General features: G+C 40.8%; 4 protein-coding genes across 6 annotated transcripts in view; 1 reads left to right on the top strand and 3 right to left on the bottom strand.

The window, feature by feature from the left end:
* The window catches only part of LOC122655776 (BTB/POZ domain and ankyrin repeat-containing protein NPR1-like), a 9360-nt gene extending 4945 nt beyond the window's left edge, over nt 1-4415 (top strand). Inside the window, exons 3-5 of one of the 2 annotated variants that reach the window (XM_043850100.1) lie at nt 1899-2096; nt 3402-3709; nt 4405-4415. In XM_043850100.1, the coding sequence (XP_043706035.1) occupies nt 1899-2096; nt 3402-3691 (488 nt within the window). In that variant the 3' untranslated portion in view covers nt 3692-3709; nt 4405-4415. Of the gene's footprint in view, nt 1-1898; nt 2097-3401; nt 3869-4404 lie in introns of those variants that run through there. The other variant, XM_043850099.1, reaches the window with a different exon arrangement.
* Nucleotides 4416-4501: 86 nt separating this feature from the next.
* LOC122655777 (heat shock factor protein HSF30-like) lies at nt 4502-5877 on the bottom strand. The gene is made up of 2 exons (XM_043850101.1): nt 5535-5877; nt 4502-5442 (listed from the first exon to the last, which is right to left on the bottom strand). The coding sequence occupies exons 1-2, from the start codon at nt 5853-5855 to the stop codon at nt 4582-4584; spliced, it is 1182 nt and encodes a 393-aa protein (XP_043706036.1). The 5' UTR covers nt 5856-5877; the 3' UTR covers nt 4502-4581.
* Nucleotides 5878-33350: 27473 nt separating this feature from the next.
* On the bottom strand, nt 33351-50977 carry LOC122653836. The gene is made up of 3 exons (XM_043847784.1): nt 50701-50977; nt 34005-34104; nt 33351-33504 (listed from the first exon to the last, which is right to left on the bottom strand). Exons 1-3 carry the CDS (start codon nt 50936-50938, stop codon nt 33432-33434), a joined length of 411 nt encoding a protein of 136 aa, XP_043703719.1. The 5' UTR covers nt 50939-50977; the 3' UTR covers nt 33351-33431.
* A 4607-nt stretch (nt 50978-55584) lies between these two features.
* Nucleotides 55585-71848, bottom strand: LOC122656757 (5'-nucleotidase SurE-like). Of its 2 annotated transcripts, XM_043851396.1 has the most exons (11): nt 71710-71845; nt 71199-71522; nt 70916-71010; nt 70545-70612; nt 70409-70452; nt 70070-70147; nt 69817-69970; nt 56918-57067; nt 56665-56772; nt 56235-56300; nt 55585-56151 (listed from the first exon to the last, which is right to left on the bottom strand). In XM_043851396.1, exons 2-11 carry the CDS (start codon nt 71492-71494, stop codon nt 56053-56055), a joined length of 1158 nt encoding a protein of 385 aa, XP_043707331.1. In that variant the 5' UTR covers nt 71495-71522; nt 71710-71845; the 3' UTR covers nt 55585-56052. The 2 variants fall into 2 exon arrangements, with proteins under 2 accessions (XP_043707331.1, XP_043707330.1); XM_043851395.1 differs by having other exon boundaries at nt 71199-71848.
* Nucleotides 71849-72089: the final 241 nt, after the last annotated feature.

The following is a 72089-nucleotide window of genomic DNA, read 5'->3' as shown; positions in this document are numbered from 1 at the left end:
GTGTCAGTCACACAGTACTCTGTTCGCACCTCTCCACTACATCCATCCCACTTTAATTCGTTGTGAAGCATCATCATCTATGCCCCCTTCTTTGTGGATGATAGACCCTAGATATCTGAAATAGTCACTTAGTGGTGTCTCTCTCTCCTCAATTTTCACCATGCCATCATCCATCGTATTGTGACGGAAGTTGCACATCATATACTCCATCTTTGATCTACTAATCTTTAAGCCTCATGCTTCCAAGGTCAATCTCCACATCTCTAGCTTAGCGTTGATTCCTCCTGCTTTTGTCTCATCCACCAAAACGATATCATCGGCGAAGAGCATACACCACAGAACCTCGTCCTGGATGTGCTTGGTTAACTCATCCATGATAAGTACCAACAAATAAGGGCTTAGGGCTGATCCTTGATGTAACCCAACCGCAATTGGGAATTCCTTGCCCTGGCCTCCCACAGATCTCACACTAGTTACCACTAATTGTTTCATGTATTATACTATGAACTTTATCTCTTTCTATCTCATGTGACTCTGGTACATCTACTATATTTCCAATGAGCAACGAATACTAAAGCCTCTTACCCCTAAAAGGGCAGCCTAGGCTTTAGATCTTAATCATTCACTCCCACTCAATGATTTTCTGAACCAGATTCCTGTTTGTTGTTTGCCATTCCTTTTTCCTCACTATCATTCGGATTGTGTCAAGTTTCTATTTGATGCTTAAAGTGATGTCAGGTTTTTAAACCAGTCTTTTTGTGATCCAGGTTCGCATGTGCCCGCCAGTTTCCTCAAACAAGCTCCATTACTAAAAGTAATTATTTCATATCAACTTTTAGGGGGGCTTCTAGAATTGGTTTTGCCATAATCCCCCACTAGGTTCATGTAACTCCCTTGAAAAGTACCCTCTTCATTTCTGGAGAATGGATAGCTTGTAATCGATGCATGCCTCTCAAAACTGCAAATCCCATTTGATGTCTACATGGGAAATACCTTCATATCTGGAAAATGTATGCTTAGGTAATTGAGTTGGATGGCTTGATAGCTCCTCCATATCATACTAAATTATTGGGGAAAACAATATTGAATGTGACAGGCATTCTTATATTTCAAAATAAATTTTCAGTATTCACCTTATTATCTGGTTTCCTTTAACTGGATTCCTGTTTAGTTCAGTTGTTATATACTTTATTTTGTGTTGTTAATTTAGTATAATTTTAGGGTTCTAATGTAGTTTTAGATTGTTGTTTCTCTTTTTTTTCCGTTAGAGCTCCAGTTACTCCATGGATATGCTCTCTCTCTTCTCCCCACCCCGCAAACCATGCATTTTTCTATTCTTACTTTTCTCCTTTCCATACTGAAGAATTGATGGCCATTCTGCCCTATTATTTGAGGTCCTCGTGCATTTTACTCAGGATCACACTGCATCTTACTGAGCAGATCATTATTCCATTTGAGATTTAGTTTAATTATATCAATTTCAATTTCGAAAAACTGCTGCCCAATTCCCTACCCACCCACCCACTGAGAAGAAAGCTTTTGTTTATATCATTGTTTATGAAGTTACAATGATCCTCCTCAGTGAAGAAACTTGGGAATGTATCAGGGATACTGATATTGGAAATGCTTACTGATAGTTGCCGAGGCAAGTATGGAGAGTTGATCTTATTTGTGATGTTGTACAATCAAAATAGCTTTAATAGGTTCCTTTCCCTAGGTTTGTGGAATTTCAGTGGCTTTTAGTTATGTGGAGCATTGTTCTAGTTTTATTTATTTATTTATTTGATGAGAGAAACATTGTTCTAGTTGATACTATAGTTTTTTTTTCTTTTATCCCTTTATATTAGTCTGAGATTTCTATTGTTTACATGATTATGATTCTTTGTATTTCTTTTCAGTTGGTCTGGCAAAACTTTTGTTCCCCATGGAAGCAAAAGTTGCAATGGACATTGCTCAAGTGGATGGCACTCTTGAGTTCCCATTAACTATACATTCGAGGAATGCACCTGGTGGCCAGAGGACTGTGGACTTAAATGAAGCACCTTTCAGAATTGAAGAACAGCACCTAAATAGGATGAAAGCACTCTCCAAAACAGGTACATGTGCAGTTTATGCCTTGTCCACTTGGCAGTCACAGGTTTTCTTTTTCTTCCCTTTGTTACATGGGTTCTGAATGAGCATGCATCAAAGAGTCTGATCCACCCGACTCCCAAAACATATGATACAGGAACAGCTAATGTGTCCAAATACTGTTTATGGGACTTCATGAGGTCTTCTCTGATTATTTGTACAGGGCTTAACGATAAAGGAATGTTCCTTTCTAAATACATGGGCATAATTGTAAAGAATATAAAGTTTGAGGAGAAATTTTTTTGAAGTTTATATGCAAAAATATCCAAGTGGAAACGATTACTCTAGAGTATCTCATTTGAGATTGAGGCGGTTTCGAATATTGAGGTTGGATTGATGGATCAGTTTTTCTGGATCTCCAATACTTGCTGACACCTCATAGGCTCATACAATGAGCCAGAGATTGGGCTGGATCTGCTGATCTTTAGCATTTTGAGTTCTTGGATGACCTGGTGGTCAAGCTGGAGTTAGGTTTAAACTTTGTAGGAACTGTAAGAAGATGAACTAGTTACCTGGTAGATTTGGCCCCATCTCATCCTTTCTTCTTCGTCTTCAACTCCTGCTGCTCCTCCTTTTCCTTGAGGCCCATGGAGAACCAAAGACAGATGAGATGAATCAGACAAGCTTTCTGAACCTCGTTCTCCTCCTCTTTTTCTCCCTACCTCCTTTTTAAATTTTGGAAAAATTGGAACCCCCAAAACCTCTCTCTCTCTCTCTCTCTCTCTCTCTCTATCTATCTATCTATCTATCTATATTGGAAGCAAACAGTAGTCTGAGTGATGAGAGATCAAACACAGATCCCATACCCCTATTCAGTACCCTTATGTTGACACTGGTGCTTCAGGGTAAATAGCTGTGTCTGTAGCTGAGTTTCTTCCTCTTCCATCCGCCGCCTCTTTCCCTTTTGTTCCACTGTACTGTTGCATCGTGCTCAACTTCTCAATACCATAAAAGGTCCCATGGGTTGGTATGAAGGGGTTTTAAAGCCCCGGTCATTCTTGTGTAGGTTATAGCCAAAGAATGTGCTGGTTTTTTTTTGTTCTCACAGAATTTGTTATTTGTTGCTGGAATATAAGATTCGTGTTACTGCCTAATTGCTTATATGGTTTTGATGGTCAAACATAACGGATCCTCCAGGGAGAGCAGCTAGTTATAAAAACTAGAGATTAGTTCCCCACTAATGTGCTTCCATGCTACATGTACAATTAGATATCTTAAAATTGTTCACCAATAAAAGGCCTAATTCCATGTTTTGTTTTTTGTAATTTCAGTGGAACTCGGGAAACGATTTTTCCCTCGATGCTCTGATGTACTCAATAAGATTATGGATGCTGATGACTTATCAGAGCTTGCATATGTTGGGAATGATACACCAGAGGAGCGTCAACTGAAGAAGAGAAGGTACATGGAACTCCAAGACATCCTCACTAAAGCATTCAACGAGGACAAAGAGGAATTTGATAAGTCTGCTGCTATATCGTCATCTTCGTCGACAACTTCCCTAGGAGTAGCAAGGTCTAGTAATAGGTTCACCTTAAACAAGCAAAATACTAATCACTGAGAAACAATACACATACATGTATGTCATCCATATAATTTTTTTTCTTTCTTCGATTTTAAATTTTGTTACGCATTCTGTGTTCTAGTTTGTAACATAGTTTGGACCATCTTGGGGTTTAAAGCAGGGAATTTTGTTGTTAATTTCCTGTTCTAATGATAATTTAGATGGCTTGGCTTCGTTTGTTTCTACCCAAGAAACACAACTCCGGCGTTGTTTATAGAATCCACCTCTTAATGACTGATGGCATGTAGGTACTCTTCTCTTTATTCATGAATTATAATCTTGCATTTTTTTAACAGGATGAGTAGAACTTCACTGTGATCAGTCTATCAATCTTCATTTCATGATTATAACAATTAAAATTTAGGGATACCCCCTTCCCCTCTCTTCTGCTTTTTTTTTTTTTTTTCCTTTGAAAGATTGGTTGCTGGGCTTTAACTAATCTTCCCTGAATGATCCGTCCTTCTGGTAAAATCTTTCATTGCCTTGCTTAAAACCACATTATAGTTTTGAAGGAATGATTGTAATTTGTTGTTAGTAGCTACAATGTCAAGAGGACATCTCTCTTGCTAAAGATGTTTGGAGGTGTGTGAGCTTTGTGTTCTGAACTCCTTGCCAGGAGTGTACATACAGGTTTTGGCCCAATGCAGATTCCATAATAAACTTTCTACGTGTAGGCCTAATGCAGATTCCATAAGCTGTCATGTGCAAAGCAATTTGTATGTCCTCGCAGAAACCCAGGAAACCAAAAAGAAGAGCACAAGAACGAAGTGGAAAATGCGTTGATACATAAGGTTCCAATGAACGTACAGCAGAGACATGCAGAGGTTGACATGAAGACATCAAGACCAGAGACCTGCAACCTACAACCCATCCAATGCAACCTCACATCAAGGTGTGTTGGACCCCAGAAATCCCATTTGCTCCACCAAGTCCTGCACATTTCCGCCCCAATCCGGCGGTGTGGCAACCAATTCCTCCACTTCCACATCAATTTCGGTTTGATTATTGCCTACATCTACTTCTTCCTCTTCTCCTTCTGCAAGCATGTCGTCGTTTAGTAAGTCCTCCCAAGCTATATCGCTAGCACTAGTACCTAAATCTGGATCGCTAGTACCTGGGAACACATCAGCCTTCTCGCCCTGGATTGGGCTGCTCGACTCATTATCGATGGCTGCAGAGAACAACGTCTCAATTTCCGATTCAACTGTGAGCACTTCTTCCTGAACTTGGCCAACGAAACTCACAAATTCGGGAATGCCCGTGGGTTCTGCCGCTGCGGCCAAGGCTGTCTCATCCTGCAAATTTTCGGTGCTCTGGCTGGGAGGCAATCTCCGTTTCTTTCCAATGCTGTCGCTCCTTAGTTGTCTACTATGTTCGTTTCGTTGAATCAGCTGTTGCACGAAAGCTGGGTTCTTTAGAGCTCTAGCAAGGAAATCCATCATCTGTTGATGCTTCCTCTCTGTGCCTTGCAGTCGTTCCTCGATGTTAACGAGTTCATCTCTGGAGGATTGTTGCTGCTCTTTCAGCTTCACAATTTCCACCATGAGTAGATTACAGTCCCTTCTTAATCTGTCGATTTCAGCTTCAGGGCCATATTTTCCCAATTCAACACAAGGTCCTAGTCCTCCTTGTTGGATGCTCTGAGTGACATGCCTCCTTCTCTTGATGGTCTTCAATAAATGCTTCTGTCCTCCGAGGAACCCTTCGTTCGCGAATTCCCATCGATCGGGATCAACCTTCCTGAAACCCTGCAGAAACGAAGCCATCCATAAAAGAAAAAATCAGAATCATCCGAGAAGTGAGAAGAAATGGAGAAAGGAAGGAATGAATAACTTCGTACATAAGTGTTGAGCTGACGAATGAAGCTGGAGAAATTGTTGTGCTTGAAGTATTTGGGGAGGAGGGTAGTGGCGAACTGATGGGAATCCCAAATGATGAAGCTGTTGCGAGCTCTGCTCCATGAGACGATGGAGTCGGTACAGAGATCCTCCACCATTTCGAAGGTCTTGGTTAGGAAAGGAGGGGGACCAGAGTCGTGCAATCTCTCCATTGGCTGTGGTGGCAACGTCCGAGATGAAGAAGACGAAGACGACGACAGTGATGAGCCACCGCTGCAGCCGACAACCACCACATCTTCTTCTTTAACCTCTACCCCTTCCATTGCTTTCTCTCTCTCTCTCTCCCCGTTCCCCTCCTCTCTTTCTCCTGCAAAGTTGTAACTGACTAACGAACAAAGATTGACTGGCGTAGAGAGGTTCGAGAGAGAGATTCTCAGTTCATTTGTTTAAGGAAATACGAATCCACGGCTCCACGAGATGGTCGACCTGTACAGGGAATGACGAGAGAGACGAGTTATATCGATGGAATCGAAAAATCTGGAATATCGGGGGAGCGAGAGAGAATATATGTAAGTTGTCGGCTTCGGGACCAAGTACGAGACACGTGTCTCTTGTTTTTTTGAGAAGTTCCTGCCACTTGTAAAAGCAGAAACTAACTTATCAAATCTTTCACAGTTCCCATACTTTCTAGAAACTTCTCAACACCCCCAGTTCTCTCTGTCTCTTCAGTAAATCCTTTTGTAGAAGCTCTGCGGGCTAGGGATGTAAACGGATCGGATTCGGATCGGATACGGATCGGATGTGATCGGAGCCGGATATTCCCTGGCCGAATTCGGATACCTCTAAACGGATTCGGATGCGGATCGAATTCGGATTTTCGACCATCCGTTTACATCTCTGCCTTGTGTAACCTTACCTTCCTCCCCCTAGTGGATACAATTCACTCTCAATCCATATCTCTTAGATCATGATTCTCTTTTCATCATATTCTAGAACCTATTGAATCTTCAAAAACCCTCAAAATCATTATTTACTTAATTTTTTATTATTAAGTATTCGGATTTTTTTTCGGACGGATTTTAATCGGAGTATTCGGATTATTTCCCGGATATCTCTAAACGAATACGGATGCCCCTAAACGGACACGGATGCAGATTCGGATTCGGATTTCGGTTATCCATTTACATCCCTAGGCCTCTGCCTCTACCTACTTCCGGCAAAACAATACCCGAGTCTTCTTTTATACTAACCTTTCTGCATCAACTTTGCTTTCCTCTACATTTTCTTCTTCGTGCGAGTAGGGAAGGATACGCCTACCATGGATTGTGTGCAGCGGTAGAGAGATACAAGGCGAAATATTTTTAAAGGAAAAGAGATTACTTACAAAAATATGTTTTACTTTACAAAATTAACCATCTAGTGTTTACTTAGATTGGTACTAAAAAAAATAGGAAGTAGTTTTCTGTGCGGGATAGGCCACACTCCCATGTGTCTATCTCCTTTTCATATGGAAAGGAAAGAGATAAAGACTCATGAGAATGTTGGCGTAGGCCACACTCCTGGATAGAGTTCTTTTTCACTAAAAAAATTTACCCAAAATAGCATCCCTCTCTTATCCATTTATGTTTCATAGTAACCACTAAGGTAGATAGAGCCTTCCGATTGATCAATTTTTGAATTTCATGGCATAAAAATGCATTTGATTTCCCCACCCCAATGGTTTCAAACAGAAACCATTTATTCTCGCCACAAGGCGAAATGCAATTCAATCGAACCTTTCAAATGAATGGAGAAGGATATGATAACCTAACGTACATAAAATTTGAGCACCAACTAAGCCACCACATGACAATTCTAGCCGCTTTAGAAAAGTTTCTTTAATCAGCCAACCTAGAGTGTTGGTACAATTTATATTATTTATTCATATTCGTGTGATGAATGGGGATAAGTCCACATTGGGTGAAAGTCATGTCCCATCGTATGCTATTACGAACCCTATTGGGGGCCACTTGGTTCAGGATGACAATCTATTATCCTCAACTTTTAACTCTTTAATAAATTTGGTATTGAGGGACCCACACCCCAGCTCCTTCTAATCAAAATTTTAGTTCTCGACACCTTTTAATTGCCCTTCTGGCTTATTCTCAAAAGGGTTTTCAAAACTAAGTTTTAACTCTGGAAGCCGATATATCATTACGTCATTATCAAAATAAGGTGTTACTGCTGCTGCCTTTTTACCAAAAGTCAAAAATATAAGATTACAAATTGTTTGACACCTAGTGGGTGTGAATAAGAAAATCACTTAATTGTATTTCATGAACTAGATATGTGAAACAAGTGTTGATGTCTCATGGAGCCTTTTAAATGTTTCTCCTTAGATACCCTTATAAATCGAGCACTCGAGCAAAGATATTATTTAATTTTTCTTAGCATGTTATCTAGTCATAATTACAACAACAACAACTCACCTTATCCCAACTAAATGGGGGCAGCTAACCCTGCCCGATTACATCGCTCGGATGGGGTCCACTCTCCCTATTAGGGGAATTGAGGAAATTGACTGCGGACAAATTGAGGTGATATTTTTCCATTGGTTGTGGGGAATCCTATCCCTAAAAATCAATACATGAGATTATTGTGTACTTAAACCCTTTTCGATTAATATTTCTAAAATAAGGGAAAAGGCTGGCCACGCTCGTCAAGGTTGCCCACCATGTGTCTATCTCTCTTCCTCCTCATAGTGAAAAGACCTCTTTTCCTCAAAGATTCTTTTAACTAAGTTATTACATTTTTATATGCAGGCTATATGGCCTTACAAAGGCACTATCACCCAACGTAAGAGAACTTCAAGGAATTCATTAGCTTCCTCCAAGAAAATCAAGTAGATCTCATCAATGTCAAGGTATATAGTTATATACCTTAGAATGTATGACGGAATTAAACCGAGTCAACGTAAGAGGAGGAGGAGTCCACTACATCAACTGGATGTAATCGGATCTACTACCCAAGAAGAAGAAGAAACGGATGGTGGAGATGCAAGGGCTAGCGAGTTGGAAGTAGGAGTTGAAGTAGGGGAAGTAAGAGTGTTCGACCCGAGCAAGCGTTTGTCGTGCAAATGGAGCACCGGAGCCGGGCCACGTATTGGGTGTGTTAGGGACTACCCTGCAGAACTTCAATGCAGGGCATTGGAGCAAGTCAACCTTTCGCCAAGGCTCACACCAGTCCAGCTTGGGGGATGGGGGCCCATTCCTTCCCAAGGCCCAGCCCAAAGATTCATCTCTCACCAAGGCTTGCCTACATGGGGACTCCCCTGCCCATCTCGCTTCTTCCTATATCGGGGCCCATTCCCTTCCCCAAGGCCCAGCCCAAAGGTCGCTCATTAATGTTATATATTATTGGGTCATGGGCTTGGGTCTCTAAGGGCCCATCTCGTGCCCCGATTCTTCACCATGAGAGACTAGGAGTTCTTCTTCATTAATTTTTTATTCTTTGGATGTTTTTTTTTTATGGGGATAACAAAGAAATTTTGCCCTTCTAATGTTCCATTTTTTACTTTTATTTTTTGTTCAATTTTTTTATTGGGCTTTTAACCCATTCGGGAGAGGGTTTGAAAAGGTATTGGGAGGGTATTTTGGAACATACTAAAACCCTAGGAAAGGTTTTGCTTTGTTGGCAATTACCAACACTTCACAATTAAGAGGTCATGAGTTCAACTCTCCTTGGGCCCTAACTATCCATAGGATCGACAATGTGGCCATAATAATAAAATCAAGCCTCAAGCCCAACTTATCCGTGAGGGAGTGGGCCATGGTCTTTGGATAATGGGCTCAGCTATTCAACTCAAGATAATCAAGCCCAGCCTCTTTTTCCGTTTTGTTGAAATCATCCTTCCATACGGACGGTATGTTTTGTTTTTTTGATGGAAAGAAAAACTAATATTACTGAGAGAAAGGGCTTACGTAGTTATGGATAGGCCATATATTCATATAATTGCAACATTTGAAAATTATATTAGTGAAGTTATTCTGCATCAATAGATGAAAGTAATATTTGATTAAGTTCCAGGGGATGCGAGTTGAGGGGTAGGATGAAATAAGTCAAATACAGAAGGTACATTTGTCGGTCTAAAAATTGTCCTTTATTGACAACCAATCTAACAACCATTCTTTCAAGAATGGCGACTAAAAAGGTTAATTTTTTTGTCACCTATTATAAAAGATAATCTCTTTCATCTACCATGATGTCCATTCTTCCAAGAATGGCGACCAAAAAGGTTAATTTTTTTGTAACCTACTATAAAAGGGAATCTCTTCATCTACCATGATGTGATTCTATGATTAGATTATTTACTCCCATCGAATGAAATTGAATTTTTTTCTACAATAAAAATGTCAGAAAGATATCGTGGCTTAAGAGATTCTCTCTTCACCGTAAATAAAGAAAAACTTGTTTATAACAAATGTATCTTGTGAGTATGGGGTCACATATAGGACTGTGAGTAGGGGACTGAGACAAAAGTGTGGAAAACAAACCTGTAGCTGTCCACAAAAATTATTTGGCCAAACCTTTCTTGTCTAAGCTATCTTCCCTTTCCAAAATTCAACGATTGCTTGCCACAATGGCAGCAACCTTGTGGGGTGATTGGGGTCTAAAGTGAACTGATAGCGTTTGAAAGAATATATTCTTTCCAACTTTATCAATGACAATAATTTTTGATAGGACTAAGGTGTTAGTTCATTCTTGGATCTCCTAGACCCTGCCCACAAAGGAAAGGAGATAAGGGTTATAATTGAAAATTAGAAAAAAATTTGATTTTTTCAATAATCATGGTTTTAAAAGTGGTATCGGATAGGGGTATGGTCTGTGGTCGATATCAATACTTGTCTGATCTTGTATCGTGGAATGGTTCTAGCAAGGGATAAATCTGTCTAAAATATGATTTTCTAATCAAAATCAAGAGTAAAACCATCCAATCCGCCCAATAAGACTGATTCGTATTGGTATCAATCCATTTTAATAGATCATGTTTATAATTGGTTGTTAAGGCGTATTATTATTATTATTTGGATATACAGGAAATAACATTGCTAAATGTAGCAACTATTATTGATGATGAAGTGCCTCTCTACTGCTTATTTTGATTGCTCAGTGTATTTCATGGGCTCGATGTTGTAGCAGATGCCCCGATCTAGAAGACCCTATCTAGTTTCTATCATGTGTATGAAAATGGCCTTCTTCCCTCGTCTATCACTAGATCGACAATCTCTCTCACTTAGGGTTTCAAAAACCCTAATTTCATAATTCATGAGAGGGAGAGGGGAGGAGGGACTGCTAAAATCGTTAGCCCCGTCCCTCCTCTCTATTTATAGACTAGGTTAGCCACTTATTATGGACGACCTTGTTGAGGCAATTTGAGATTCTCAATCGTCGTATGATTTAGTTTGGTGAATCCCTTTAATGAAAAGTGTCATTGTCAATCTACAAGATGACAAATTTCCTTGTCAATAGCTAGTGTCATTGTTGCTACATCGAAGGGAAGAGGTAATATCCCATTGGGATTATATATGGACTTGTAAAATATTAATAGTTAAGTTAATACCATTGTCTTCCCAAACAATTCACAATATAATCCTGTTAATTGTATATTAATTCCTCCACTAAAATAATATCACATAATGGATTATAGGATATGTAATTATATTATTACAAACCCTAATCAATCAAACATGTCAATGCAAAGATTCGTGTCAATGATTGGACGAAAGCATTTTATTAAATTATTTAATAAAATAATATTAATTTTTAAAACAATTTGCAAACACTTTACAAAAATGTTACCGGATCTAGATTTATGTCCAATCACACATAGACTTTCTTTCTCCTCGATATTTCCTAAAGGGCAATGGATTCTGTGTTGAGCGACTTTTTTCGTTCACGATCAAACACCATGAATTTAGTTACTGATTTATAGTTTGGAAAAGACATCAACTATTGGTAGCCAAAATCCACGATGCATAACCACAACGATAAGGATCTCTCAAGTCAAGGGACAGATCAAATTCTATAAATGAGAATCTTGCTACTTATCAAGTGTCGGAAACACATGCAAGATTCTTGCATGATCCTATACAATGCACACATTGTATGTTCACTCACACCCATGTCTTGAAATCTACATTCTAAAGAACGAACAAGATGCCTACTCATATCCCTAGTCGAGTATGCTTTAGATGAAAACCTAAGGACAACCATAACCCATTAATAATCATGAAAAGTAAATGAAATAAATATAAAATATAAATTCTAAGTTTTATGGACACATATCCAACAACTTGATCGAGCTCCTCTATGGCTAGGGGTGTCAATTGGTCCGGTTTCTTAATCTGCTCCGACCCTAAGGGGTCAGACCAGAACTGCATCATTGAGCCAATCTGCTCCAAACTTGAAATCTAGGATCATTAACTAATGGGTGGGCCGGTTCTGTAATTTACTCTATTAATTAATACAAAACAAGAGCTAATATAGATTAGTTATTTGATTTGTTAAAAAAAAAGTGAAGCATATCTCATGTGATTGAAATTAGTGTCTTATTATAATATTATTAAATATATATAGCATATGTTAAAGAATTTGATGAGTTGATGGAATTTGATGGATATGTTCCAAGGTTTAACTTTGATTTAAAAGTATATCTATGTGGATTCTAAAATTAAATATAGGAATTAAAGAAATTAATTATTTATACTCATGGGGTAATTTAAAAGTGAAGATATTTGAAAAGCCGATGAAGAAGAAGAGAGATGAAAGTTTGTTTTACTAGAGGAATCAGAAATAAATATTTAATAAGAGAATATAGGTAAATATAGGTTAAGTTAGGGTACGGGCTGTAATTTCCAACTTTGGATCCTTTATAGTTATTGTAAAGTTGAAAAAAGGATAAATTACATATCACCCCCTGATGTTTAAATGAAACTCAAATCACCCCCTAGTTTTTGAAAATACTTAAATCACCTCTGTATTAGACCCCAATATGACAAATTAGTCCTTACCATTAGTTTTATGCTGTTAAGTGATGATGTCAGCCAGTTATATAAATTCAAATCCCTAAACTACCATTGACATCAAAACATAGATTTTGAAGGGTAGTATTGTAAATCTAATTCTAATGAATTAGTACAAGGTTAAAATAGTCTATTCACACAAATAACTAATAGCGATTAACACCATTCTCGTAGAGGGGATCGGATGTGTATTTTCAAAAACCAGAGGATGATTTGAGTTTCGCTTGAAAACCAAGGGGTGACGTGTAATTTACCCTTAAAAATAATAAACTCTTATAGCATAAGTGAGGTAGGGAGGTAGGAAGAGAACTAGTGATGGGAAGGGACAGAGATCTAGAAGGGGAAAGATAGAGAATTGAAAGGCATGGGGTTGGAGAGAGATAGAAATCTCTATGGTTAGCTTGAATTAATTATTAAAATTTTCATTTAATATATAATATTTATATTAAATATATAAATATTAGTGCTAAAACTTATTCTTCTCATTTTTGTGTAAAATAAAATAACATAAAAATTAAAAATAGGGCCAAATCTAGCCGTGGGGATCCCAAGCTGGGCCTTGATTCTCCAAAATCCAGCCCATCTTGGCCTGGTTGCACCCTAGCTCTAATGCAAAATACCATAGATCCAGCCTTAGTTAATGTCCATGTGTGTTCATATGTTCTTGGGGTGGGGTGGGGTGGGGTGGGGTGGGGTGGGGGGAGAGAAAATAACAACTTATAATCATAGGGGAAAGAGCGTTGTTGGCCAATGGGATTGTGTGTGCAAGCATCGTCTCCGGACGGTATTTCCTCATTTCCATGGAGGCAGCTCAATACTTTCACACTCTTTTGTGTCTAGATGCAGAGCCATGCGAGCCACACGACTAGTTAGGTTATGAATTTTGATCTTTCAAAAAGTTGAAATAAAGGCTACGTTTGGTTGGAAGGGGAATTAAAGGGATGGGAAGTGAAATTTTCATACTTAATAAAAAAACTTTTGTAATCATTACCCCATGTGACTACATCACTAATACTAAATTATACCATATTTGGTTATTAAATTTCACTTTACGTTGCATACATTTTTCCCTTTGGTTTAAAATGTAAAATAAAAATTACACGTAAAATGTATCATTACTAAATATGGTAAAAATTTAAATAATTTATACAATCACATGACATAATGATTAAATTTTTTTTTTTTTTAAAAGTATGAAAATTTCTTTTCCCTTCTCTTCAATTTCCTTGCAACCAAACAAAGCCAAAATTCTAAGTTCAAAGTTATTAACTTTTAATTTATCCCAATATTATATGTTCTTACTTGAGTGTGTATTAATAAACCCCAACTCTCCCACAGTTAACCCCACAGACCTTGGGGAGGTCCCCAAGGTCTGCTGCGAACATAGAGAAAGAATAACAATATTTGTACCTCAACAGGTCCAAATCTGTCGGTTATTTGTCCAGTATTTTGGACATTAAGTACCAACCACTGTTCCTAAAAGTGACCCAACATTTGTTTGCTAGGTGTGCATAATAGATGCCTCAAATTTTGAAGTCCAAATTAATTCAGACTTTTCTGTTATTGTGATTGTCAACTATCCATTAATAGATTTAGAACCTAATAACAAAGAAAATAGATGGGTTCCAGGTCCTTAGAAACCCATTATTTCTGTTTAATTTTCAGCACTGGAATTTCTTCATCATATATGGTTGATTTCAGACTCTAAACCAAACTCACTAAAGAGTTCCTGAAAGTTCTAAGTCAGAAGCAAGTATAATCTGAAGCCATTGAATATTGAAGAAGAGAGAAGAAATCAAAGACGATGGTAAATATATAAGATCGAGTTTTCCTCCATCCACGGTGAATGAGATTCTTTTCACCGTAGATCAAGAGAGGGCAAAAAAAGTTATTGGGGGGGCATTTTGGGAACTTACAAAAATCCTAGGAGGGATTTGTGAACCCCCCAGGATGGTGGGTGAACCATCCTCTATGGAAGAAAGTTTTCTTACATCGTGGTGAAGGAAAAGTATAGTACATTCATTTAGGGTCTTAAATGCTCTATCCCTGATACCCTCTGCACATCATCTGAATCCCTTGGTCAAGAAATTCTCCTTTAACTGTGGGTGAAGAATAACTGCCTCCTATATATTCATTGCAGTTTCCATACTCGCATCTTTGAATAATTTTCTTTAAAGTTCAACAGCCATTTACCTATGTGACCAGATGATGTGGTAATCTAAGCCATTGGTTAGATTGGATCAGCCATGTGTTAATTCTAAAAGTTTTGGTGGAGAGAAAAAGGTAGAATGAAATAAAATTTTTCTATTTCGAAATGAAACAAGTATATATGAAATGATAAAAAGATTTGCATGCCGTCTGTGTGCAAATTCTTTTGCATGTCCTCTTGCAAAAAGTTTGGGTCACATAATCTCTCTCTCCTCCAAATATCCCTATTATATGTCTGAATTAATACTTAGGCATCATGGAAAACCCTCTCCCATTATGAAATATTTATAAAAAAAATGGTATGGTACGGAGATATATACAACTCTAGAGTGCAATTTCCCACCAATGAGTGGGTGGGTGATCGAATCGTCCTATAAAGCGTTTTATAGAGAGAGAGAGAGAGAGTGTGTGTGTGTGTGTGTGTGTGTGGGGTCTATAGATGGAATGTGAGAGGCATGCACATAAATCTGAACACTGCCATCGTGGGATTCTTTTCCAATTGACATTTATGAAATATCTCTTGTCGGTTGCCACTTGCCAACCACTTTTGTTGTAAATGCATGCATAGACCATGAGTTGGTGGATGAGAAATCATAATTAATCCAGCCACTTTTGCTGTTGGAAATGTAGATTTCGGTTCCTCTGTACTTACCAACAAGTGAACGTACATGTGAGAGCCAACCACTTGTCCATTTTTTGTCATTTATAAGGGGAGGAGGGGTTTCTATGGAAACAAAAATAATGTGTGATTAGCTCTCACATGTACGTGCAAATGATCCATTCTCAGAAATGTATGCATGGGTCATGATTTGACGTGGATGAAAAATCATTATTAATCTAAACAATTGGATCGTATCTACCATATCAGCCCTCCACGTGTGATGTTATATATAGTAGTTGGAAGACAATTGCTAGTGTAGTTGGTATATATGAAAAATGTTCTTTGTGTGTGGGGGGGTGATCGCCCGCCCCCATGAAAGGCGGAAATCCCGCTTCTTGAGGTGCTATCATGAGCACTCTCATTGGCTGCCACACACGTGTGGCGCGCGCTCCTCCACGGAGAATGCTCCTCCTTTATATATAGGGAAAAAGAAAACTACCTAGGCACGTGCGATGTGCTACCCCTATACCCGCATACGTGAGGTGGGTGAAATGATTGCCACACACCCGTGGAACGGTGGGTTTTTTTGGGGAGGTGGTCATTTCGCTCATCCCTATGTCTAGGAGCGAAGGCAACATACAACACACGCCCAAGAAACGTTCTTTTACCCCGAATTAAATAAATTTCTCGGGAATAAGACAAGGAGCGATCAAAAGAAGGTTACCACAAATACTCACCAACCCTTAGGTAAATTCTTGACTTTGAGAATGAATGGTGGTAGATTCGTTCAGCTTTCAAAGGAAAGTCTTGTTGTGATTATATAGGGAATATGGTATTCTATGCAATGATGTACCATGTATGATAATGTGGTACAAGAGGAATCTTAGAAGATGGACAAGTAAGTCTAAGACGACGTACCAACACATATGGGGCCATTGCTTTTGATATTAGGGGAAAGCTTAGTTCATATGTCCCCTCTATCCCTACAATTGTAGGAATTGTCAAATTGTTGCATTTCCAAATTTTTATCCAATGCAACTACTGCACGGTGCAGTACTGCATCGTGCGGCGACTGCAGAGGCCATGTGCATCATGTGGGGCCCGCTGTGCCACATGGTCTCTGTTGTACTGCATCGTGCAATTACAAGAGAGGATAACGATTCCCCCCCCTCCAGAAAAAAAACCTAATGGCTTGTCCCCTCCAAAAAAAAAAAACCTAATGGCTTGTCTAATTGTAGGCCACTGGTTCCCCTTCCCCCCCCCCCATTTTCTTCCTTCTTCTTACTCTTGTTCTCCTACGGGTGTCATTGTATTCTTTGTTCTTTGTTTTTTTTAATGGAATATTCTTTGTTCTTTGTTGAATACATTATGGGGGAGCGTAGGGACCAGATTTTTTATCCGTCCCTGACTGGTGCGGTTCTCTAGTGCCTCTCACAAGAGGAGGGTGGACCTGTTCGTTCATGCTGGTTGTACGTGCGTCATGTGTCCTTAAGAATGTACAAACCTATAGGACTCAACAAACCCATTAAAAGGCAAAGGAACTTCTCTGAGAGCCTTCACAGACCTTACCACTGATGAGGCATAAAACATCCCACCTGTCGGAGGCTGCCACGTGGCCGACCCGACCTCAGTCCGAGAGCAGAGTTGGGCCGAGCAGGAAATTGGGCCGACCCCATCTCCGATAAGTCACCTGACAAAGCCTGAGTGGAGCGAGCTAGCCGGTTGCTGAGGCCGAGATTGTACGGGTCAGCCATAGACTCCTAGCCGAGCTCATGGCCGAGACCAACCTCCCGGGCCGACCTCCATTTCCGACCCCATGGGCCGACCTCGTAGGCCGAGCCCTCCTCCATTGAAGCTCCCATAGCACCCCACCGGGGATCTCCGGGCCACGTCAGCACATCCCGAGAATCACTGGATAAGGACCGAGCCACGATCCTAGCGCATCACGGAATCGCACTCTACATGGACTCTTACCTTAATAAGAGTCCGACCCCGAAAATAACTCTCCACTCCGTTCTACGCGAGAGAACCTTCCGAAAGAAGGACTCCTACCATACTAGGACTCTTCCAACCGTCTCATCTCCTCCTTACTCTATAAATACTCGTGTATGGAGCACTATTCCTCATCCGGCTTTTTATTACGCAGCTTACGCCGTCGCGTTGGAGACCTGACTTGAGCATCGGAGAGTCCTAGGTCGGAGCCACACCGGCCCTCTTGCGCTCATTGCTTGGTTTTTGCAGTTTCATCCACGGCAACCAAGCACCGAGGTTTTCACACGCAACAGATTTGGCGCCGTCTGTGGGAACGACATCAGCAAGCATCGTCATTTCTATCAATTCCCAAAGCAATAATAATGGTGCACACAACGTCAGGGCAGCATGGCTCTACTTCCCGCACGGAGGAGCCGCAACCCGTTGTGCAGCGAGGCGATCACCGCCCCCTGAAGCCTCTCGGCAGGGGATAAACAGAAGACCCCCTAGGGCGGGTGGTGCGCAGCCCATCACGGGCACCATTCCCCCTCCGAGAGTGGGAATGGGGGAGGTACGCTAACCACGGCGCGCTAGCCAGTGCACAGCCGAGCCAAGTTTGGACGGGAACGGCCTACCAAAGCACCGCCACCCTTGCCGGAGAGTTTGGACCCAGAAGCCCCGGTAAATAATCGACAGGTTATGGATTTGCAGCTGCAGATGCTCCACACCAACGAGATGCTGCGCACCTTCATGAAGCAGATGGCCCGAGGAGGGCTGATGGGCTAGCCGCTAGCCGTGGCCCCTCCAGCACCGGTGCGCGCTGAAAGAAACTTGCAGCAAAATGGTGACCGGCGTAGAGCCGAGCAGAGTCGGCCCGCGTCCTCGCACCCGTCTCGTCAGAAGACTACACCTCTGTGCCCCAGCAGAGGCGCTCGGCGGGGTGAACAAGAACATCGCCAAAGCCCACGAACAGGGCAGGAAATCGAACGGGCCAGCTCTGTAGCTAGGAGATCGGTATTTTGTGGACGGATCGGAGAGGACGAACAGCCGAGGAGATTCCGAGAACAAAGGAAAGACCCGGTTGAAAGGCGCGCGCCGAGACAAGGAGAAGGATCGCGCCATACTCCCGGCGTCGAACTCACCTCCCGAGAAGAACAACAGGGGAGCCCCCGAGGTCCAACTTCCAAGAAGAAAAAGAACAAGGAAGGATGGTGAGGACCGAGCTGACCGAATGGCCGACTACAACGGGACGATCGACCCTATCGACCCCGGGCCGAGGAGCCGGTTGGCCGAGCACCCGAGACCGAGCCGAGAAGCGGCTACGAGACTTGGCCGAGCAAGTGGAGGGGTTGAAGAAACAAAGCGACCCGACGCCTTACTCTTTGGTCGGGCGTCACCCTTATCCTCCCGAGATCATGACCGCACCGCTACCAAACGGTTTCAAACCTCCCCCGTTCGACCGATATGACAGGACGACCGACCCGACAGATCACATCAACTACTTTAATGCGATGATGACCATGTACGGGGGAACCGAGATCGTTTCCTGCCGAGCCTTCCCTGCATCCGTCAAGGGTGCGGCGACCTCATGGTTCTCCTGGTTGCCGCCGAATTCCATAAAAAGCTTCGCTCAACTCTACCGAGCCTTTGTCACACGCTTCCAGAGTAGTATAAAACATAAGAAGACAACGGTCAACCTCCTTAGCGTGAAGCAAAGGCCCGACGAGTCGATCCGAGCATTCGTCTCCCGCTTCAATAAGGAATCCTTAGATATTAAGGATTTGGATGAGGCCACGGCCCATACGGCTATGAGCAACGGTTTGGCCAACATGGACCTTATTAAGGACTTGGCCCAGAAGCGGACAAGAAACCTGGCCGAGCTCTTGGAGAGGTGCAACGAGTTCGCAAATATGGCCGAGGTCCTCCAAGCCCGGAAGGGCAATGAAGGAACGACAACAAACGACCGAAGGGAAGACAAAAGGCCAAGGACGGATCGCCTAGCTGACAGGTCGGATCGAGCTCGGAGCCCCGACTACACACCATTGAATGCGTCTCGCAAGGAGATCCTGATGCAAATACAAGATGGGGGGTACATCCGCCGACCCCGACCGATGCAAGCGGGGTCATCTCGGAATCCCAACAAATATTGCCAGTTCCACAAGGACACCGGTCACGACACCAAGATTGTTATCACTGAAAAGAGAAATCGAAGAGCTGATAAAAGCGGGCCACTTGAAGCGATATGTCAAAGGAGGCCGAGAAGATCGTGGAGGTCGACGGCCTGATGACCGAGATCAAAGAAGAGCCGAGCCTAGGGCCGAAAACAGGTGAGTTGAAAGAGACGATGACAAGGTCCGAGCCGATAAGAAGGAGGATGGATCCGGGCTGAGCAATGACAAGGGAGTCCCCATATACACTATCCTCGGAGGGCCCGGGCAAGAGACTACTCGAAAGGCTAAGGCAAACGCGCGCTTTGTCGGAGTGGCCGAGATGCCCGCCAAGAAACTCAAGCCGGCGGTGACGATCTCCTTCACCGGCCGACCTTGAAGGTATAAGTTTACCTCATGACGATGCTTTAGTGGTGCGGTAGAAATTGCGAATGCACTCCGTCCACCGTGTATTGGTCGATACCGGGTGCATCCGTGGACCTTATGTCACTAGAAGCGCATCGACAATTTGGCTTCGGCGACGAAGCGCTCAAGCCCGAAGGCACCTCGCTTCACGGGTTCTCGGGAGCGGCCGCGACCATCAAGGGCTCGATCGACCTACTAGTCACAATTGGGCATGCTCCATGCCAGGCGACGATCCAAGTCAAATTCATGGTGGTAAGGTCGGTAGTGGCTTTCAACGCCATACTCGGCCGTCCTTCATTGACCGCCCTCCAAGCCATCATCTCCCCGACACACTTGAAGATGAAGTTCCCCACCGAGAACGGTGTCGACGAGGTCCGAGGCGATCAGAAGAAAGCACGAGAGTGCTACGCTACTTTCGTCAAGCAAAACAAGGGTAATGTGCGAGGAATGGCCATGTGCGTCGAGCATCTCCCCGAAGATCAGCGGGATGAGCTGATCGAGAGAAGAGGACGACCCGTGGACGACCTCACCCCACTTCATCTCAGCGAAGATGACCCAACCAAGGTGGTCCAGCTCGGATCACTACTAAATGAAGATCAAAGAAGGCGGCTCGGAGTTTTCTTAAAAGCGAACGCCGATGTCTTCGCCTGGTCGGCCGCTGACATGTCGGGCATACCCAGACATATAGCTGAGCACCGACTCCATGTGGATCCGGGTCGAAAACCAATCCGGCAGAAGAGAAGGAACTACGCACTTGATCGATAAAACGCAATCAAAGAAGAGCTGGAGAAGCTTCGCCGATCAGGATTCATTCGAGAAGAGAAATTCCCAACCTGGTTGGCTAACGTCGTCATGGTCCCTAAACCGAATGGGAAGTGGAGAATGTGTGTCGACTACACCGATCTCAACAAGGCTTGCCCAAAAGATGAATACCCACTACCTCGGATTGACCTCTTGATCAACGCCACGGCAGGTCACGAGATGCTGAGCTTCATGGACGCGTACTCCGGCTACAACCAAATCATGATGCATGAGGAGGACGAGTCGTACACGGCCTTCCGAACTGACCAAGAGAATTTCTGCTACAAGGTCATGCCGTTCGGATTGAAGAACGCCAGAGCGACATACCAGCGCCTCGTGAACTATATATTCCGCGGGCAGATCGGAAAGAACGTGGAAGTCTACGTGGAAGACATGTTGGTGAAAAGTTTAAAGGCCGAGCACCACTTGGCCGACCTGGAAGAAGCCTTCGGCGTATTGAGGAAGAACCAGATGAAGCTGAATCCCGCCAAGTGTGCATTCGGCGTAACCTCGGGAAAGTTCCTCGACTTCATGGTCTCTATCAGAGGCATCGAAGCCAATCTGGCAAAAATCAGAGCCATCCAAGAGATGAGTCCTCCAAGGACGATCCGAGAAGTACAGAGGCTAAACGGACGTGTGGCGGCGTTGGCGCGATTCATGTCGAGATCGGGCGACAAGTGCCTACCATTTTTTAAGGCCCTAAAGAATATCCGGAACCCAAAAGACTTTATCCGTCGTCCGAATGCCAGGAATCTTTTGAAGAATCAAGAAATATTTGGAGAACTCCGCCTCTTCTCACCGACCTGAACCAAAAGAGGAGCTTCAAGTCTACTTAGCCGCCACTCCCGTAGCGCTCGGTGCGGTGTTGATCAGGGAAGAGAGTCGAACTCAAAGGCCGATATACTATATCAGCCACGTTCTTGTTGATGCCGAGACAAGGTACTCTGGGTTCGAGAAAGTAGCATTCGCTCTAGTCACGGCTGCAAGGAAACTAAGGCCAATATTCCAAGCTCATCCGATCGCGGTACTGACCGACCAGCCACTCAAGAAGATATTGCACAAACCCGACGTTTCGGGACGGCTGATTTCCTGGGCGGTTGAGCTGAGTGAATACGATATAAGCTATCGACCGAGGACGGCGATAAAAGGACAAGCCCTTGCCGACTTCATTGTCGAATGCACGGGGCCCAAACATGAGGTCGGAGAAGAAAAGACAGTCGAAGAGGTCGGGGCTACTGCTGACCCAATTTGGACCATGAATGTCGATGGCTCAAGCAACTCCGGAGGAAGCGGGGCCGGCCTAATACTTGTAAGCCCCGAAGGGTTTCTGGTCCAATATGCCCTAAGGTTCAAGTTTCCCGCCTCGAACAACGAGGCTGAGTATGAAGCCCTTCTAGCTGGACTTCGAGTCAGCAAAGCTATGGGCATAAAGCGGTTGAAGGTGCGAGGAGACTCCCAACTTGTGGTCAACCAGGTCAACGGAGACTACGAGGCGAAAGATGAAAGGATGATAGCATACCTGGGCCGAGCCCGAGATCTGATCTCCGAGCTCGAGCACTTTGAGATGACTAGAATACCGAGAAAAGAGAATGCCGCGGCTGACTCCTTATCCAGGTTGGCCGAGGCCGACCTCCAATACCTGAGCCGGTCAGTATACATAGAAATATTGGAGAAGCCCTCCTTACAAGAAGAAAGCGTAAAGCACATTGAAGAGGACGGGCCGACCTGGTTGGACCCCATTGTCAACTACTTGGAGAATGACCTGCTCACGGGGAACCGAGACGAAGCAAGGAAGGTCAAGATTCGAGCCTCCAAGTACTCGATGATCGACGGAGTAATCTACAAAAGAGCAATCTCGGCCCCTCTTCTCCGATGTCTGGGACCGAAGGGGGCCGAGTATGCATTAGCCGAGGTGCATGAGGGAATATGCGGGAGTCACATGGGCGGCCGAGCTCTTGCATACAAGATACTTCGGCAAGGATTCTATTGGCCAAGAATGCAAGAAGAGGCCATGAGATACGTGAAGACGTGTGAGAAGTGCCAACTGCTCGCGCCATCCCCAAGCCAACCAGCAACGGTTAACCTCAATGTCGAGCCCAATCCCATTCGCTATGTGGGGAATGGACATTCTCGGAGATTTCACCCCGGCATCGGGAAATAGAAAATACGTAGTAGTAGCGATCAATTACTTCACCAAGTGGGTCGAGGCCGAGCCCCTTGCCACCATCACTGAGAAGAACATGGAGAAATTTTTCCGAGATAAGGTCATCTACCGGTTCGGGCTACCGAAAGTTCTCATCACTGATAATGGCCCGCAATTCAACAACCCGGCCTTCCGAGAGTTCTGCGAGCACTTCCACATTGACTTCCGACCCATCTCGGTAGCTCATCCACAAGCAAATGGACAAGTAGAAGTGTCCAACCGAACATTACTCGCCGGCATTAAGAGAAGGTTGGATGAGGCCAAGGGGAGATGGGTGGAAGAACTCCCAAGCGTCCCTATGGGCATATCGACGATCGTAAGAACTCCAACCGGGAGAGTCCATTTCGCCGCTTATGGGACCGAAGCCCTCGCACCGGTTGAAGTTATGGCCTCATCGCACCGAGTGCTCAACTTCGATGAGAAAACCTATGAAGATGGGCTGAGAGCCAATCTTGACTTCCTCGATGAAGTCCGAGAAAATGCCCTACTCTGGAACGCGGCGTACCAACAGAAGACGGCGAGCTACTATGATTCAAGAGTCAAAGAGCGGCATTTCCGTCAAGGGGACCTTGTTCTCAGAAAACTCAGCGCATCCCAGCCAAGGCAACAAGGAAAATTAGCACCAAATTGGGAAGGCCCGTACATAGTCTCTAAGCAAATTCGCCCTGGCACATATTGCTTGCAGACTCCGGGGGGCAAGAAGGTACCTAGACCTTGGAACTCAGAAAATTTGAAGAAGTTTTTTCAATAATTGAGCATGCTAGTATTCGGCTTCAGTTCCGACATTCGATTCAATAAAGTCTTTTCTCCACCACTTAACGTATTGGTAAGCTCTCAAGTCGAAGTCGTAAGACCGGTCCTCATAGACCAGGCCGACATCAAAGACCGACCCTCGTAGGTCGGCAGCCAAGTCGTAAGACCGGTCCTCATAGACCAGGCCGACATCAAAGACCGACCCTCGTAGGTCGGCAGCCAAGTCGTAAGACCGGTCCTCATAGACCAGGTCGACATCAAAGATCGACCCTCGCAGGTCGGCAGCCAAGTCGTAAAATCGGTCCTCATAGACCTGGCCGACCTCAAAGACTGACCCTCGTAGGTCGGCAGCCAAGTCGTAAGACCTGTCCTCATAGACTTGGCCAACCTCTCAAGGGCCGACATCCCTATTTGGCCGAGCCTAACAAAGTACAAAACTAAGCTAAGGCATTAGGCTCGGCCAGGAAGGATATTCGGCCACGCGTCCGCTTATATGATAGCCTCTCCAATCGGACCGAAGGAAGAGGCGAATTAACCAACCAAAGCGAGGATCACATTGACCTCGGGCGTGGCATGGCCAAAACCGTCGACCACATGAGGCATCGATGAAAAAGAGACGAGTTCCTAAGCTCGGCTAGTGAAACGACTCGGCCGCTTGGCCACAAACAAAACAGAATACGCAAGGAAAAGAATGTTGAGGGCACCGAGTTAAAATACTTAGACAAATTTTGGCAAAAATAAGTTGTTTTATTCATTGTAAGCCGACTGATCGGCACGGTTACAAAATGGGCAGTTCGGCCCCAAAAAAAAAAAAAAAAAAAAGAAAAAGAAAAAGAAAATTTTTACATCTCCGTCTCCTCGACGTGGGACTTGGAGGCGACCTCGGAAGCATCCACGGTACTGGGCTCGATAGCAGGGTCTTGGGGTCCGGCTCCCAGAGGGAAGACGTCGGCCGGAGCAGTGCCTCGAGGGGCGAGAGCTTGGGTGACCTCGGCTCCCTCCTCATCTCCCATCTCCCCGCGAAGGTAGTCGCATCATCATCAAACGGGAGAGATTGAGATCAGGGTACGCCGCTTGATCTCGGCCAAAAGTTCAGCTCGGCCTGCCTCAAAACCCTCGGCGAAGGGTGGCTTCCTCGATCTCATGGCGTATATCGGCGTACTCCTCCGATTGAAGATAGTCGCTGACTGCCGCGCTCTGAGCCGTGGCCAGATCTTCCTTGGCCTTCTCCTTCACCTCGGCGAGCTGAGCCTGCAGAGCCTGGACCTTCTCTCTCTGTCTGGCCACCTCGACCTGAGAGCTCTCTACTTCGGCCTCAGCAGCGGTGAGCTTCTCTTGGGTCTCTCGACGCCTCTGAACGGCATCCTGGGCATCCTGGGCATCCTGATAAGCCTTCTTGCACTGGACATCCAAGGAATAGTTCTCGGTCAGGAGCCGCTCGAAGCAGAGCATGGTCTCCACTGCTTTGGCGAACCCCTATAAAAAAGCATGAGAACAAAAATCAAGACAAATTACCCAGATCATATCTAATTACGAAAGCCGACAAGAAAACTTACCATGTTAAAATCTTGGAATAGGGTGGAGAGGAGCTCGGGGTCGGACAGCGCCTCGAGTTTCTCCTTGTCGGCCGGAAGCCGACCTGCATCAAGCCATTCCTTGGCATGAGCAGCCGACGTCAAAGCCGAGTCCTCCGGGAAGAGGCGCCAGGTCGGCCTCACGGGGACATTGTTGGCCGAAGCCCTCCCCAGGATGTATCGGGAGATGTTGGTGGGAGAAGCCATGGGCGGAAGGCCGCCACTCGTCAGGTTTACCAAGAGCTTTTGACGCTTGATATCTCTCGGCGGGCTCCTCTCGCCTTTTCGGCCTTTCCCCTTCCTCGGAGACTCGGCTGGACCCGTGTTCTTCTCGGCCTCCAGACCAACCACCGCGTCCGACGGTCCCGGCATTACGGCCTTGCCCTTGGAGGCCTTGGAGGACTCGCCCCGGGGTTTCTTCTCTGAATTCTTCTTCTTCCTATATGCGATGGTCTCAGCCCTTAGCCGAGCTGTGTCCATAGGAGGAATATGGCCGACCACTGCAAGAGAAACCGAAAACATAAAAAATAAGTCAGAAAAGGAAAAGAAAACTAAAGTAAAGGGGTCAGCTTCGACTACGAGACAAGCTCGTGAAGGGTTCCTACCAGGGTCATATGCCAACTCAAGAAACCGCTCGTCCCGGCCGGAGGACATCAAAGGGCGGACGCTGAGATCGTGGTCGAGCGAGGTCATCTCGCTTCTCGGTCAGGGGTAGTACCTTATTGACATAGTTGAGGTTCATCTCCTTCCACTCGGTTCGGAGAGGGCTCATTGGGAATAGAAGCAAAGAAAAACGGGGCTTCCAATACTTGTTGAAGGTCGGCGCGCCGACCAAAAATTTGTGGCCGCCTAGAGCCGCACTCTTCCCCGATCGGCGTGCGTATAGTACCACCCTTCTCGAGACTTCTTCAGAAGAAGAGCCGAGAAAAGAGCGCCACGCCGCACTCCTCGGCCCATCTCGCAATAAAGCGTAGAACCCATACACGGCCAGCCAAGAGTTCGGCACCAGCTGACCAGGAGACAGGTGGAAGTGGTCCAAGATCTGGTCCACCAGGCTGAGAACGGGGAGTCGGAACCCATACTTGAAGGGTGTCTCGTACAGAACCACCTCGTCGGGCCTGATGTAGCAGGCCATCTCCCCGGGATTAGGAACTCGGAGCTGAATGTCCTCGGGGATGGCGTAGGTCGTCCTCAGATAGTCGAGGTCGGCCTTATAGATCGTGCTCGGAACAGTGCCGACACTGCTTTCCTCAGGCTCAGGGGCGTCGGTAGACGAGCTGACCGAGCCAACCCCCACCTCGGACGAATCTCCCTCACTTGATTCCTCATCGAATGACGACGACCCGAAGTTCTCGGCCCGGCTCCGCGGCCGTGGATTGGGCCGCGTGGTCAAACTCCATGGGTAACGGGGGCTCGGCCACCTCGGCCTCGACGAAGCTCCACTACATCGGGCTCGCCCGAGGTCGAGCCCAACAAGTCTATGGTGGGAGAGCGAGCGGGAGTTCTCGCTCAAACTCGCCTCCTGCTCACCGCGGCGAGCGCTTCGCCCATAGGACTACTACCAACTGACATACGAGGCGGAGAAGACTTACTGGTTGAAGAAGAGTTGAGCGGGAACGAAACGATGGCCGAGTCGATCACGAACGAAGCAACGGCCGAGTCGATCACGAGCAAGCAAACGACGAGATCTACCGAGTTGACGGATCCAAACTTGCCGAGAAGTCAATAACTTAAAGCAGTGAAGAATGAATAGTTAGGAGTCGCCTATTTATAATCCTTGGGTTTTACTGATCCAACGGCCGACCAGAGCTCAACATGATCCAACGGCCCAGATCAAAGGACGTTTCGAATTCCCGAGCCCGCCATAATGACTTTGCTGACGTGGTACAGACACCCAACCGTCAGATCGTGCAACGTCAAATCCGCAGCAATAAATAATCTCGGCTCAACCGCAAGAATCTTCCGCATGCGACCAGAAACTTCACTCATCAACGCCGAGCCGACCCTCGATGAGTGGGGGCCTATGATGAGGCATAAAACATCCCACCTGTCTGAGGTCGCCACGTGGCCGACCCGACCTCGCCCGAGAGCAGAGTTGGGCCGAGCAGAAATTGGGCCGACCCCATCTCCGATAAGTCACCTGACAAAGCCTGAGTGGAGCGAGCTAGCCGGTGGCTGAGGCCGAGATTGTACGGGTCAGCCATAGACTCCTAGCCGAGCTCATGGCCGAGACCAACCTCCCGGGCCGACCTCCATTGCCGACCCCATGGGCCGACCTCGTAGGCCGAGCCCTCCTCCATTGAAGCTCCCATAGCACCCCACCGGGATCTCCGGCCACGCGCACATCCCGAGAATCGCTCGGATAAGGACCGAGCCACGATCCTAGCGCATCACGGAATCGCACTCTACATGGACTCTTACCTTAATAAGAGTCCGACCCCGAAAATAACTCTCCACTCCGCTCTACGCGAGAGAACCTTCCGAAAGAAGGACTCCTACCATACTAGGACTCTTCCAACCGTCTCATCTCCTCCTTACTCTATAAATACCCAGGTATGGAGCACTATTCCTCATCTGGCTTTTTATTACGCAGTTACGCTGTCGCGTTGGAGACCTGACTTGAGCATCGGAGAGTCCTAGGTCGGAGCCACACCGGCCCTCTTGCGCTCATTGCTTGGTTTTTGCAGGTTCATCCACGGGCGAACCAAGCACCGGAGGTTTTCACACGCAACAACCACCAAGTCTGATTGGGCACATCATTTGCTGCTGATGTTGCCGGGTACACTACCTTCATTAAATTTACATTACTCTCCGTCGTTACAAACTTTCCGATCTCCCGACGAGAAAAAGAGAGAGAAAATATGGGTCGTCACTCATGCCGCAATGACAACAGTGAGGAGGGGACTGTGGTCACCTGAGGAAGATGAGAAACTCATTAATTACATTTCCACTTATGGCCATGGTTGCCGGAGCTCGCTTCCCAGGCTTGCGGTAAAACTAAAATCCGCATCTTCTACGGGGTGCGTTGCCCGTAGCAGCCTGAGGGGCACAGACTGAGCCGCATGCGCAAAGACCGTCTTATCGCTGCCTAAACGTCTTGCCCGAGCAGGGGTAAGGTGGTCATTGTGCATGCGGCCCGGCCCGCACCGCATAGACCGCTAGCTATGGCGCGCAAGCTGCGCCAGACGATCTGAATTGAAAATCTCAAGATAATTGCACAACTTCTCTCTCTGTCTCTCATTAATATCTTTTCTTTTATTGGTGCAGGGTTGCAAAGATGTGGAAAGAGTTGCAGACTAAGATGGATTAATTACCTTAGACCTGACTTAAAACGAGGCAACTTCTCTCTGGAAGAGGTTTCCCTTATCATTAAACTCCATAGAGTTCTTGGTAACAGGTAACCAATTAACCCAAATATACTACTACTTACTACTTACTTACTTAGACTAGTACCTTAATTAATAGAAGTAATTAATTAAACTACGTACGTACAGATGGTCTCAGATAGCCAAGCACTTGCCAGGAAGAACTGATAATGAAGTGAAGAACTTTTGGAACTCAAGCATAAAGAAGAATCTCTTCTCTCATGCTGTTTCTGAACTAGCTGCTGCCACCATTAATCATCCTGCAGATATCTCCAACCATCAATATTATTCAGGTTTCAACCAGACTGAAGCATTATTGCCAATGACTACTACTACTCTCAACCCTAATAATAACTTCCTCATCAATACCCAACAACAACAACAACAACAATATTTTCTTCAACTTCCCAATCCTGAAGAAGTTGATTCTATTGGAATGACACCCACAATGCTGCAGAATGTAACTCCTTATTGTGACCCAATATGGTCGTCTTTCATCAATTATCAACCTTTACAGACTCAGGAGGTGATGCCTGAGATGCCAAAGCTGTGCGAGATGTTGGACATGGACATGGACATGGATGAATGTACTACTGGTTTGTTATCATTATCATCATCATCATCATCTTCTTCTTCTGAAGTTGATCATCACCCAATAACTACTACGGCTAGCCTTCCAATAAGTTTGATATCTGAGTCATCGTCTTATCCATATGTACCAACCCCCAATCAAATGGAATATATTAATGTAGCGACTGCTCTCATGCCATCATCCTCGTCCACTTATGTACCATTATGTGGGCATGCATCTTGGTATGGACCCTAATCTGCAACCTTCTGCAACCTGGTATTATTAGTTATCTACCCCTTACAATGATAAATAATGATATGATTTGTGACAATGATTTTGCTACAAACTCTATTTAACCAATGTTTTCTATATTAGTTATCTTCCCCTTGCAATTTATTCCTCTTTATTTGGATTACAATATTAATACATCAAATCAATTTTCCTTTTCATAGTTGTTTACTTGTTTGACTTCGGTAAGGTGATTTAAAATATTTTTACCGAATCTTTACTCACTACAAGTTATATGAATATAAGATTTCATTTTGGTTCAAGCTCGAAAACAAATTAATTATCTAAACCGATATTAATCTGATATTGAAAAATCAAAAGTGTACCAAACCAAAACCGAAAATCGAAGTTGTTTAACGGTTTGGTTTTGGTCTCTCATTCTCATATTGAAACTGATTCAACCTTACAAAAATCGGGCCGAACTGACCGTTTGATACCCCTATGTTTGGTTTGATGACCGGGGGGGGTGTTCTGCTTCAAGCTCAAATTCATGGAGGCCACTATCACCATCCTAGAAGCCACAAAGACCAACCCAATTGGTGTAGAATGCAGATTGCGGAGAGGTGGGTTTTGTGGTGGCCATGCTTTCTCATCTACGATGGTTACACGGAGGTGGTGATCGGAGGAGACAGAGAGAAGTTAAGGGCAAAAATATAGGAAAAACACTGTTTTGGATAGTTTTGCAATACCTACCTATTTTTTTGGTGGATTAGTTAAAGTAAAAGTTGAGTGATTAATTTTGTTAAGAAACACATTTTTGTGTAATCTTGCAATTTTCCCATATCTTTTCCATAGAGCAATGAGAGGCAAGTGCCATTCTTTTTCCCTTGATTATTTCTTAAGAATAAGTTTGCCTTTGCCTAGAACACCAATGGTGATGTGATGCTATATATGATTAAATTCTAGTTTGATCATCAACTCGGATTCGACTCCTCTCCTTGAAGGAGATCTTCCAATGAGTGCCCAATGAGGCACTAAAAGGTGACATCTGTCATATTCTCATCTAATGGTTAAAATAAATACCCAGTTTTCAGATGAAAAAACCCCAACTTTTGAGAGAACCGACTATACCTATACCCAAACCCGATGGACATGAATTTGTAATCCTCCCATTTTCGGAATTCCCCCCTTTGTTACAATCATCTTCTACGCACTTCTAAAACAACACTTTCGCTCCGATTCCATGAAATATAGCTAATATGTTATTTCAATACTTTGAGAAGCAACAAACAAATCAGGAGAAAATCAAAAGAAACAAAAAGGATACAAAGATGTAAATCATGAAACATTAACTAATTAATCAAGGCATAATTGAAGATCTGAGAACTGAAAAGATTGGTTTAGAGATCAATCCGTTCTTGAGTTCCATTAACTCTCTCTCTTATTGTTATCCATTGTTACCTTCTTATATGTGAATTAAAAGAAGTCGTTGACTCGCTGTTGAGGCGGCTTGGTGGGTATAAGAACACCTCCTTGGGGCTCTTTACATCTGTTGGGGAGACAGACAGAGAGAGAGAGATGAATCCGTCATGAGGTTTCGTGAGGGTAAGAATTCGAGTTGAACAACACTGGAACACTATCCAAATAAGTCCCGGTGGCTGGAAATCGAATCTGGTTCGCGGGTGAGAAGACCCCTCTGACGGTCCTCTACTGTTTAGGGTTTAACAGCTGGTAGTAACTACGGCTCGAATTGATCTTGGAGGATTTCTGGTATAGTCGATTTCTCCCAAGAGTTGGGTTTTTTTTTTTTTTTTTTTTTTTTGGGAGACAGGAGGGGTATCCAACTTTAGGCCGACTAAATCCCCCTGGGCTCGTACATGACCCCCGCTTCATGCACAAATCGGGAGCTTCTGGGCCCTAGGGAGCCAGAGGCGAGTAGCCCCAAGAAATTATGCAACGGCGAAGGTTTGATCACGAGACCTCGCTTCCTGATACAGAAGAGTTGGGTTATTCTCATCTGAAAACTGTATTTTTTTATCCTAACCATTAGATAAGAATATGACAGGTGTCAGCCTTTAGTGTCTCATTGGGAGATCTCCTTCAAGGAGAGGAGTTGGATCCCATTAACTAGGTTGCACGGATCTCCACTCAAACACAAAATTACCTAATACCCTTTTGAAATCAAAATTTTCATTTGATGCTCCTGAGCATTCTCATTGGCTGCCGCACTAGTGCACGGGCCACGCAGCCTAACAGCAATCTCCTGACCCAAGAATAAATAAATAAAGGGAAAATTTCACGTACCTCCCCTGAGATATGACTTACGTACATTTTCACCCGTGAGGTTTGAAAAATTACACGTGCCTCCTCTGCTTTCCAAACTAAGTAACAAAAACACTCAATCCGTTAACTGTACACGTTAGTTGCCAACGGTTGAAAATTTTAAGTCCTATTATGACCAATATACCCTTGATAGGGTAAAATGACACTATTGCACCCATTTCATTCTTTTCTTCTTCTTTACCGTCGAAACCTCCATCATCAGCTCCACCTTCCTTCCACTGTAGCCCTAACCGCTACCCAAACCAGGAAAATAGCTTAGATTCACCAACATCCATCTGCAATCCGACCAAAACCCATTTTCCCCATTTCTGATCTCCATCGCCCAGATTCCATACATCTTCCTCTCTATTTCTTCTTCGCATCTCCATCAACCAAAAATTCCATCATCACTTCGACCTTCCCACTTTCCAAAACCTACTAGCCGAACCCTATCATCTTCTCCATTTCTTTAAATACTCCAAAGCTAGTAGCCGCAACCTCTCATCTCCATTTCCCTTTTGTTATTCTCCACTTTCTAATCCACTGACCGAATACTCTCTTTCCCAAAATCAAACCCATCTGTTACACAAAACCCATTTTTCTTTCTGATTTCTAAATCCCTTCCTGCAAAACTGAGCCCACCGACTAAAATCTTTCCTATTTCTCATTTTGACGCATTATTGAATCATTCATCAGTGTTGGAGATTCCTGCAATTTGAAATTGAATTGGGATTTCCGTATTCATTTTCTTTTCCTTTCCTGGATACTCTGTAAATGCAATTCTACATCAGGCGAGACCCACTTCCATGGCTGCACAGTAAGACCTAAGAAGGAAACAGAAAAGTATCAAGTGATCTGAAAATCTTTGCCAAGTTGTAGCATCAGCAAATGCACTTTACTCTAACAGTGGCCCTAATTCGATGACCCTGTAACAAATTGGACCACCATGGCAGGTGGGAAACGATTTGGGGAAGATGACGGCCTTTTGATCAATTAAAACAAAACTGACATTAAACTTTAACATTTAACGAAGTAGGTGTTTTTGTTGCTTAGTTTAGAAAGCTGGGGAGGTACATGAAACTTCCCAAACCTCCCGGGTGAAATTGTACATAAGTCATACCTCATCCCTCAGGGGAGGTACGTAAAAGTTTCCCATAAATAAGGACAAGCCCATATGAAAGGTTGATTCGAAGAGTATTGAGTTTTAATATTGAGGTCAAATCACCTAGCCAGACACTCGATCGAAATCCACCGGCACTTATTGAGTGCAAACCCTTTTTTTTTATTTGGTGCAAACCCTTTTTTTTCCCTTGACAACCACTTCATTATGCATATAAAATCATGCCTAAACAAGAGATTTCAGGTCATGAACCAAGGAGAGGGAGAGGACAATTAACACCTAACATAAAGGCGCAACAAACAGTTTCCTTCTCAACAATATAGAGTTTCATCTTCTCCACTCTTTTTGAAATTACCAAAAAAAAGGTGTACAGACAATGAACAGACAAAGATAACCACTAAATTGGAGAGTAAGAAATTGAAGAAAAAAATAAACAATGCTCAGCCATGCCATATGACCTGCATCAGTTGCTATGGAACAGAAGACTTGTTATGAATTACACACACTATGTCCGTTCCATGGTAAACCAACCCTTTCTTGACAATTAATTATGCCGTGATTCTTGATCGACCCTTTGCTACCCTCCGAGCAATGACTCTCCGTCCACCCTTGGTTGCCTTACTGCTAGCACAGATTTGCACATTGGTCAGACACAAACCATCACTAGCGGGATATGTGAATGCAAACTTACCCAGATTTTAAAAATAAAAAAGTAGGGGGGTGGGGGGGAGGCAGAGGTTGGGCAAGCCACCCGCTTCACATATGCAGGTGGACCTTGACCAATGGGTGGGGAGAGATAGGAGGGGTAGAATGGTCCTTTCAATAGGGGGGGCGGGAGAGAGACGGATACAGGGTAGGCACCCTGGCAGCATGCCCACCCTTTGTCCCAAAAAAAATTCCAGTTTTAACAAGAAAAGGTGTTGTCTTTGAACAGACTAGGTAGTTACATGAGAAGTGTGAATACAACTTGCAAAATGTCAAAATTACTCATTCAATAGTTGGCACACTGAGTACATCCAAACTACAATTTGGGGAGAAAGTTGGAAAGATACAAGCAAGCTAGCATAAGGTGGTGCCATTATTCAACGTATGTTAGCACCAGGTTAAGAGGGAAGACATACCGAGCGAAGAATCCATGGGTCCTCTTCCGCTTGACATGGCTGGGTTGGTAGGTCCTTTTGGGAAGTAAAAGCACCGATTCAGTTGATGTTGAAATGTTACCTGTATAAGAAATGAAGAAGTATCGTGACGCTTACAGCTAAAATTAACAAAACCAGGAACCTATATAATCCTTTTTTCAGAGCTTGAAAGAAAATCAAATTCAAGAGAAATAAAGTTCTATTAATGTCATTGCCATAGGATTCAATTTAAAACCAATAAAATACCCAACTAGGTCATATTAAATTATTAATACTGTAATACATCAATCATGGCAGAAATATTCAATGTTCCTAACCCCGCCCCCCCTCCCCCCCACCCTGCCCACCCTGACATGACACAAATCATGAAGTCATGTGCTAGTACGGTGCATGTGAATCATGCAATTCTACAAAAGAGGATGAGGGAACAAAATAACAGATAAAATTTTTATTTTTTTTTGCCTCTGATCCTAAGGCTTTGCTTGAATAAAGAAAAGAAAAAATGCAATGCAACAAAATCATGATGATGCAATGATTGATTTCTCTCTCCCCTCAAATTCAATTTTTTCGTTTTCTGTTTTTTTTGGCATCCAAACATAGCCTAAAACGAAAACTCTATTTAATTCAACTGATATGTTTTTTTTTTTTTAAAAGTGTTTGTTTCAAACTACCACAAAATTCATTTTGTCCTAAATACTCGTACAATGTTCAAGCAGATTAGAAAGAACAGCTTTTTGCCCATTTGTTTTTTCTTTTTTAAAACAAAATACTAATTTTTGGTTGTTGGGTAAATTAATTAAAAAAAAGTCGTTTAAAAAATAGCAAAAAAAAACTACGGGAAAAAAATAAAGAAGATTTTTCAAATTTGTCATGTCATTTAAGGGGCTTTTTTTTTTCAATTACAAAATTACCCATGCAATAGAAATATTTATTCAACTTTTATCCTCAATTATGTAAGGGGCAACTTGTTTTAGACTTATGTCACAAAATAACAACTCCGACTTATCCCAGCTAAATGGGGTCGGCTACATGGATCCTTCCCCTCCACCAATCAGGCTCTATTGGAGGTCATACTTGATACTAGGCCTAAGTTATGCAAGTCTTTCCTCACCACTCCTAAGGTCATTTTAGGCCTGCTCCTAGCTCTTTTAGTTCCTTCAATTTGAATCAAATCAATCCTCCGTACTAGAGCATCCAAAGGCCTCTGTTGAACATGGCCATGCCACCTCAAACTACATTCTTTTAGCTTAACATGTATCGGAAGTACTCCCAAATCAGCTCTACTATGATCATTCCTTTATCCTTCTCAAGATCCTCATCTCCAGTTCTCCACTACACTGAGTTTATCCATATGATGCTTCTTAACTGCCCAACTTTCTGCACCATACATCATAGCCGATCGTATGATTGTCCTATAAAATTTTCCTTTAAGTTTTAACGGAATACGTTGATCACACAACACTACAGATACACCTCTCCACTTCATCCATCCTATTTCAATTTTCTGTGAAACATCATAAATCTATTTTAAAGAAACATTTTTTGTTTTTTTGAATATGTTTTTGTTGAAAAACACTTTTCCACTATAAAAGCTGTATCGAACCCACATCTTCACCATATAAAATTCCCACGACTGTAGGAATTGAAAGCTTCAAATTTTCAACTTCCATGAATGACGTTACTATTGAGTGTAGTTGGAATCGAGACAACCGTAGCACTACTCTGATCCTTAGCTGCCAAGCAGATATCCTAAAATAAATAGAGTTGAATCTCTAATTATCCAACCTCATACCAAGTGTATTAAGAACCTCAGCAACCACTAGCCATCCCAAGTAGTTGTTCCCACCACATCTCTATATAGAATTATACATGGATAAACCAGCTAACTACAACCATAAGAAAATGATTCAACTAAATAAAAGAGGTGAAACTACAGAAAATGCAATAGTAGTATCAAATATACTTTATTTTCTCAGACATTAAATGTATTATACCTTGCTTTTCCTATGCCTTTTAACTCTTATAACCTTCCAAATCAGAAGGCAAGAAATCACGACTTTATTTTAACGCCCATGCCTCTTCGACATAACCATATCAAATAAGCTAAACTACAAGATTATCATGTGCTAATATAATAACTGAGAATAGCTAAATATTTGATCAGAGGTGTAACAATGGATTTGCTCATGTGCAACACCTTAAATTAAGGGCATGAGGATTCCGGAGGAACACCACAAATAAATGACCACGAGCAAAAGATGCAAATCCAAGAAGATATTGTCCTAACATCAGATGCACATAAAGAAACCATGACTGCAATCAAAATCCCCATCCAAAAGAGGTCTGCAATACCATCAGGCATCCCCAGAGTAGACATCAGAAAAAAACCAATTTGAATGTTCATCTGTGCCTCCAGTCCTGCTATCTGTTCAATAGACAAAATCCCTAAAATTTGATTCTCTTTGTAATTCTCAAAGAATACCAAACTGTTTTGTGGTCCAAAGATACCCCTTTATCAGCATAACCCAGCTACATTAAAATGGACATAACTTTGTCCAACATGGATCATTGTGCCAAAACCAAAATGAGAGAGAAAGATAAACCAAGACCTTGTGATGCAGGTTCATCATAGAAATTGGCTTATTTCTTTAGAAATAGGCCAAGGGTTGGGTTATATACATGTTGGGCCTTTGTTCCCAAGGGTTTTCTATGTATTAGGCCACTTTAATGAGCCTAAACTAGGGATACATAGGTTGCATACGGGATTAGCCCAATACTTAGTTTATTTTTATGTTTTTTTAATTGAACCGGTTCAAATTGATTGCATCCAATTGGTTCAATTTAAGTGATCATGTGACTTGGTTAAGTGGTCATGTGACAACTTAAGTGGTCATGTGATGTAAGTTGGGCTGGATTAGTACTCTATAAGTCCGGCCATGTTTTGAGTCTATTTTCTTTAGTATTCTAGTTTCCTAGTCAGTTTAAGTTACCTAATAGGTTAGAGATAGGGTTAGGCCATTCTTTTTTAGTGTCTAAGTCTATTTTTGAGTCTTCTATATAAGTTTGTAAGGGAGGCCAGCATTGAATACGAATTTTGATTAATAAAAACTCAGCTTTATGCTTACTGCCTTTGTTGCTGCCTTTGCTCCATCGTGAGTGTGCCTTATGAGTAATATCAAGGTGAAGGGATTGGTGGATCTCCAATCGACTCCTTGCATAGTGAAGATCGAGAGAGCTGCTACTTATCTCCTTGCATCTTGTAGATCGGGAGACCCCCTTGTTCATCTTCAAAGCTGCTGCCATTGAAGATCTCTTCAAATCCAGTAAGTTTGAATCTAAACTTTGTTTAAACCTTCTTCTTCTCACTCCTACCCTAACTAGGATTCCTCCATAACTTCAAATCTGTCCATTAGTTTCAAACCAAACTTTCAGCATACATCCCTTACATCATATTGACACTCGATCCAAGTTTCATCAAACCCCCACACTTCTCCCTACACTCGATCCTAAACCCATCTCATAACTCCCACTCTATCCCCTCCATTCCTTCACTCCATTAAAACCCAAAACCTGCAGCTCAATTCTGTCCAGAATTGCAGAATTTTAAAACCTTTCCAAATCCAATTATTTTTATCCCATAATAACCCCCTAGACCTGCATATTAAAGTCATATAAGACCCATTCCCAAATTCCCATCCTAAACCCTAGAATTAACCTAAAACCTAGTGCTGTCCATTCAAACCAGCAACCCCTTTTACTATTGATCCTGTTATCTGGCTCCTAGTAGGTCTCCTACCTATCTAGGACTACATTAAATTGGTATCAGAGCCATGGCGGAGGGAAGCTCCAACCAAGCCCAGAAAGACCCACCTCCATTCGTTTTTAAGACCCGAGTTTGTCTACCCAATGGGAGCACAGCCATATTAATTGTTGATGAGAGGCGACGTAACAACATTATTTCACAATACAGGTCAAATCTTTGTTGAATTTGAGTGTTCCTCATACTCTGACGGTGCTTGGTGTAAGCTGGTACCATCTCCAATGAGCGTTATTACAATAGGTTGTAATTGGTTGGACGAGCGACAAGGTTGGATTGCACCTGAAAACAACTCGTGTGTCCTACCTGATCGATACCGTCTATACCATTTGTTTACTCTAAAAGGGTTACAACCAAAGGTGACCACATCGATTGTACAGCCACAGGGACTGCCGAACATGTCAACTCAAACGCAAGTGGTATCGACTGTGTTTGAAGTTTCACCAATGGCGGATGTACCAACAGAAGATTCTACTAAGGCAGTTTGTGTTGAAGAGATTCAAGAACCGATAGCTAAAGAAATTCAAGTAGACCAAGCTGCACCAGTAGTTGAGATCATAATTGAGAAGCTCGGCCATCAAATTGATGTGGAGGTCCAAAACATAATTGTAGAAGATTCTACTGAAGAGGTATACATTGAAGAGAACAAAGTAGACAAAGCTGAAACAGTAGAAGATGAAAAGTTGATTGAGAGCATTCCAAAGGAAAACAATGACCTTCAAGATGCTGTTCTTGAAGAGGTGGAGCTTGTGTCTCATGCATTAGATGAGAAGGTTGCTAACACTGAAGGCTCTATGGACGAGACATTGGCAGTTGCTGCGATTCAAAGAAAGAACACATAGAGTTTGTTATGCCACCATGGTTCTTCGAAGAGCAAGCTCCACGCATTGAAGACTTTATCCCTAATGTTCCTGCCTCATCGGAATTTTGTTTGGGGATGGTCAAAGCTACTGATCACATGTTGATTCCCCCCCATCACTGCAAAATTCGAGGACGAATTTTTCAAGTTGGGGAGTGTTGATGCAGGTTCATCATAGAAATTGGCTTATTTCTTTAGAAATAGGCCAAGGGTTGGGTTATATACATATTGGGCCTTTGTTCCCAAGGGTTTTCTATGTATTAGGCCACTTTAATGAACCTAAACTATGGGTACATAGGTTGTATACGGGATTAGCCCAATACTTAGTTTATTTTTATGTTTTTTTAATTGAACCGGTTCAAATTGATTGCATCCAATTGGTTCAATTTAAGTGATCATGTGACTTGGTTAAGTGGTCATGTGACAACTTAAGTGGTCATGTAACAACTTAAGTGGTCATGTGATGTAAGTTGGGCTGGATTAGGACTCTATAAGTCCAGCCATGTTTTGAGTCTATTTCCTTTAGCATTCTAGTTTCCTAGTCAGTTTAAGTTACCTAATAGGTTAGGGATAAGGTGAGGCCATTCCTTTTTAGTGTCTAAGTCTATTTTTGAGTCTTTCTATATAAGTTTGTAAGGGAGGCCAGCATTGAATACGAATTTTGATTAATAAAACTCAGCTTTATGCTTGCTGCCTTTGTTGCTGCCTTTGCTCCATCGTGAGTGTGCCTAGTGAGTAATATCAAGGTTGCCTTGTGAGTAATATCAAGGTGAAGGGATTGGTGGATCTCCAATCAACTCCTTGCATCGTGAAGATCGGGAGGGCTGCTACTTATCTCCTTGCATCTTGTAGATCGGGAGACCCCATTGTTCATCTTCAATGGCAGCCTTCAAAGCTGTTGCCATTGAAGATCTCTTCAAATCCAGTAAGTTTGAAGCTGAACTTTGTTTAAACCTTCTTCTTCTCACTCTTACCCTAACTAGGATTCCTCCATAACTTCAAATCTGTCCATTAGTTTCAAACCAAACTTTCAGCATACAATCCTTACATCATTATTGACACTCGATCCAAGTTTCATCAAACCCCCACCACCCTAAACCCTAGAATCCCCTACTCCTACTTCCATTAGGAATTGTCTCCAATAACCTTATCTTGCTGTCCAACTCATCTAACCTACTTCCATTCACTCAAACATCATAAAACCTATACCATTAGACTTCTCTACACCTGCCTATCATTACCATATAAGGCAACCCTAACCTAAACCTAACTTAACCCTAATTTTAACCTAAAATTCAATTCTGCCCAAAATTGCAGAATTTCAAAACTCATCCAAACCCTAACCTTTTTATACCATAATAGCCCTCTAGACCTGCCCATTAATACCCTATAAACCCCTTTCCCAATATCCAACCCTAATCCTAGTTTTACCCTAAACAGCCCACATCTGTAAACAGTTACAGAATTTTGATCTTACCTGGCTCCTATTAGGCCTTGCCTATATAGGACTACATTACCTTGAAATGCTGCAACATCGCTCTAAGTTAAAACAGAAATGATAAACCAAACCAAAAAAAATTTGTAATCTCTTCATTTTCTTGTCCAAGAAAGTTGTGAAAGAAATGTACATGAAATTTAATCGCACTTTTGACCATCAGTATTTCCATTTACAGTGCAATCAAATTCAATAAAAAAAATTGGATTGGAATAAGCTTTTTAACACGCAAAAGATTGCACAAATACAACACAAATGAAAATTGCATTCACCACTTTGGGCACAAAGGATCAAACTACGAAAGAGTACCAATTTGTCTATTAGTGGTTAAAACTCAACTAATTGACAGGTGCCATGCTTGCAATCAGCTGGTACAAGTCAATAGGGAGCACACTGAGTATAACCTTTAACACTTCCCCAATTTCTTTTATTTTGATCAATTTTGCCTCAAAATTTTACCAAATCAACTCTAAACATCCAAAGCTTTTGAGTTACCATCAAGAATGTTCAAAACCTTCATCCAGACCTCACAAAATCCTTTTTCTATGTTCTTTCTATTAAAAAACTATATCTTGCTTCCTTTTTCATTACCCAAGCAACTCTAGGTGGGAATCTTGTAAGAGCCTAAGATAGAAAACATGTGAGTTAAACTCCTAGGTGAAGTCCATATAAGTAGTGTAAACAGACAATAGTTTTTAAGTTACTGGAATATGGTTATGGTGCTTACAGTATAGAACAGATCTCTTAAAAGAAAATAGTAAAAATGAGATCATATAATAGAGAAAAAAGAACAGTAGATGGTGGTGAAGTTATATATCTCAGAACTGAGAGCTCAGAACATCCCAATAACCTGGTCGAGTGTTGATCAGATCCAGTAGAGAACAATCCTGCAAATTATCTCCGAAAATAGAGAACTAGAATGACCTGCACAGGCTAATTCCAAGTGGCACAAGAAGTCAGGGTCGGAGATTTGAAACTCGAATTCTAGTAGCTAACAAGGTTTTAGAACTCAGTTTCGCCAGGCCACGAAACTGAGATATACCGAGATCTCGGCGAGATCTTGCATTTTCCCCCGTATCAACTCGATGGTGGGTTTCGATGGCCATATGGCCAAAATAGGTCCTGAAACTTGACATCCACGCTATTTTAGGCCTTTTAAACACAGTGAGAACATTAGCTTTTATAAATTCAAACCCAAAATGATACTTTGACTTCGGACCCTACGTTGATAGTCTATGGCGTATGTGAGGTCTACCCTAGGCTAAGCCACACAATATTTAGAACTCATATAATTAAAGTAGAGGTGTAAAACAACTTAAAAAAACATTACGAATTATAATACATCAAACTATAAACCATTTAAGCATTAGGCATCATATTCATATTTCATAATCATATATGGTGGTGGTTCAACGGTTTGTTAATAATTGTTGGAAACTTGGAAAGAAAGTAAGAGACACAGGTTAAACAAATACAAGTATAAGTGTGTAACAAGTCCTACCATTTGAGAGTAGCTAGTACTGAAACAAGTGGATGAAGGTAAAACAGATATTTTTCACCATTTTGATCATGTTTCTATGAAAAAATAATCGGTGGACATTGTATCACATATAATAAGCACATAATCAACAAACAAGCATTGATCATGATTCTATGAAAAAAAAAATTTATTTTTTAGATGAATAGTTACATAACAGTGTAATGTAGAACCAATTCAAGTTAGAATTAGTCCCAAATAACCCAGGAAACTCAGCAGTCAATCCTAGGACAACCTTCAACAACAGAGTAAGGTATAGGCCAAAATTCAGACATAAAGCCAAGACTAACAACCAGATACAACCACTCAATAGGGCTAATATTAGGGTCGAGTGTAGATCTTAGGATAACCAGCAAGCCCTTCAAACAGGGAAGAAATAGGATGGCTAGATCACAGGTTATCAGCAGGAAACCAAATTAGAAAGTTAAAGAAACTTATCTGTAGAAGCTAATCCAGCCAATAGAGGAGAGCCAAACTCAGGTCGAATGAGGCTTGTATAGGGAAGAAGCTTTGCAAAAAATCCCAGCTCAATCAGATGATGTGATTAAGAGATCTATATGTTGATCCCAAAATAGAAGGTTAAGGGTTAGACCAGATCCAGCCAGTGGAATGGGGTGAAAGTGAGGTCGAGTGGGGTGGAAGGTGAGATGGAATGATGATCAAAAACCCAACTGGGTTTGGTGGAAGGATGAGGGGTTATCACACTCAGAAGATCTGCAACAAATCTTCAAGCACAGGGATACAACAGTTTGCACTCGATGGGAAGACCTACAGTAGCAGCAAGATGGTTCGATCTCCTTGACTGAAGAACAGCAGCAGCAGCAGAACTGGATCAGCAATAATCACACCCGATTGGTCTTCTCAGTGTGTGGAGCAGTCACAAAACACAGCAGCTCTCAAGGATCCATGGAAAGGCAGAGGAAGTAGAGAAGATAGGGGGTAGGGGGAATGGGCCTCTCACCCACAGCTATCTCAGCTGTTGAAGCATAGGAGGAGCTCCATACACGATGGCTAAAGTGGCCAAAATATTCTTTTCTCTAATAATCTGACTTTCATTAAAATCTGATGTCTTTTAATAGGCAGACTTACAATAGAACTTCCAAAAATGAAACTAAACTAAAATAGAAACTTAATAAGATAGAAACTGCTAAATCCTATCTAAAGAGAAGTTGACTAAAATAAAATTATTTCGCTTTATACTTCAGCCACAAATTAGAAACTAGTAATTATGGAAACTTCTAAATTGTACTCAGGCCAAGCTGACTGGTCAAAGAGGATCCTAGCAGAATCCATGGTTCGAGATCTCACCGAGTTTCTCGGTTTCGTGAGATCCCAAGACGAGATGCCATACGCATTCTAAAATTACACTTTCTCGCCGAGATCTCGAGATCTCGGTATTGTCTCGGTACACATTTTTTCCAGTTTTTTTTTAGTTTTAAAAGTTCAATATCTCGCCGAGATCTCGGTATCGGGTTAGAACATGGTTTTTTAACCATTTTAATTGCCCATTTGACCCATGTGCCCATTTTTATTAAAAGAGGGCAATGGACAGAACTCGGAAATGTCAATAGTTCTGTCCATAGCTCTCTAAACAAAGGGGAAAACACTCAAACAACTCTCTCCGTCATATTTCTTCCTCTTTCTTTCAAATCTTGGGTGGATTGCATTGTTTGAAGTGAGTTTCAAGTGCTAAACTGAAGATTCAACTCCAACAGTCCAAGAATCATCACCTATTTGTAGGATTCCAAAGTAAAACTCATATTTGGACTTGTTTTTTGGCAAATCTGGGCATGCCATTGTGTTTAAATGGCCTGAAATAGGCTGGATACCAAGTTTCAAACCCAAAATATGTGTAAAACCCACCGAGTTGGGGGTCTGAGTCAAAAAAAAAAAAATGCAGCAACTCGCCGAGATCTCGACTCGACTCGGTTTCTGGCTTGGCCAAGATGCCACCGAGACCCGAGTCTTAGAACCTTGGCAGAATCGTGAAGCATCTTCCTCTCAAACTGTGGAGCATCTTTGGCTGGTCAAGGTGGATCTTTAACCAGATTGTGGGGCCTCTCAGATTCCTTCTTTGCTGGCTCGAGTTGGCTCTGCTGGGCAGGCTCGAGCTGGTCCATTGGCCCAAAGAGGGGCCTTGTCCTTTGTCTCTTATGCTGGCCAGATTCTACATCACAGTGTTTTTGAGAAACAAACCAACTCCCTTTATTGATGTTGAAGCTTGAATGTTGAATCCACAGGTAATCTTCACTTAGAGGTGAGATTTACCAAAAAAATCCACCAAAGTTGGGTTTTCCCTTCACAGCAGACCGAGATTTCGAGAGGGGAGGTTTATATGTTCTAAGTTGGTCTAGTTCGAGTCGAGACTGAGATATAGGTCGAGATCTCGGCGATATACCGAGATCTCGGCCGAGATATTGTATGTTTTTGGTATCGCATACGGTTTCATCTCAAGAGCTGCCAAAGCCGAGAAAATAGTGGAGATCTCAACGAGATCTTGTACCATGGTAGCTAAAACTCAGAACCTGATACCAGAATTCCAGACCAATATATAGAGAGAAGTTGAAGAAGAATGCAACCTGAAACTTGGAAGAAAACTGAGTAACCGCAGGTGGGTAAAAAGTGAAGAAATCTGACCTGTGACACTAGAATTATCGGATAGGGAAATAGGCATGACAGTACGGGCCAGGAATCCACCTGCAGCTCACTTTGGAATCAACCAAGATAACTGAGAATCCACTTACGTCGCTTTGAATCTACAGAATAACAGTTGAAAAACTGAGAACTATATTCATCAAATTATGGGGGAGGCTGTGAGCCTTTGCACCTATTTATAAAATTTTGGAAGGATAAAATCATCAGGATTGGAATTGGACTGACTAGGACCCAATCCTGGACTGAAACTGAAAACAGAGTTAACACAACTAAACGACTACTACTTGCTATCGAGTATCGACCTGCTATAAGAAGTGTTCTAATCCACCTAGGTCTCTAGTAAAGAATCAAAATAAACACTGGAATTACTAACTCCTAATCCCATGATAATATCCATTACAACCAGAAAATAAAATTAACTCAAACAGAACCCCACAACCAGAATGGACTCAGACTTCTAATAGCATCAGGAATAACCAACCGTAGGCTGAATCAAGCTCTTTGTGTCTTGTACTTTGTGACAGCATCATGGGCAAACCTTAGTTCTGTGCATGGTAAACAGATATTTCCGATTACAACCTTCTTTTCTTCTTAATACTTCCAATTCCACTATAGATAGGGAATTACCAGCAGTTTTCGCATCCATTGCCTGGATAGAACAAGCTGATTGCATTGATGTCGGGGGTTGCCCTGGTGGGGGCTAGGTAATATGAACCCTAGGTTCAGGCTAAACACCCCTATTACAGGATCCCAAGTAACCCAAACTTAATCGCAGGGAAACAGAAAATAAGAATAGAAGAATAGATGACTATGGCTTCCCACCAAAACAAGGAACAGAATCTTACTGCTCTCCAAGGACATTTCACCCCCGACTGAATCGTACAACATCCATTGAAGAAAACTTCAAAGCTTTAATCATATAAAATTGTATCATTGTATGTAAGCCTTGGGTCTTACAATCTACTTGAAGAAAAACTGAATAACAATCATAGTCTGAATAGGAAAGTAAAATTCCATTGCTAAGCAACAAAAATAAGAAGCAAAATAATAAAATGAAAGCTTCTCACGCAAGGTGATGGAATCCAAAGCCAAACTTACCTAACAGACTGACTAAACTAATGAAGTAAATCCCGTTTTCCTACCTTCTACCCATACTTTAGGCCCATTATAGTGGCTCATTACAATAAAAACACAAGGGATCAAAGATTCAAAGGCCTAACACATACATAACCCAATCCAAAGCTTATTTCCAATAAAATAAGCCCATTTATACGAGTTATCTGCATCAATTCACCCTGGCTTGAAAAAACTCGACCTCAAGTTTTACAAAATTGAGGAATCAACTTTATGTGGTGAACATCCGTCTTCAAACCATAACAAAACTCTGGCAGCTTGTGGATATTAGGAATGTAGCCTTCAAGGCGTGGAGCTTTCTCTTCAAAGAACTTTGGTGGCATGATGAATTCCCGTGGAGGAACTATAGATGATTTTGAGACACCCAAACAGCGTTGCATTCGAGTCAGTCGTTCACACAGACTCTTGATCACATCAGCCAATTGTTACATTGGAACTTGATCTCATGTAGGGTTAGTACTTGGAGTAGCCATAGCTCTAATACCAATTTGGTGGGGGGAGTAGGTAGGATGAACCCTAGGTTCAAGCTAAACACTGCTCTTACAGGATCCCAAGTAACCCAAACCTAAACATAAGGGATAAAAGAGCATAAGAAAAGAAAAAAAATAACTATGACTTCCCACCGAAACAAGGAACGGAATTTCACTCACCCCTACTGAATTGCACAACATCCATTGAAGAAAACTTCAAAGCTTTATTCATCTAAAATCATATGTAAGTTTTGGCTCTTATACTCTATTTAAAGAAAAACTGAATAACAATCCTAATCTGAGTAGGAAAGTAAAATCCTATTGCTAAGCAACATAAATAAGAAGCTTAATAATAAAAGGAAACCTTCTCACACAAGGTCAAGGAATTCAAAGCCTTTTAAACAACTTAAAATAAAAGACTAACTAAACTAATGAAGTAAATCCCGTTTTCCTACCTTCTATCCATACTTTAGGCCCATTAAAGTGGGCCATTACAATGAAATTGTAGAAAACCTAGGACCTGTAACCAGTAACTTGAGAGAGAAGAAAAGATAGAATGAGAGAATAATAACTTGTTGTTTTCATTGATAGGAAAGCCCCTCTATTAGGGGAAATTACAAATAGAAAGGGGAACTCCTAATCAGATTAGGAATTCCTAATCATGATAGGATTCCAAGTTACAATAGGAAAAAAACTAGAACTAACAACTCAAACTGAAACTAAGACTAACAACTCACAGCAGAATTAGGACTTGACATAATTAGAAACTAGGGACTAGGAAAATAGAAGATACACATATCAACCAAATCACTGTTCACGTGAACAGTGTCGCATGAACAGTACTTCAACACTCCCCCTCAAGCTGGATTATACAAATAAGTAAAAAAAGAAGATCCAGCTTGAACTAAAGAAAAAAGAACTCCTAATAATGCTAACACTCCCCCTCAAGTTGGCGCATACAAGGTACTAATGCCCAACTTGAACAAAATGATTAAAAAAAAAAACTAAGTTGTTGTAGAATCCAGCTTGACATATGAATGCAGCTCCCAAATAAACCTTCAAGAACTTTAAAAAATAGATCTTCAAAACTTAGACAGACATGATCAGCAAACCGGGACTAGAATGTCTTCCAAAAAAGGCAGCTTTCAACGGTCTTCAATAGCTATCCAGTGATGAATCTCAAATTGTCATAGTGACTTAGAATCTTGAAGTGAAATAACTAGAGTACCAAGTAGCGAAAACAAACTGAATCAAGCAGCGGAAAAAAACTGTATCAACCCAATCGAAAGTCCTCAAATAGGCAACAACCAAATATCTTCAATATTTCAATACTTCAATCTCCCCCTTACGGCAGACTCAACCCAATAACAAAGTAGATACCCATTGGCAATGGTGAAAACTCTGATCGTCTATGCTTTGCACCAAGTGTTCCTGTAAGTTCTGCTTCTACAATGTCTGCAGGCGTACTGTACATAATCCCCCCCCCACATGTAGTACACGTGGACATAACAGAGATAATGTAAAAGATAGGGCAAAAACATAATATTCCAGAATTTTCTAAAAGTGTTATGGGTAATTAAAAAGGAAGGAATGGCAAAATTGTAATTTACCAGAAGTTTCCAAAGGTGTTATGGGTAAATGCCAAAGGTATGTTTTGGGATATGAAGGGAATTAGAATTATTGAAAGGGAACGGTGTTGGAAAAAAGGATGGCATGACTGTAATTTGGTGGAAATCCACTTTTAAATACAATCCAAGCCAAAGGGTAAACTGGTAATAAACCAGAATTTTCAAGGGTCAATTGGGTAGTCAAATGGGGGAATGTATTAAGAGGTAATGGCAGTTCCGTAAATAACCAAAATTTTGCAAGGGCCTTTTTGTTAAACAAAAAGCAATGGGATGCAATAAGTTAAATAATGGCTATGGAGAGTGGCAATCTTATAAATAACCAGAATTGTTAAGGGGCTCTTGGGTAGATAATTTAGATGAAATCTACTTACAAATACCACCCAAGGCAAAAAGGTAATGTTGGAATGAGCAGTAAAATAAGGACAAAGGTAGATAAGAAAAGATGAGAAGGGCATAAAAAGGAACTTAAAGAATAAAATAAAACGCTAGGAATAAAGTAGCGTAACCAAAAAGGAAACCAACTCATAAAAGGAAACCCACTTTGAGATATTGGATGTCTTCCTCACGCAACCAGCCAAAACATTATAACGCTGTCTTCAACAGTTCAACCTCACGATGGGAGAAAGAACCAACCACAAGAGGAAAACGAGAACCAGCAGCCAATTGATTCTTCGATCAGAAACAGCAACAGCTCATGGAGAAAATTAATGTAATCTCCAAAAACTCATATCAGAAAGCAGGGAAAGGAGGATGCGGAACAAAAACTGCAACTTCAACCTCACAGTAAAACCAGTGATTCCAGCAAAGGAAGATTTCCACGCAACTCCAAATAGAAGGTCGAAGATTAAACAGAAAACCTGCAACTCCAATCTGGCGGTAGGGGAACAGCAGCGATAAATATTTGACTCCGTGGAAGAACAGCTTCAATCGAACCAGCAGCAACAAAATACCAGCAAAGAATCGATACCATCAGAAACCAATAGCAAACATCAGAGAACAAGAGCCCATCCAACAACTAAACCAAGCAACACTCAGCAAGACGAAAACCAGAAAATCAAAGATCTTCCTCACGATAAGCAAAGAGAAACTGAGTAAAAATAGGGCAGGTCCTGAACTCCAGCCCCTCGATCACCGTCAAATCGAGAAAAAGGGATTGCACCTCCAACGAAAGCAGGTTCTTCAGAAGCAACTACAGCCCAGAACCAGGTTCTTCATTAATCGATCAACAAATCAGTATTTAATCTGCAACTCATCCGAAGAGCAGAAATTAGATTCGAAATCTGATGTAGATTTTTCATAATCGAATAAATGAATTGAGTACATGAAACCCTAGTTCTTCTTTTTCTATGAACTAGGGTTTTCTTCTTCAAACCAGAAACCCGAACCGACTCTCAAAATGGCAATCTTGGAGAGAATCAGTCACTGATTGCCTAGCTCTGATACCATGTAGAAAACCTAGGACCTGTAACCAGTAACTTGAGAGAGAAGAAAAGATAGAATGAGAGAATAATAACTTGTTGTTTTCATTGATAGGAAAGCCCATCTATTTATAATAGAGGGGAAATTACAAATAGAAAGGGGAACTCCTAATCAGATTAGGAATTCCTAATCATGATAGGATTCCAAGTTACAATAGGAAAAGAACTAGAACTAACAACTCAAACTGAAACTAAGACTAACAACTCACAGTAGAATTAGAACTTGACATAATTAGAAACTAGGACTCCAACTAGGACTAGGAAAATAGAAGATACATATATCAACCAAATCACTGTTCATGTAAACAGTGTCACATGAACAGTACTTCAACAGAAATGCATGGGGATCAAAGGTCCAACACATACATAAGTACATAACCCATCCCAATGCTTATTTCCAATAAAAAAAGCCCATTTATGTGAGTTATCTGCATCAATGTCAGACTTCAATACAGAATCGGGAAAATTATTTCACTTTATAGAATCTGGTAAGGTTTTTCCATCCAGAATCCTAATTGATGGCCGGGTATTTGTCAGAAAATCAATTGGAACACCAGGGATCATAGATGTTGCTTTTGTTAAACCCCGTTCTAGTGGTACTTTTGGGTTGGGAAACTCAACCTATGAGCCATATCATAACTTGTTCAATTGGTTTGATCTTCTGCGAGTCATTTAGACAATTAGACCCTCAAAAATTATTCAAACAGTGTTGCACTTGTGTAGTTTTTGTTGCTGTATATTGAATTTAAGTCATTACATCGAGCTAATCAGATAGCCGTCAATCCGGTTCTGTTTTAGGGACATTGAATAAAAATAATTATCTTTTGAAACTGCCACTTGATTATGAGGCGAAGGGATTAATTTCTTAACCCAGGAGCATTCTTGAATCTGGTAGCTCTTGGATTTTATGGAATGACCTAAGGGCTGCTAATTTGAAGAATTACTGTTCATATGCTAAGAGCTCATAGTTTTTTGAGTCACATAGGGCTATAAATGTGCCGAATTTGGATATTCATTAACAACTTTTCCCTGGGCTATAGCCTATAATTTTTCTCACAATCCATAAAGTGATAAACCCCTAACACACATTCAATCACCTAATTGTTCTTTTTCCATGTCTTATCACTCGCATGCAGGGGTTTACAACTTCTTGTTTCTCTCTCTCATTTTGGCCACCAACAAGAAACTGGAGTTATCAACATTAATGAAAAACTGATGAGGATTATTGACCGAGTTTGATGGCTTGCCAATTCGACTCCATCCTTAAATTACACACACATACACAACCATTTTTCCTCTAATGAACATGAGGTATTTCTCGCACCTTTAAACTCAAATGTGGTAGATAATCCCTACCTTTCAACGGTATAGTGAACATACTAGACTCTGAACTCTATAGAGCAGTTTCCTTCAATTTAAACCATACATAATCTGCAAAGCCGAGTATATTCTCCAAAAATAGACACAATGTTGCTAATTTCATTCTAGATATCCAAATAACAACTAAGATGTGAAGATGGAAAACAATATCTTCAAGACAATATCCGAGATGATCATTATGCTAAGATTTCACGGGAAAAAATCCAGAAAAAAAAAATTTCTTACCATCCGGTAAGAAGAAGCGAAGCGACGGAAGGCCACACGGATAGGGAAATTCTTCAGCAGCCACCTTTCGCAGTGTCTTGGCTTCCTCCAAACGTAGAGAATTCTGGAACTTGGAAATAGAAGGCAGAAGCTTAGGAGATAAAATGTTGTGATTTGAATTAGATTGGGTGTGAAGATGAAGATTGAAGAAGCGATTTACGAGAGAAGAGCCAACGCGAGCTAGGGCTTTCGACGACATTTTTTTTTTTTCCCTTTCTTTTTTGATGTTTTTCCAAACAACGAACTCTGCTAAAACCCTAAACTACATTAAAAGGTTATGGCCCTGCAAGAGGTGGGTTCAGTGTTTGAAAATCAGGAATCGGGGTCCGGATCCGGAACGGTCGTGAACCATTTCAATTTGAAATTAGAATCGGATTGGAATCGGCCGGTCCAAAATCAGCTAAAAAAACACCTTAACCTTAGGCTATCTTTAGTATAGTTTTTATTTTTTATTTTTAACTATTTAACAAAAATCAATAATGAAAACCATTTTTTTTTTTTCCCCCATGAAACCAAAGGAAAAAATACACTAGAATACATGGATGTCCATACAAGCATTGCGTGCCAAGTTTTTAACTACAGCCGCACTAAAGTTGCACGTGTTAAGACGAAAATATATATTCTGGGTTAGATCTGAAATCCGTAGCATCTTAGGAACTAAGTGCCATGGCCATTGGCATTTGGTTGGAGATGGAAGAGATTCAGTGATCCACTGATTATAACACCAAATTTCCTTAATCTGCAACCCAATACAGGCAGCATGGTTGAAACCCTTAAGAATCGCCAAAACATAAGTATCTACATCCTCTGTACATAGTAGCTTTTCTGCATCAAAAAACTTATCAACCAAAAAGAGGTAGGCCCACCCACTCCAGTCAGTCCAGGTGAACAGAATCCTGCACAGATCAAAATAGGAAAATCATAACTAGACAAGGCAAAAAATGGGGAGTGGAAAGGGATGACTATATCAGGGGCACAACCAGTGTGAGGGTAATTAGATTTAAAAGCACTTAAATTTAAGTCAACCAGCCATTGTGAAACAACCTGTACGACCCTTAAAGGATTAGGTTGTATGGACTCAACTATTAACTTATTTTTACAAGACCATATAAAGTAACAAGTTATAATAAAAATACTAAAAAACAACCGCAACAGAGTTTTATCAGTCCGAAAGTGTAAGTGAAAAAATCGACAGACATGAAGGATAGTATCAAAAGCCAAAAAATCAGCCATTAACCCTATTTTTTTAGAAAAACATAAAAATCGTTTGATAACCACTACACAGAATAGATTGTAACAAAGAAATATGTTTGGCATACTTATATGCATAATAGTTTTATGAAGTGGGTGGGTGGAAAGATGCCACTTTTACCCATCTTCCTTCCCAAAACATAAACTCAAAACCGAGTTGTAGTAGTCATCGCTGACTGTTGCACACCTATGCCTGTGCCACCATACTCTGAACTCGTTAATGAATCACTCTCTCCTCTTTCCTCATCCATAACAGACCTCCAATTTGGTGGAACAGAACCTGGATCCGTTATAACGACAGAAAAGTAGCTCCATAGAAGCATTGCCAACTGTAGAGCCAAAAGAACTCCTTAAAACCCTTATGTGGATCATTAAAGACAAAATAAGATCATTATAGAGCTAAGACCACGCAGGGTTGTACAGAACTAGAACACATTCCAAGCCATTACAGCTCCGGATCTGTGCATACTGAACACGTACCCAACTAGTTCTTCTTTCTTTTAATTTATAAGATGAAGATAAAGAATTTCAAAAAAAGGAGAAGAGGGCTTTATCTCCCTTTTCTTTTCCCTATCCCTGTATCTTTCCTATCTATCTACACATTCCCATCAAACCCATCAAACCCTCAACGGGCTTTGATAAAGATTGGACCATCTGCTCTTAATTTTCGTGATTATGTCTGGAATCGAGAAAGAAACGGAAATTGTGAAGAAGATGCAAAGAAAATAAACAGAAACTGAAGGGAAAAAATATAATTTTGATGAAGTGACGGATGGGATCGCAGGAGGAGGAAGAAGAAGAAGAAGAGGAGGAAGGGTCGATATTTCTAATTAAACATGGAAATGACGCTCTTACCCTTAGATTTTGAGACCTATGAGCACGTGCTCATTAAAGTCCCGCATAATTGGTCAAAAGTGATTTTTGGCCAAAAACCATAAATAGCTTTTGATCTACTTTTGGTTTTTGGTTTTTTTCAATCTTTTTTAAATAGAAACAGGCTTTATAAACGATACCAAACGCAACCAAAAACGTTTTTTAAGGCAAAAATCAAAAATAAAATTATGCCAAAGATGGCCTTAGTTTCCGTAAAAGATGACTTTGGATCGGCTTTGAATCAGGATCAGACCTGATCCGATTTTTTGAAACCCTGGATGGGTTGTAAGTTGGATTTTGGAACGAGAGGTGAGTAACTCAGATGATAGGGTGTGGTACCATCTACCGACTACCACTTGTGGTATTGTCTTTGGGGATCAAGCTCCTCTCTAGCGCACCCCTGAGCTGGACGATGTCCGACGGTCCCCTAGAGGTCGACATGTAGCCGAGGTGTCATTCGAACAACGAGGTTGAAGGTGCACATCCGAGCTAGAAATCCTTCTCTTCATTGTATATGCTCCATGCTTAGATGTGTGCAACCATCCTCGCTGTTTGAACAGCACCTCGACCACATGTCGACCTTTTGGGGTGTGCTAGAGAGGAGAGTCGGATCCTTGTCTTTGGACGGCCAGCCCCAAAGAATTAACAAAAGATTGGGGATTTGATCATTTAGTTTATGGACCGGACCCACTTCTGATGTGATCATGCGATATTGACGAAGTGGAAACCACCCTCCCTTACTGCAATTCGATGGTATCGAGGATGTGGAGGTTCTTCTTCACCATGGGTGTAGAAAAACTGACCCCTCAGTTTAAATATTAAACTACTAGAGTCATTTACATTGTGTTTGGAATGCATTCTCAGATTAGATTTTTGGTCTAGAACAGGTTTTGAAACAAGAAAATAGAAAAGGATTAGATTTCAGAATGCATTCTAGACCTACGATCTATTCCATGAATGCATAGAGTGCCATTGTTTAGTGCCAGGCTCTTGCTTTGGTATATCGGTTTTTAGGAAGAGGGTTCTGTGAGGAAGTGAGAGAGGGGAGCGCACCAATGAGGAATGAACGGTTTTGTACATAGAAGGCAGAGAGGCCTTTTTATGTGTACGAGAGAGGAGAGAGGAGAGAGGAGAGAGAGAGAGATTGGCGACCCATCTCGCCCTCCCCCTTGGTTGCCTCCTACTCTCTTTCATCCTTTTTATGTTTGTAAGTGAATAGGTTTTCCATCACATGACACTTGAAATCTTGTAGACAAGTAGATCTTAGGATCCCCTATTTACATGTGAAGTTTCAGCTCAAATGGAGCTTGACATATGGTAAAATGAAACACAAAGAAGTTCCGGACTGTGAAAAGGTTGCATGGTTTACCAAGGGGAGGCATGGGTATGTATGAGACGGCATGACATTCCATTGGAGGTAAACGATGGAATATGCCAATTTGGGGCTAGAGTTCAAGTCAAGATCTCATTCCTTAGACATCCAGCTATTATAATTGTCACATTATCCTTCTATCTATCTAGCACAAGTAAGTTTGCCAACCAAAAGAAATCATACTTGACCCAACGAAAGAGAAACAAATGATTTAAAAGACACTGTGAGAGGGTGCAAACTACCAGCTTGCTCAGACGACTCGCTCCCTATAGGAAAAGGAGAACAGTTCTTTGTGGGGGACACAGGGGCCACACGCAAACATAGTTGGAGGCCAAATGACCAACCCCAGCCCCATGAAAGGCTGAAATCCCCCCTAGATGCCACAATACGCTCTTATTGGCTGCCATACACACGTGGCTCCAGCACCCCCCCCCCCCCACAGAGGACTCTTACCCCATAAAAAAATATCATCTTCCATAAAGATCAGAAAAAAGTATGATATAGGTTCCATCTGTTTTCTAGCAAGAACTGTGTAAAATAAAACATACATTCGAAGTAGAATCCGTTTGTCATACTCTTCGACATTGTTTTAATTTGAATATTCATTTCAAGATAACATGAATACCATTCATACAATATGAAGACCCTGGGAGCTGGTGTCATATGCTGTGAAGACTCATTAATATCCAAACTAGCATGAATATGCAAAGTAGAACTAGATAATCTTAGAGCCTGAATCGCTGGTTCACACTGATCCTCAACCAAGATCCCACAACTCAAGAGAATTAATGTTTTGGATTCCCTAAGGAAGAATCCAAGTTTCATACAGGTTGTCAAATAGGTTGTACTCCAGGTTTCTAACCAAAACTTAGAAAGAGAAGGCTCCAACGTTTCAACATTTAATAGAAGGCAATGCTGTAGGAGAAGTGAAACAAAATTTGAACAGATTATCTTCATAGCCCATACTACCCAATTACTTGATTCAGTTAGAACACAAAAATTACTAGCAATTTTTGCTGGAACAGTCCACAAATTGAATCACTAGGATGAGATCCACTGTTGAAGGACTTGACTTTGGAACCACACCCAAATGAAGGGCCAACCCATCAACTCAACACCCAAATATAAATTATTTTTTTCCTTTTTGGGATGAATAATACATGAACTTATAAATAAATAACAAAAGAGAGAAACTTACAGACAGATGTTTATCAGAGAAAATTAAAGTCTATTAACGATATTCAGTTCAGACACACCCAAAAAATAAAAAACTAAATAAACATGGGGAATTAAAACAAGAAAGAAGGGGACAGTTAAGTACACAATAACATATTTCCTTCTTACTTTTGAGGAAGATACAGAATAAAATACAACATAGATGTCCACAAAAATTGCATTTTTTGAGGCAAAGCTCAGTATTAAGGGGAAATAGAGATGGGAAGAAGAAAAAAAAAGTAAACCCCACTGCAGTCTGCATCAAAAGATACAAACAAGCGAACTCAACTCACCGAACTTAAACAGGAACACCACATTCGTTTCAAACTGAACCAAACGTTTGTCAGTATCAGAAAAAGAAGAAGACTGACTGGAGATTTTACATCTTACACAACATATAAGTTAAACAGAGAAGCGCATGCTTCATTGAATACACGAAAGATAAAAGAACCCCAGGTTTTGGGGGGTTGGGGGTGAAGAAAGGGAGAGCATAAATCAGAATAAATTTGCCTGCTGAATAGAAAACTAAAAAAATAAAAAATAAAAATAACCCCACTTCCAAATGTACACCGAATTACCAACCACGTCAATCTAAACAAGCTTTATTGGTCTCTGGAAAGAGCAGCAGCAATCCACTCAGATGCAGATGCTTGAGTTTCTGATTCAGCATATGACGATAATGATAGAGGAGTAATCGCAACCTGTTGAACAGCAGGAAATACAAATTAATCAGATAACAGAAAGGCAAGATATAGAAATTCATACAAAGTCACTTCTTACTCACAAAGCCATTTTCGAGTGCTCTGAAATCAAGATCCTCGTCTGTTTCTTCTTGCTCCCTTTCCAGAAACTGAAATTAAAAAAATATGTAACACTTGTGCTAGACAACAACAATCAAGATTACAACAAATAATAATAATAATGATCCTCGTCCATCTTCATCCATGTACTTGTAGGTTTGCTTTGCTCCTTAATAAAAATTCATTTATTAAAAAAAAAAAATACAAATAAAATTTCTAACCGGAAAAGGAGGGGGGGGGGGGGGAAGAGAATGCAAAGAGAAAATAACCAGTAGCAAGAACAGAACAGCTAGACTTCCATGAACTATAACACAAAAAGAAACGAAAAAGAGCCATGGGGAAGAAGGGGAATGGCAGCTTCATATGGTATAGCACCTCCTTCCAACATGGCTTATCCTTCAGACACAAACATACCTCTAGACGGAAATACTTCTTCACTCGTTGGGAACCAGGTTTTGCAGCAACCCCAACAGATTCAATCTCCACATTTTTTCTTTGCGTGCCAATGCGACGTGCTGCACCCTGTGGACCAATGATAGTGGATCATTTCAAGGGATGAAACATGCACCACACACCCAAATCTCTTTTTTCAAGGGGGGAGGGGATTGTAATCTCTCAGATCCAGAAATCTGTAACCTTAACTACACATGCAATGGAAGACACTTACAGCTGCAGATGCATCTCGGCTGAGCTGAGCAAGCTGGAGGCCAAGACTCTGTTGATTGGACATGAACCCAGCAGATGGATGCCTGGTTGCTGAGACAGCTTGCCAACTTGGAAGAGACCTCCATAGACTCTGTTTGGTGACTTTGAAGCCCTGCCAATCACAAAAAAGGAATCATTAAAACCCAACAAGAGAGATCAGAGCCGTGTTGCTTAGATCGTACACCAATTCCCATTGAAAACAGATTCAATTTGGCATGCCCATCACTTCCACAGCAGCCACAAGAATTCTCGTCCCCAAGAAAAATGCCACATTATTCAGATAATCAGAACACCAACAGAAATTGGAAAAATTCAACCAGAGAAAAAAACCCCCCAAAAGAATAAAGCAACATTATCTCTGTGATAACGAGAGCATATTCTGCATCCACGTCATGAACCCCATTTCCTAAACTCAGTGTCCTCGGCCATTCATTATGCAGTTATAGTATCTAAGAGACAAGGCAGAAATAAACCGCACCCACGATTCTTATGTGTTTCATGAGCCTTTTTTTTGGGGGGGAGGGGGAGGTGAGAGGTTGGCAAGGAGGGGCTACTTTCAAACCTCGGAAAATCTTTCGATATACAAACCCAAAAACATCATGTTGTTCTAGTTCACTCATTTCAGAATCTTTCACGGTTTATGCAGCTGCTAAATCTGTATTCCACCATTTAAGAATTTACTTCTAAATATCTGCAGGAGCATTGAAATTGAGAAAAATAGTGATCAACCATAGAACCCTACACATTCAGTTGAGATAAGCAACTCTGGGAAGAAATGCGATCCAAAACCACTGTATCATCTTATTTAACAAATCATATCCATGTTCTCACATGAGCAACATGGAAGGAACAGGTTAATGGGACTTAAGAAAATAATCTCTCATAGAGCCCAGATAAAATTTCTGCTCAACATTTGGGTTCATCCCGTTCCTCTATCATCCTGACATATTTGAGGGTTATGTATGATTTCTTTGAGGTTATTTTCGGCGTTATCATCATGCCAGGTACCTACCAGGTCAAATAACACAAGAATCAAATTCCAGAAAATCTAACCACAATATGGCCCTTCTAAATCCAACCCCTACCCCAACCCTCAAATAAATTCCATTCTTATGGAGTCAGCATTCTTTCATGGATTTCAATTGCTTTCATGACAATTGTGGAATCCTTACTTGCTAAAAACTAGCAAGATTTGTTAGAAGTTAGAACCAAATAAGATGATGAATAATAGATAAGCAAAACAATTTCACACGGTTTTTATATAATTTAAATTGAAATATATCAAAATATTTCGCTTTCAATAAAACTATACAACAACAATAATTTGCTGTTTCAATCTATATGTTGAAATGTGATACGTGCAAAAGTATGGGGTGGAGAGAAAATAAAGAAAAAGAAAAAGAAAATTAAGGAGAAGAAATAGGAGAGAAAATAGAGAAGTTTGGCTTTACGGATGAAGCCGGATGTCGGGCCAATTGGGAGGAAGCCGACCTCTTCTCTACACAATTCCAAGAAATAATTTAGGATTCCAAAAGTCCATTCTTCATTACATAAGTTGCATTTAAATAGGAATACATCCAAGGATAACTACCCACTAATTAAATATCCTACTACTATAGTAACTCCTACGCTGCCCCGCCTTGAATCGATGAATGAATGAAAAGGAACCTCCATTCGAGGACAGATTGGTTCAAGGACCTGTTGGTCAAACTCAAGGACCTAGCTGCATATCGGTGGGGGTAGGACGACATAGTATGAAACTTTCTACTTTGTCAAGCCTTGCTTTGGTTTCTGGTTTGATTTCCTATCCTTTATCTTTTTAAATAATTTAGTTTTTCCGCATTCACTAATAACTCCTAATAACTAATCATTATCGGATAACTTCCTATAACATACCTAACATAAAAAAATAACAACCAATAAGGGTCTCTCTACCACGTGTGCATGTAACAATCCATCCCCCTTAAATTGGTCTTGTCCTCAAGACCACTAAGTTACAAATAAAAATTAGAATAATTTTCACCCGGATCCCAAATCTTGTTGGGGTAATTTCAAAGTTGTTTCCACCAATACCAATGGATATAAATTGGATGTTACGCCCACGAACTCTTGGCCCACCAATGCTTGAAGTTTGAGGTTTGAGGTTTGAGATGTAACGTGTCACGGACAAATAAAAAACCTGATGAAAATCCCGTACGGACCGGAGACGATCAATCTATACTGAACAAATCTCTTCCATCCACTTTTGTTTTAAGGCGTTACACAAAGGAAGATATTCCTGTATAGACCCGAGAGGGTAGATTTCCTCCGTCGTGCCTGGCTCTGATGCCATCTGATACGTGCAAACGGATGGGGTGGAGAGAAAAATTAAGGAGAAGAAATAGGAGAGAAAATAGAGAAGTTTGGCTTTACGGACGAACGGCTTTACGGACGAAGCCGGACATCTGGCCAATTGGGAGGTAGCCGACCTCTTCTCTGGATAATTCCAAGAGATATTTTTGGGTTCCAAACATCTACTCTTCATTACGTAAGTTGCATTTAAATAGAAATACATCCAAGCAAGGAACTAAAACTCGGAACTCGACCAAGTTTCGACCCTGGGAAAAACCGAGTTGACTCTAGATATCTCAAGATCTCGGTCGAGTTTGTGCATTTTTTTTCAACTCAAAACCTGATTTCGATGGGTTTTAGACCTAGTTTGGGTCTAGAACTTGGTACTCAGCCTATTTTAGGCCCTTTAAACACAATGACTGTAATACCCGTGCCCAAAATACAGGGGTAATTTAGACTTTTCACTTTGTGTGCAGAATCTGTTCCAATGGTGGACCAATGAAGGGTGGAATTTTTGGTTGATTAGCACACTAGAGGTATATACCTTACTAGTATTTTATTCGTGTAGCATATGCTTGTTTATTTATTTCCCCGTGCATGATTATATGTAATTGTTATTTAAATATATTTATTTATAAGCCTATTAATGTGTAAGTTGGTTAGCCTAGTGGTTAGGATCTTATAAATAATAAGAGGTTTAAGGATCAATTCTAGATGGAAGCCATTAAAGGGAAATTATTTTTTTATTTTTTTTTTTTGGGCTTATGGATGGGCCCAATTGATTTACAGAAAAAAAAAACAAAAGAAAAAGAAAACCGTGGGGGAAGAACTCAACCACGTGAAAGATAGAGTGAAACCTAAAATCTAGGAAGACAGAGGAAGAAAGAAAAAAAAAAAAGAGATTGTGGTGAGTAGGAGAGAGAAAATAGAGAATTTGAGAGAAAGAAGGAAACAAAGAGAGAAGAATCAGAGAAAAAAAAAGAGATTGTGGTGAGTACGAGAGAGAAAATAGAGAATTTGAGAGAAAGAAGGAAACAAGGAGAGAAGAATCATAGAGTCAAAGAAGAAATAGGAAAGAGGGGGAGTTGGAGTGAAAGAAGGAATATAGGGAGGAGAGAATATAGGACAGCAAGAGAGGGAGGTTCCACGCATGACAGGGGATTCGAAGATTAATAGGAAATCCGTGGGCAGCAACTGTGAAATAAAGAGAGAGAGAGAGAGAAGAAGTTAAAGTTTGCATCCTACCCAAATCGTAGGGGAGAGAGAAGGATAAGAGAAGTTTGTTGGGAAGGATTCTCCCCACTTTTAAAAAAAAAACAAAAAACAAAACGTGTAGAGAACAAAAAAAAAAAGAAGAAGAAGAAAAGGGAATCGTCATATTGCCACATCTTCTTCCTTGGAGTTTTATCCTTGCATATTCTTTAGAGGTTTGAGAAGAGAGAAAGAGGAGCACTTTGCTGCTGCTACTACGAGTTTGTTCCATGGATTTGTCTTGAAGAAATAATATAGAAGAACAAGAAGAGTAGGAGTGGAGTTGAACCTTCCAAAAGAGGTATGTTGAACTACACCATGTTCCAATTACATTTTTGATATGCAACATGGGGGTAGACTAAGGTTAATGCTTAAGGTTGTATTAAGAACTTTTCATGGATGAATACATCATGATTTTATAATTATAATTGTAGCCTCATAATTTGGATCATGATTTCAAAACATTCAAATTCGGATATGGGAAGTGATGAGAGAGAAATAGGATTTTTGCATGTGAAAGGTATTCTCTGTGTTGGACAGAATAGTAATCCAAAATCTTTCATGTTATTGACCATATTTAAAAGTTGTTTCAAGGTCTGAAAATTTTATTAGGGATGCATATATGAGTTTAGATGATCTCCTAAAAATTTCCTTAACTTTAAAATTTAATTGATATGTCAAAGAATTCGTGTACTTGGATAGGTTGCTGCCAGGGCAGTTTTTTGTACCCGAATTTGACAATGAGAGCAGACATTTAGAAAGGGTATTTTGGTATGAAAATTTTATTGTAACAACCTTTAGGAGTCTTCTAACTACACTCACTGGTTTGACCTTAATTGAATTCAGGAAAGGGAAGCTATAAATTTTACAATTTAATGACTCAGATTCTGTCTCAGTCAGAAACACTATGTTAAAGTGATTGGAGAGTCAACTTGGTGAGTGTTTTGTGATGAGATTTCTTTATGGTATTGGGATATGTGTGCTGTCTTTCAAAGGAAACCAACAAAATTCACTTTCGAGTTCTAGAAGTATTTTTTTGTATTTTTCTTTCGCTATGGACAGAACAGTGTTACAGCAGAATTTTGAGATCTAATGGTATAATATAGAATGGAGAGAGAAGGGATATATATGTGTGATAAGATTGGGTTAAATAAAAAGTTATACCGATGTTGAATACCTATATACACATGTTTAAGAAACGTGACTTGTTTGGGGAGGATCATCGGGGAATCAAGGTGGCCATTAAATTATATTGGCGTTGACGAAATCGTTAATTTAGGCGTCATCAATGTGAGTGAGACTACACAATTCCCTTATATATTATTTTCTATAAATCTTCATGATTTACTGTTTTATGAGAAAATTATGGTTTGAATGGTATGCATGACGTTTCTAAACATGTTTTAAGTTGGGACAATGCATGAATGATTTTATTTTATGACAAGGTACTAAAACTTGGAACTTGGTACCAACTCGGTCCCTTGAAAAACCGAGTCGAGTTGAGATCTCAGTCGAGTTGGAGCATTTTTTTTTTTTCCGACTCGAAGCATTAGAAAGTTGAAAATTGCACCTACCGCCGAAAATCCAATTTTTGTTCTTGAACTGGGGGGTTGACTTTTTTTCCTTTTGGAATTTTATTTTTTAACTATTTTTATTGTATTCAAATAGGAGGGTATTTGCTTATTTATATATAGTATCTTAAGTAAATGAAATACAAATACAAAAACATTTACTTAAATGATATTAAGCATAAATAAGAGTCTGTCTTAGTTCCTGGCCTAAATAAGTGTTTGTATACCAAGGTTTACATAGATAGGTGTTTGTCTACTAAGATTTTCCATCAAGATCTCGAGATCTAGCACTCATATAAAGGACTTTGGGTCAAGATTCTCGAGATCTCGGTCGAGTTGCTGCACTTTTGCAACTCGTATGCCAACTCGTCTCGCTTTCTTAAAAAACCGACAAACTCGCCGAGATCTCGGCGAGATCTCGCGAGTTCTCGAACTATGCTTTATGATTTGATTTCCTATCATTAAAGCATGGTGATTTAAGCATGATAGTTAAAGTATGATGAGACCTATAGTTTTATGGTTCTATGAACTATGGACGGAATATTGTTGTTGGACTGCAACCCTTCCAACAGGGGGTTATGTTGTTGGGATGGAATGTTGAGCACAGGAGTGAGGCAAAAGCGTGACGTTAAGGACTTTGTTCCGGTTCCGGGAGCCAAGAGCTTGACGCTCGCATTTCCATTTTTGTAGATATGTGAACCGCGGGGTGATGCAAGAGCATACGTTAAGGAATGTGTTTTCCCCGCCATAAGAACACGGTATCCGGTTCTTTGAGCCAAGAGCCCGAGTTCCTTCCCAGTGTTTGATTTGATATATTATATGAGATAGCAGTACCACTTTAAGACTCTTATGAGTGAGAAAATTAATTATGGAATATGGATTGTGTTACATAACCTTTTGATGTTCTAAATGCATGATTTAAAATCTGTTTTATGATAAATTGAATGATTTGAAATACATCTTTTATCTTGAAAAGCATGTGTTTTGTCGCTATTATGTGGATAGTGTTCCCCTCATTCGCTAAGCTTTCCAGAGCTTACCCCATAGTATTTTTCAAATGATGTTGTTGAGCAGGAGCCATGCCAATACAATGAGTGTTTGATGAATGTTGAGGATGATGGTGATACTGTTGAAAAAGATTATATTGAACCAGTTGAAGAGGATCTTTGAAGATTTTAATTTAGCATTGATGATTTCATTTATTTTAGTTTACATAGATTGAAATTTGACAGCATTTGGAGTTTTAAGATGATACTAATTTTTAGCTTTGAATTTTCAAGGGTTGTAATAGAGGTTTAGTAATTACTTTTATCTTTACTTTGTGGTGCCACCAGCACAATGAACCATAGATTTTCAGATCCTAATGAAATTTATTAATAATTAAGACTTCCCCTGTATTTATTTTAAGACTTGATGATGTGAGATCATCTTTTAAGATGATTGGTAGTTTATCATTGTTCACAATCATAACTCGTATTTCGATCTTGGTTATCGTAATGACCCATACTCCTAGGGTGGGTTTTGGGGCGTTACAATGACACTATCAGATTTTGCAAAAACAAAGTCCAAATAAGAGTTTCACTTGGTGGGAAACCAGGACAGACCCAGGATAAACACTTGTATTTGTATTTCATTTACTTAAGATATTATTCATAAATATGCAAATAACCCCCTATTTGAATCCAATAAAAATAGTTAAAAAATCAATTTCCAAAAGAAAAAAAAAGTCAACCCCCTAGTTCAATAACAAAAACTGGATTTCGGTAATAGATGCAATTTTCAACTTTCTAATGCTAGGTTTTTTCTCAAATCCAAAAATTTCATAAATCTTAATATGGTAAAACATTGCTAAAAACCAAAAGTGCGGTAAAATATTCATTTATTTTGATGTCCAAAAAAATATTTTCATTCAGAGCGATTTTGACAACATTCGCTAATAACTAATAATTATTGGATAACTTCCTATAATATATCTAACATAAAAAATAACAACAAATAAGGGTATCTCTACAACGTGTGCACGACTGCACGTAACAAAATGCCTTCGACATTTCGATCATGTCAACCAATACAAGCCACATAGAGGAATTTCAATATTTCAATTGGCATTAATAACAGAGACTAAAGCAGAGAAGCAGAGAAGTAAATCACTAAGTGTAACCCCTCCCACCCACATTAACTCCTTTTTTTTTGTTCTATTATTTCAAAAGAAATGATTGTGTTTTCTATGGAATTCGACTTCATTTAATTCATTTTACATCAAATCAGTCTGGATTCAGGATACGGGAATCAATATAACCCTCACCCATGAAAAACTTGCAAGTCTGAACTTACCTGTATATGTCATGGTTTTGTGCAATGTCTGAAGTCCAAAGGGATCAAAATTAACATCAACTGACATGTCCACATTATGATTAGTAGATCTAATGGCAACCTTAACACAAAAATGTTTGAAAAGGATAAGGAGAAACCATATTTCCAAAAACCTTTATACAATATACTAAATTCAGTATAACTTTCTACCTTTTTTTTTTTAAATTATTGAAACTCTCCACTTTCTATTAAAGTATCTTAAATGTGCAATAAAGTAAAGGGGAACCTTCAAGTCGATTCAGATATGAATGTCTTGCTTTGCTATGTTGTGTTTTGCCTTGTAATTAACTTCACTTTTCTTTTATCAACAATGGATTAATTTTATTGGGCATATTGCCAACATATGGAGAATATACAGTTCCACCCCAAGAGGGTGCAGTGTACAGCAGAAGCTTGTTATTAATCTCATTAACCAATACTAATGGTTGTTCTTAGGTTATCATTCCCAAGTGCTCCCTAAGGTTCCCCCATTTGGCTCATATCTTCCCTGATGAGCCTTGTTGTCTTGATGGTTATTCTATAATTTCTTGAAGAATTATCAAGAACTTGATCTCTTGTAAAATTCAGGAAAAAGAATCTCAACTGCAAATTGTTTTCCTTTCATCGCAGACCTAAAAAGGCCTTCCAATTTGGATTTTAAAAAGAGGGGTTGATTTGAATGGACATGTTGAGAAAGATTGTAGAGGCTATGACGATGTACATGGAGGATATAGATTTGAGAGAGGAATGAGGAAGGGATCTCAGTTTTAGATTTTGTTATGGCTTATGATTTATCAATTGTAAACACTTACTTTGAAAAGAGAGAGGAGCATTTAGTTACTAGTAGCCAAATAGATTTTTTTCCTAACTAGCAGGTCCGATAGATTATTATGCAAGGACTATAAGGTTACCAGGGCAGAGCCTAAACACACAACTTAAGTTAGTGGTCATGGATGTGCCTCACTATGCAGAATCGTAAGAAAGGTGAGCTTGTTTGCCCTAGGATAAGGTGGCGGAGCTTAAAAAGAGATACCTTGAAATCACTTCCTGATAAAGTGGTCAAACAAGGAAAGTGGGACTTTGAGGAAGACACTAATACAATTTGAACGAGATGGCTACTTGTATTAAGAAAGTTTCTACAGATGTCCTAGGCGAATAGAAAGAAAAACATCATTCCTCTATGGAAACTTGGTAATGGGATGATGAGGTTCAAGCAGCCATTAAAACTAAGAAAACTAGTTTTAAGACATGGCAAAAGACTAAGGATGTAACGGATCTAAAAAGGTATAAATGTGCCAGAAATGTAGCTAAGAAGATTGTGGTAAAAGAAAGGGCGAAGAAATATGAAGATCTTTATAATAATCTAAGCACAAAGGAAGGGGAAAAAGCTATCTATAAGATAGCAAAATGAGGGAAAGGAAGAGTAGAGATCTCAAGCATGTTAGATGTATTAAAAATGAAGATGATAAAGTACTAATAAGGGATGAGGACATTAAAGAGAGATAGAAAGATTATTTCTACAGCCTACTAAATGAAGACACTTCGAATAATAGTGTCTCGGAAGACCACATTACCCATCAAGACACCACATGTCGTAGATATATACGAAAAACTAGGGTGTCCGAAATAAAAGAAGCTTTAAGGAGGATAAAGTAGGCAAGGCACCAAGCCTAGATGAAATCCCAAAAAATCTTAGAAATCTATGGCTTATCTTAGCTAACCAAGTTGTTTAATAAGATCATGAACACAAGGAAAATGCCAGCTGAATGGAGGAGGAGCAATGTGGTTTCGATTTACAAAAATATCGGTGATTTTCAGAACTGCAATAACTATAAAGGCATACTACTAATGAGTCATACAATGAAATTATGGGAGAGGGTTATTGAAACCCACTTGAGATAAGAAACTACTATTACAGAGAAATTCAATTTAGTTTTATGCCAGGAAGATCCACGACAGAAGCTATTACTTACTCAGGAGACTCATGGAAAGATTTAGATATTTCAAGAAGTATTTCCATATGGTCTTTATTAACCTAGAAAAAGCTTATGACATAGTCCCTAGAGAATTAATCTGGCAAGTATTATACAGAGAAGATAAGTGTTTCAAGTAAATATGTGGACATAATTAAAGATATGTATGATGGTGTGCTAACTAGTGTAAAAACTGTGGGGGGGGGGGGGGTGTCAAGGTAGTGAATTCCCAATTACAATTGGGTTACATCAAGGATCAGATTTAAGCCTTTATTTGTTTGCACTTATCATGGATGATTTAACCAAAGACATTCAAGATGAGGTTCCTTGGTGTATGCTTTTTGTTGATGATATTGTTTTGGTGGGTGAGCCAAAAGTAAGTATTAACGCCAAGTTGGAGTTATGGAGATCAACCATAAAATCAAAAGGTTTTAAGATAAGTAAACGAAGACGGAGTATATAATGTGTAACTTTAGTTACACTAGGACGGATAATGAGGTGGTGAAAATTCATGAGAGGGAGATTCCACAAAGTGATTATTTTAGGTATTTGTACTCAACTCATAAACAAAGAAGGTGATATAGAGGATGATATTTCACAGAAAATTAAAATAGGATGGATGAAATGGAGAGATACGCCTAGAGTATTGTGTGATCGGCATATTCCTTCAAAAAGTAAAGGAAAATTTTATATGACGATTATACAACCGGCTATGATGTATGATGTGGAATGTTGGATAGTTAAGAAGCATCATATAGATAAGCTCAATGTAGCAGAGATGAGGATGTTAAGATGGATGAGTGGCAAAACTAGGAAGGCTAAAGTAAGGAAAGATCATATTATAGCTGATTTGCGAGTAGCTCCGATACATGATAAGCTACGAGGAAGTCGTTTGAGATGGCATGGTCATGTTCAACGGAGGCCTTTGGATGCTCCAGTACAAAGGAGTGGTTTGATTCAGATTGAAGGAACAAAAAGAGCCAGGGACCGACCTAACATGACCCTAGGAGAAGGAAAGACATGCATTGTTTAGTCCTTGTATCAAGTATGAACACTAATAGAGCTGATTGGAGGGCAAGGATCCATGTAGCCAATCCCATTTAGTTGGGATAAGGCAGAGTGGTTGTTGTTAAACACTTAAACACAAGAAGTCCCCTACCATACACCTAAGCCATAACCACCGGCCCCATCATCACTATGGTAGTCCATAGTCCATACCAATCTTTAAGGAATTTATCAAATCCATAACAGATACATACAAGCATACATTCAGAAATAAACACATAAATGTTTCATACACTGAAAATCACTATTCAGTCTGAATGACAAAAATGTCCAGAAACCCCATTTCAAACACCAAATGAAATGCCAACTGAAATGCAATTTGCAAGTAAGATCCAAAAGCCTATGAGTTCAAAAAAGGAAAAAAAAGAATACATGAATAACCAAGGGGCAATACTTTTTTTCCTTTTGGAGGGTGGGGAGGATACATGAAGTCTCTAAGAACCAACTATTCACAGCTGTTTTCCAGTGTCAATCTAACAATATTGATGAAAGTTGACTCAGCTCTATATCTTCTTCCTTTTGTTCTTCCCTACTGTTAGAAATAAGGGGTAAAATTGCCATACCGCAGGTGTGATGTCATGGTCCCACATGTTATGTCATGTCTCATGGTTAGATAAGATAAATAGGGACAGATTTGTCATTTGTATTGTTTATTGCTTTATTATAAGATATCCACTGCTCACTGTTTGGAATTTTTTCAAACCGTGAGCCCTTCCTCCTCTACTTTCTTCCTCTTTTCTTCCTCCATGTTTTTACTTGTGTGATTGCTGTGGTTTTATGCTCTGGTATTGTAACAACAAGATATAGGTTCCTGAGATTGAACAATACCAACATGTTCACAAAAAAAATATCAGGGCAAATTGGTTTCCACACCAGCCCCCTGGGCTCAATATTGGCTCCTGATATTGCAATAGCAGGAACCTAACATAGAATTATGTGGGATCGTCTAAAAACATGCTCCCCCCCCCCCACCAACCCATCTTAAATCAACATGCCAATTATAGGCTCTTTGAATAATCATTTAATGCCATTTATAGAGTTCAATCTCAAGTTTTGAGACCCATCTTGAAGGCCGTAAAATTTTCACAAGATTTGCAAGTCAATCTCAATGTCCGGCCCATCTTAAATCAACATGCCAATTATAGGCTCTTTGAATAATTTAATGCCATTTACAGAGTTCAATCTAGAGTTTTGAGGCCCATCTTGAAAGCTGTAAAATTTTCACAAGATTTACAAGTCAATCTCAATGTTATAAAGTGCAACATTGTCACACCTTATCAGAATGCAAGGGATTCCACTAAGGTAAAGCCTCAAAGCTTGAATTTTTAAAAGGCCATAGAGTAAAAATAATTGCTTTTATCACATAAAAGATATGCTAGAATCATATAAACTAGATACATACCATTAGAAATACATAGCAACTAATGTTTTAAAAAATATTTTTGGGGAAGGGATCCGTGTACAGGAGGAAAGGGCCCATCGACGATTCGTAAATAGGGGATGGTTTTAGTATTTCGATGGGGAACGTTGTCCCCATCCAATGGTTTTGTATGCGACCACGCATCATGCACAGCCATGCACGAAACGTTTTGCCAATATTTTATTTAAGAAAAAAAAATTGTCTTGTATGAGTGTATCAAGATTATAGCATTATTTTGGAAGCATATTTTCCTCCTAATTTCATTAGGTGAGGCATGTCTGCCATGCCCCTAGGTGTGAACCTATGCCCCTTGCCATGCTTGACATGCCTTCTAAAATATCTGACCCTAATTTGCAGCATAAGCCCTCATGAACAATTGACCACACAGCTGTAGTGCATTCACTACAGTTTAATGTGGGAAGGACCCACTGTTTAACTGTGTTAGTACTTGTAAGTCCCATGGCCAGGGACATGTGCATAAATTACTGCCAAGCAAGAGAGAGATTAACAATCCCAACTAAAAGCATTAAATGATCGCATTTAAAAGAAAATAACTCTCATAACAGGAAAACAGAAGAATAAGAAAATCTAGCTGAGACACCCACGTGGCTCCTTTAATCAATCAGCATATTACATGAAATATTTCAGTGAGAGACAAAACATCAAGATAATTATAGTTTCAAATCGTAAAACATAAGGCACTACTGATCAAACAAAACTGCCGAACTAAAATGGAATCTCTAAATGTTGTCAAAGAAATGGTCACCATCATATTAAAGGTAACTTATAATATCTGATTAAACTGTATTAGCATCTAGGCTTGAAGACATGTTAATCTTTGTATCAAATGACACTCAGTACTCTAAACAAACGTTAGACTATGGTTGAAAATGCAAACCTTGTTTGTCAAGGGAGAAGTGGGAATCTCTATATTCAGTACGCAACTTTTGGGGAATACTCCTTTCTCGATATCTCTTATGGCTGCATGTATTAATGGTAAGCACACCTTAACTGCATCTTTGAAATCAGTTTCACTGCTTTCACCTTCCTTCCTATCAATGGATTACAAGGAAGCAGTTTAAAACAAACATACACAAATAAATTAAAATACAAAATGAAATTACCAGGAAAACAATAAAATATGCACCAACCACTTCAATGATATCGAAACAGATGGTACGCCACAGATCAAAGCTTCCCTCGCCCCGGCAACAGCACCTGAATAGAAACTGTGGGGAGTTCCAAGCAAATTTAGCTTTCAAAGAAGGGAAAAAAGACATAGAAGGGAAAATAATAAACATTTAAACAGACCGACTGAGTCCACGAAATTAATTAATAAATTAGACATACAATCAGGCTAGTGAGATCATAATGGATTGACCACTATTAAAGTTTCATGGCAGAACCAACTAATTGAATCTATAGAGGCAGGAAGAGGATAACCATCCAAGAATATGTCAAAGATATGAAGGGATCAGCATGCTACTTACATTTGATTACCACAACTTGATCCCCTGTTAATTCCACTGATGACCTGAATATCAAATTTGAAACTTGAAATGTGAGATTTGATGATTACAAAGCCACAATCTCTATGGAAAGGGGGACAAAAAAACAAAAATATACCAGCGCTGGCTTTGACCAAGAAAACAATGCACCCGACAAAGCTAAAGAGACACAATCAGCAGGAGTACCTGATCAAAAAAATTCAAAAAATTCAAAAAGGTGAATACAATTAAAATTATGACCAGAAATAGCAAAAATCAAAATGAAATTAGTACCTATACTTACAAGCATAACATCCCAAGACCCTCAAATGGGAGGACAAAAACAGGCAACACAATAAAACAAAAAAGACCAACCATTTTGAAGTAAACAATATTCAGTTCTATCAAACAACCACATAATTTCAGCAAACCCAATTCCAATTTTAAGTTAAAAGATGGACAAAGACGATTACGGGTGAAGATGGGGAAAACTCAAAACGTAACATTTACCAGAAACTTCAAATGCTGTGGCCCTGCTAATTTCTGCAGAACTTACTTCCAGCTTCTCTCGGAGAGTCACAGAGTGACCCGAAACGGATTTATCCCTGCATCACCCAAATAACAACTGAATAATTGAGCTCAATAGAAAGGGAGAAAAGGTGGGTAATCATGATATACCAAAATTTATTTGTTAAATTATTTATTTTTCGAAGGCCCGATATACCCAGATGGAAGAAGTTAAGAAATTTCAAAATTTCAGAAGAAAACTTCATTAAAATGGGAAAGCACCCACGATTGAGGAGCGCAGACGTGAACATTGCATTGGCCTTCTAGGACGAGTGCCTCAACAAGGAAGGTAAGACCGGGTGCTTCAATCCCATCCCCATTGGTCACTAGAACAACGGGTTTCGAGCAATCGTTGACGGTTTCCGAAGCAGAAGAAGAGGGGAGGGAAGAAGAAGGAGCTTCGGAGGATTCATCGGGCTTCTTGGAAGGTTCTTCTTCACCGCCCTTTCTGCTAATAAGAACTTCTTGTAGATTAGAGACGAGAGCAGGAGGTAAGAAGTTGTTCTTTACAGAAGTCGTCATCAAGTAAAAGGATCCAACCCTCAGAGATTGAGAACGAGGGAGAAAGAGAAAGAATTGAAAATAATGAAGATGGATAGATGACAGTTTTGGGATGGTTAGTTTTCAAAAGGACAAATGATGAAATGAGAAAACAAAAAAGGAAAGGAACCCTAAAAGAGAATGGAAAGACAGACCCGAAGAAATAGGGCAATAAAGCACTGTTAGAAAAGGGTCGCCTCCAGAAGAGAGAGAAAGAGAAGAGAAGAGAGACCGAGTCTAATGGCGATTCTTCAGAATAGACGCGTAGAGAGAGAAGATTGCTTGTTGCTATTGCAGGGGAAAAGGATAAAAATGTTGTTTTTTTTTTTTTTCCAACTTTGATGATTTGCAGAGAAAGGAGGGAGAATATATGATATGGAGCGAAGGACGGGAATGAAACCACCGCTGGTTCGTTGCAACCATATGGATCACAGGTTCTTGTGGGACCCTTCTATAGTTGGGGCATTGGACGGTGATTACTTGCTAGTAATAATAGACGGTGGTGGATGAGCATTTAGACTGGTACATTTACCAGAATAACCGTCGAACTCATACAAAACTGAAACAGTTAACGGTT

This window comes from Telopea speciosissima, chromosome 3, assembly GCF_018873765.1.
Source record: "Telopea speciosissima isolate NSW1024214 ecotype Mountain lineage chromosome 3, Tspe_v1, whole genome shotgun sequence".
Taxonomy (NCBI): Eukaryota; Viridiplantae; Streptophyta; class Magnoliopsida; order Proteales; family Proteaceae; genus Telopea; species Telopea speciosissima.
This window is presented reverse-complemented; position numbering and strand designations above follow the sequence as displayed.

Excerpts from the sequence above, each read along its gene's own strand:
- LOC122653836 (XM_043847784.1), bottom strand. The coding sequence starts at position 50,938 with ATGTCGTCGAAAGCCCTAGCTCGCGTTGGCTCTTCTCTCGTAAATCGC. Across the intron at positions 34,105-50,700 it reads TCGCTTCTTCTTACCGGATG|GTAACATTTCAACATCAACT; the intron begins GTAAGAAATTTT and ends TTTCTTATACAG. Across the intron at positions 33,505-34,004 it reads ACCCATGGATTCTTCGCTCG|TAAGGCAACCAAGGGTGGAC; the intron begins GTATGTCTTCCC and ends CTGTGCTAGCAG.
- LOC122655777 (XM_043850101.1), bottom strand. The coding sequence starts at position 5,855 with ATGGAAGGGGTAGAGGTTAAAGAAGAAGATGTGGTGGTTGTCGGCTGC. Across the intron at positions 5,443-5,534 it reads TTCGTCAGCTCAACACTTAT|GGTTTCAGGAAGGTTGATCC; the intron begins GTACGAAGTTAT and ends TCGTTTCTGCAG.
- LOC122656757 (XM_043851395.1), bottom strand. The coding sequence starts at position 71,494 with ATGACGACTTCTGTAAAGAACAACTTCTTACCTCCTGCTCTCGTCTCT. Across the intron at positions 71,011-71,198 it reads CACGTCTGCGCTCCTCAATC|GGATAAATCCGTTTCGGGTC; the intron begins GTGGGTGCTTTC and ends TGGGTGATGCAG. Across the intron at positions 57,068-69,816 it reads CTTCTCCCTTGACAAACAAG|GGCTTCAAAGTCACCAAACA; the intron begins GTTTGCATTTTC and ends TGTGATTGGCAG.